Source organism: Bos javanicus, chromosome 6, assembly GCF_032452875.1.
Source record: "Bos javanicus breed banteng chromosome 6, ARS-OSU_banteng_1.0, whole genome shotgun sequence".
Taxonomy (NCBI): Eukaryota; Metazoa; Chordata; class Mammalia; order Artiodactyla; family Bovidae; genus Bos; species Bos javanicus.
Window position 1 is genome coordinate 110,402,573 of NC_083873.1, and position 72,089 is coordinate 110,474,661.

The 72,089-nt window shown below is 41.0% G+C and overlaps 1 long non-coding RNA gene across 2 annotated transcripts; it reads right to left on the reverse strand.

Annotated features, from left to right (window-relative positions):
• Window positions 1–10,406: 10,406 nt before the first annotated feature.
• LOC133249869 (uncharacterized) lies at window positions 10,407–36,411 on the reverse strand. Of its 2 annotated transcripts, none has more exons than XR_009737147.1 (2): window positions 30,870–36,411; window positions 10,407–12,881 (listed from the first exon to the last, which is right to left on the reverse strand). It is a non-coding gene; the product is annotated as an uncharacterized LOC133249869 (long non-coding RNA). The 2 variants fall into 2 exon arrangements; XR_009737148.1 differs by lacking the exon at window positions 30,870–36,411 and adding an exon at window positions 16,419–21,051.
• Window positions 36,412–72,089: the final 35,678 nt, after the last annotated feature.

Below are 72,089 nucleotides of genomic sequence, written 5' to 3' on the forward strand. Positions count from 1 at the left end.
TTTTGGCTGCACTGCATGGCATGTGGGACCTTAGTTTCCCAGACCAGTGTTCAAACCTGCACACCCTGCATTGGAAGTGCAGAGCCTTAACCACTGGACCTCGTGGGAAGTCCCCAAGCTGCTTCCCTCTTTGCGTCTGTATTTGTCCTGCTTTGCTACTGAAACTGTCTTTTCAAACTCCTGGTTGAGGAAATGACTGCCTGAGTGATACTATTTTTGTGTTACTTTCTAAGACCCAATTATCTCTGTGATACCCGGTAGTAGCAATTTACTTTCCCTTCCATCCATCCATCCACCCATCCAACAAATGTTTACCATCATGCTTCATCCACCAGCTCTTGTTCTGGGTGCTATTATAATTTAAGTGTACATGAAAACTATTTTGAAGGTCTAGAAAAATTCTACCCTTGAGGAGTACCCAGGACTTTTCTATGGACAGCCTCAGCTCTGCAGACCACAGCTTGGGTTTATTCTGGCCCTTTTCTCTGAGCACAGGACTGTGACCTGTGTTGCCATAGCTGACCACTATTCTTGGCCTTAGCTCCATGTAATTTTGCTCCACTGCAATAGTCCAGGGCCTTGGAGTCCCTCAGAGAGCTCCTAGTGGGGCTTTTCACATCTCCTCCTCTTACTCCTTCTTGGCATCATGTGTCTAGCAGTGAGAACTGATGTTGGTTGTCTCCACTCTGAGCCTCAGGCCATTTCATCATGACTATCACGGTTGCATTTTCTCAAGTTGATGGTTTCTTTTCTTCAGTGATGGCCCTTTTAAAAACTGACCCCATTAAAAAGAATACATTTGAATCAGTTCTAATGAGGCGAATGAAACTGGAGCCTATTATACAGAGTGAAGTAAGACAGAAAGAAAAACACCAATACAGTATACTAACGCATATATATGGAATTTAGAAAGATGGTAATGATAACCCTGTATGCGAGACAGCAAAAGAGACACAGATGTATAGAACAGTCTTTTGGACTCTGTGGGAGAGGGAGGGGGGGGGATGATTTGGGAGAATGGCATTGAAACATGTATAATATCATATAAGAAACGAATTGCCAGTCCAGGTTCGATGAGGATACAGGATGCTTGGGGCTGGTGCACAGGGATGACCCAGAGGGATGGTATGGGGAGGGAAGTGGATGGGGGGGTTCAAGATGGGGAGCACATGTACATCCATGGTGGATTCATATTGATGTATGGCAAAACCAATACAATATTGTAATTAGCCTCCAATTAAAAGAAATAAATTTAAATTTAAAAAAATAAATAAATAAACTAAAATTTTAAAAAATAAAATAAAAACTGACCCCAGCCCGGAAGGCCATTTGGAGCTGTGAGAAAGGAGCATCCTGTCCGAATGGATGGGTCCTCCTGCAGGCCCTAGAGTGGCTTCACCCCAGACCTACTGCTGCTGACTTAAAAAATAGTCATAACCTAAAAGTTAAGAGTTATGTTTTACTCAGTGGAAATTTTTAGGATTCATGCCCGGGAGATAGCATCTCCAGTGACCCCGAGAGAGCTATTTCCAAGGAGGCAAGGGGAGAAACCAGGTTATACAGAAGTTTTGCAACAAAAGGTAGGTAAGTCTGAATATCCCAAAATTATTGCTAATTAAGGAGAACCAGATATCCCAAGTTAAGGAATTTAACACTTTTCTATGTATGGAAGATACAAGAGTCTGAGCTCACTGAAATCATTCCTTTCATGTGCATCTCAGCTCTCTGGGACCAGTTTCCTATGTTTTTCACATCCTGAAGTTCCTTGAGGCTCACCATAGGGAGTGGCTGCAGTCTGGTAGCTGCTGGGTGGCAGGTATTTGTCTCCTTTTTGAGTGCCCTTAGGGTTCAAATGGGCTTCTCTGGTGGCTCAGATTATAAAGAATCTGCCTGCAATGTGGGAGACCCAGGTTCTATCCCTGGGTTGGGAAGATCCCCTAGAGTAGGAAATGGCAACCCACTCCAGCATTCTTGCCTGTAAAATCCCACGTATAGAAGAGCCAAGCGGGCTACAGTCCATGGGGTCACAAAAAGTCAGACATGACAGAGTGACACACACTTCACTTTAGGGCTCAGAAACTCACAATGGAGGGCTGTAACTGCTGATGACTGTGATATCCTTGTTTATTCAGTCCTTTCAATGATTATTCAGGGTTGATTTCCTTTAAGATTGACTGGTTTGATCTCCTTGCTTTCCAAGTGACTCTCAAGAGTCTTCTCCAACACCACAGTTCAAAAGCATCATTTCTTTGGTGCTCAGCCTTGTTTATGGTCTAACTCTCACATCCGTACATGACTACTGGAAAAAGCATAGCTTTGACTATATGGACATTTGTTCTCAAAGTGATGTCTCTGCTTTTCAATACACTGTCTAGAAAACACATATACCCTGCATGTTTAGTGAATAAAATCTTACAAGATATAGGTTCCATGTAGTGACAGTAAATAGAAGGGTTGGTGCTCCACGGAGAAATGTATGAGCACCCCAACCTAATCTAAGCTTCTCAGAGGACTGAAGCTCCCAGAATGCCTGGGATCTGTCCGTAGACACTCCCCCGGGCTGTTTAACTCCAACACTCAATTCTTTTGTACGCAATCAGTTCTGTCCCACAAAATGAAAGCCTGTTACAAAATACTGAGTGTCTGAGACCCTGCAGCCTTGCTGCTTGGCCCTAGACCCACCAGCCTGACCATGTGAAGTCTGCCTTTCCAAGTCTGCAGTGAAACAGTAGACACCTCTCAAATACCACTGGAGCCCCCCAAACTGTAAGCTCAAACAGATTCCTATGTTCCAGTCTGGAGGCCAAATTCCTTCTTTGGGAAAACTCACTCTTTGCTCAGAAGGGCACTGGTCAGCATAGCTTAGCCACATTGACTCATAAAATTATCCTTCCCAGCCACAGTTCTATCAGTATTCAGAAAACTCCCAAGGCAGAAGAAAGAAAAAAAACTCTTAGAGATGTCAGCTCCTTCGGCCTCCTTTCCTGAATCTGGCAAGGGAGAAAGATCACATTCTGTGTGAGAGAATCACCAGTTTTTAAAATGCTGACAAGGTTCAAATTAGCCCCAAGTGTCCTATGGTGACTAATACACAGGGCAGGGCTCCCTAGGTGCCACCTTCTCAGCACATTTCTGCACCCCAGGTCCAATCTACTTGCCCATGAGTCCTGAACCTTGTGGGGAGGGGAAGACTTAACTACACACAATGAAAAGGAGCTCTTTATCATTAGCTCTGACTCTTGCCCCAGCTTGCCACTCCTAGCTGGACTGCGCCAGATGGATTCCATTGCCAAGTTGTCATAAATGTCTTCCCAGCCCCAAGCCATGTGCCCTTTCTGCTTAGCTGTGTCTGGTGTCATGGGAAAGCTCACACACACCCCTTCCCTCTGTGGGCCAAGGGGAAGCACCCACAAGGTGGTGGGAAGCCCTGGCTCAGAGTCCACATGCACACGAGGCCTGGCATTGATGGAGGCCCTGGAGAGTTTGCTGGTTTGACTCATTGTCTCAGTCATGCCCAGGCCCGAGAAGTCAAGCTTTTCGTCTTATCATTTCTTTTCTTTTTTTTTTTTTTTTTTTTAGCAAGGAATGTACTGTCTTCTGGGGCTTCCCAGGTGGCTCAGTGGTAAAGAATCTGCCTGTAGTGCAGGAGATGAGGGTTCAATTCCTGGGTTGGGATTGAAGACTCCCTGGAAACAGAAATAGCAACTCAGTCCAGTATTCTTGCCTGGAGAATTCCATGGACAGAGGAGCCTGGCAGGCTACAGTTCATGGGGCCGTAAAAGAGTCGGACACAGCTTGGCAACTGAATAACAACTAGTGTTGTCTTCTACAGGTGTGAAGCCCCTTTCTGCTTTGGAGGAGACCTGCATCCACATAATAGAGGAGAATTGGAGTAGACTCACTGCTGGCTGCTCTATCCTTGGATCTCTCTTACCTGGGAAGCCAGGAAGGTTGGCAGTCACCCACAGAGTCCTTGTAAGGGTTACATGAGGTGCTGATCTTAAGTGCCTGGCTCCAGTGTGCATTGAACAGAGTGTCTTTCCTCTCCCCTGTTATCTATGGACTGCTCTTGTTACAACTCAGTTCCCCACATGCTGTCCCATTGGATCACTCATATTCCCATGAGACAGATGTCGATTCCCTGGCCAGCAGAAATGGCACTTGAGAGTTGGCATGTCATCCTCCTAGCTTTGGGACCATGGGTGGCGGCCCCACAGTGTTCCCCAGTCTGTCCATGAGCAACCTCGAGCCTTTCTGTTTCACAACATATCAGGGAAAACAGGTGTCTGAGGAAATAACAGCCCACAGGGAAGGGCCAGCCAGCTTGAGCCTTGTGGGCCTCTGTGGCAATTCTTAGGCTACAAGTGGGCCAGACAGAGGAAGGAGCTGGGATTGGTAAGTGTGTGGGAAGCTGAGGGGAGAAAGAATGAGGATCCAAGCCTCACAGTCCAGGTGGAGAAAGAAAAGACCACCTTGCATGTGCCAAACAGCCATCTGAGATTCTAGAAGCACTGGTAAAAGACAGGTCATCACCCAGTGAGAGAAAGATTAGGAGAAAGGCAGGCCCTCAGCTCCAGCTGCTATTTCAAGGCTACTGTCACCTCTAACCCAGAATACTGCAACAGTCTTTCACCTGGTCTCTTGCTTCTGACCTTGACTCCGTCAGGTGAGACTAGGCTCCACATAGCAGCCAGAGAGCCCGTAAAGGCATGAGTCAGCTTATGTCACTTTTTTTGCTCAAAACCCTGCAGTGACTCCCATCTCAGAGCAAAACCAAACTCCTCATAAGGCCTTGCAATGACCTCTGTGGTCACTACAATCTGCCTTCCATCCCTGACCTCCCCTAATACTACTTCCCCATGGGCTTGTTATCGTTAATCACTAACTCATGTTTGACTCTTTTTTGACCCCATGGACTGTAGCCCACCAGGCTCCTCTGTCCACGGGGTCTCCTAGCCAAGAATACTGGGGTGGATTGCTGTTTCCTACTCTGGGGGATCGTCTAGACTCAGGGGTTGAACAGGCATCTCCTGCATTGCAGGTGAATTCATTACCACTGAGTCACCAGGGAAGCCTTCCCCACAGGCTTACTCTGCTCCAATCAAACCAGCCTCTTGGCCTATCCACACACACACTAGGCCCACATCCACTGTCCTTTCCACTGGCTGTTGCTTGACTCGGAAGACTTTTTCCCTGTAGATCTACTTAGTTATTCCATGACTCAAATCTTGTATCAACCTTGCTCAAATCTCCTATTCTCCGGGAGGACTACCCTGCCAGTCTACTTCCTACTACAAACTGCCTTCAGTCCCCACTGCCTTCATTTCCTTCTCTGTTCTTGCTCCTTTGTGTCTGCATTTTTTTTTTTAATTTTACTTAAAGATATCCTCTGCATTTCAGTACAAGAATGTCAGCCTCACAATGGTAGCAGACTTTCTTGTTTTTAAATATAAATTTATTTATTTTAATTGGAGGCTAATTACTTTATAGTATTGTATTGGATTTGCCATACATCAACATGAATCTGCCATGGGTGTACACGTGTTCCCCATCCCGGAACCCCACCCACCTCCCTCCCCATACCATCCCTCTGTGTCATCCCAGTGCACCAGCCCCAAGCAAACTGTATCATGCATCGAACCTGGACTGGCGATTCGTTTCACATATGATATTACACATGTTTCAGTGCCATTCTCCCAAATCATCTCACCCTCGCCCTCTCCCACAGAGTCCAAAAGACTGTTCTATACATCTGTGTCTCTTTTGCTGTCTCGAATACAGGGTTATCATTCAGATCAGATCAGTCAATCAGTCGTGTCCGACTCTTTGCGACCCCATGAATCACAGCATGCCAGGCCTCCCTGTCGATCACCAACTCCCGGAGTTCACTGAGACTCACGTCCATCGATCTTTCTAAATTCCATATATATGCGTTAGTATACTCTATTGGTGTTTTTCTTTCTGGCTTATTTCACTCTATATAATAGGCTCCAGTTTCATACACCACATTAGAACTGATTCAAATGTATTCTTTTTAATGGCTGAGTAATACTCCATTGTGTATATATACCACAGCTTTCTTATCCGTTCATCTGCTGATGGACATCTAGGTTCCTTACATATCCTGGCTATTATAAACAGTGCTGCGATGAAAACTGGGGTACCAGGAAGAAATTGAAAATCTTAACAGACCCATCACAAGCACAGAAATTGAAACTGTAATCAGAAATCTTCCAGCAAACCAAAGCCCAGGTCCAGATGGCTTCACAGCTGAATTCTACCAAAAATTTAGAGAAGAGCTAACACCTATCCTACTCAAACTCTTCCAGAAAATTTCAGAGGAAGGTAAACTTCCAAACTCATTCTATGAGGCCACCATCACCCTAATACCAAAACCTGACAAAGATCCCACAAAAAAAGAAAACTAAAGGCCAATATCACTGATGAACATAGATGCAAAAATCCTTAACAAAATTCTAGGAATCAGAATCCAACAACACATTAAAAAGATCATACATCATGAACAAGTGGGCTTTATCCCAGGGATGCAAAGATTCTTCAATATCCACAAATCAATCAAAGTAATACACCACATTAACAAATTGAAAATTAAAAGCCATATGATTATCTCAATAGATGCAGAGAAAGCCTCTGACAAAATGCAACGTCCATTTATGATAAAAAAAAAAAACCCTCCAGAAAGCAGGAAGAGAAGGGACATACCTCAACATAATAAAAGCTATATATGGCAAACCCACAGCAAACATTATCCCCAATGGTGAAAAATTGAAAGCACTTCCCCTAAAGTCAGGAACAAGACAAGGGTGCCCACTTTCACCACTACTTTTCAACATAGTTTTGGAAGTTTTGGCCACAGCAATCAGAGCAGAAAAAGAAATAAAAGGAATCCAAATTGGAAAAGAAGAAGAAAACTCTCACTGTTTGCAGGTGACATGATCCTTTACAAAGAAAACCCTAAAGACTCCATCAGAAAATTACTAGAGCTAATCAATGAATATAGTAAAGTTGCAGGATATAAAATCAACACACAGAAATCCCTTGCATTCCTATACACTAATAATGAGAAAACAGAAAGAGAAATTAAGGAAACAATTCCATTCACCATTGCAAAGAAAAGAATAAAATACTTAGGAATATATCTACCTAAAGAAACTAAAGACCTATATATAGAAAACTATAAAACACTGGTGAAAGAAATCAAAGAGGACACTAATAGATGGAGAAATATACCGTGTTCAAGGATCGGAAGAATCAATATAGTGAAAATGAGTATTCTACCCAAAGCAATCTATAGATTCAATACAATCTCTATCAAACTCCCAACGGTATTTTTCACAGAGCTAGAACAAGTAATTTCACAATTTGTATAGAATTACAGAAAACCTTGAATAGCCAAAGCAATCTTGAGAAAGAAGAATGGAACTGAAGAAATCAACCTGCCTGACTTCAGGCTCTACTACAAAGCCACAGTCATCAAGACAGTCTGGTACTGGCACAAAGACAGAAATATAGATAAATGGAACAAAATAGAAAGCCCAGAGATAAATCCATGCACCTATGGACACCTTATCTTTGACAAAGGAGGCAAGAATATACAATGGAGAAAAGACAATTTCTTTAACAAGTGGTGCTGAGAAAACTGGTCAACCACTTGTAAAAGAATGAAACTAGAACAATTTCTAACACCATAGACAAAAATAAACTCAAAATGGATTAAAGATCTAAACATAAGACCAGGTAGCAGACTTTCAATTTGCTCATGACTATACTCTAAGGTCTGGTAACCCACTCCAATACTCTTGCCTGGCAAATCCCATGGACAGAGGAGCCTGGTAGGCTGCAGTCCATGGGGTCACTAGGAGTCAGACATGACTGAGCAACTTCACTTTCACTTTTCACTTTGATGCATTGGAGAAGGAAATGGAAACCCACTCCAGTGTTCTTGCCTGGAGAATCCCAGGGACAGGGGAGCCTGGTCGGCTGCCGTCTCTGGGGTCGCATGGAGTCAGACATGACTGAAGCGACTTAGAAGCAGCAGCAGCAGCAGCAGCATACTCTAAGGTCTGAGAATAGACCTTGACAAACACTGGGTGTTTCGTAAACATTTTTGAAAAATGAATGAATAAATGAAAGAAAATGTACTTTGGAGCCAGTCAGACTTAGGGCTCAAATATACCACCATCTACCACAACCCACTGATCTTTGGAAGGTAGATTTAGCTTTCAGGGCTCAGTTTCCTCATCTGTAAAATGGGAATTGTAGTTTATACCTCATAAGATTGCTTTAGGGATTAACTAGAAGAACTTTACATAAAGTGACTGTCTATCAGTAAGAGCTAATTTTCTTTAAATATTTTCAGGAATTTTTCAGCACCAAAGTATCTGAAAGTGAAAGTCGCTCAGTCATGTCCAACTCTTTGTGACCTCATGAACTATACAATCCATGGAATTTTCCAGGCCAGAATACTGGAATGGGTAGCCTTTCCCTTCTCCAGGGGATCTTCCCAACTGAGGGATCGAATCCAGGTCTCCCACATTGAAGGCGGTTTCTTTACCAGCTGAGCCACAAAGGAAGCCCAAGAATACTGGAGTGGGTAGCTTACCACTTCTCCAGTGGTCTTCCCCACCCAGGAATTGAACCAGAATCTCCTGCATTGCAGGCAGATTCTTTACCAACTGAGCTCTGAGAGGTTGCTTATATCAAAATAATCAGGGACAAGTTTCAAAAATCAATAAAAACTTCTGAACACCAACCTGTACCAAGAACTCTGCTAGTCTAAGTGAATACGAATAGATAATAAAGCAGCTGTGCACTCAAGGAGCTCAGAGTCCTTGAGAGTCAGAGCCAACAGTTCAAGGCGTGAAATGTTCTCTTAGAAGCATTCAGAACGTGTTTCAAGAGGAAACAAAGCAGCATAAATTAGCTTTCTTAAAAGCATATTTTGAAATAACTTTAGATTGGCAAGATACTGCCAAATAATGCAGAAATCTCTGTACCCTATGTCCAGCTTCCTCCAGTGTTGATATCTTCCACGTATGTCATGTTGGTTTGGTTTAGTCACTAAGTAGTTTCCGACTCTTGCAATGCCATGGACTATAGTCATCCAGCTCCTCTATCCAAGGGATTGTCCAAGCAAGAATACGGGAGTGGGTAGCCATTTCCTCCTCCAGATCTTCTCCACCAAGGGATCAAGCCCCAGTCTCCTGCATTGCAGGCAGACAGTTTACAGACTGAGCCACCAGAGAAGCCCCCATGTATCTTACATTCCTCATCAAAACCAAGAAATTGACGTTGATCAGTTGCAACTACAGAACTTATTCAGATTTCACCAGTTTTTACATACATTCTGTGTGTGTGTGTGTGTGTGTGTAGCTATGAGATTTTATCACATATATAGAGATTAACTGTTAAAGAAAACCAGAAAACATTTCACAAAAGTAACACAGTATCTTGTGTTTTTCCTGAGGTTGTGAATTTGATATTTCCATTTTACAGATAACATAATGAAATTCATAAAGCTAAGTGACTTGCCTAAGATGACATAATTCCTAAGTGGCAGAGCTGGTACCTGCAATTTTCTGACACTCAGCATGTATTGACATGAAAAACCTTAATGTTGGAAGTTAGGGTGCAATAGCATTAGGAGTTATCAAGGCTTTGTTTTCTGACTTATCTTGCCATAGAGACATTTGCAGCTATAGAACTGCTGTTTTGTAGGTATCAAATTGCTATTTTCTTTGATCTTGCCCCAATATCTGGGCTCTGGAGTATCTAGGATATAAAATGCAAAAAAAAAAAAAAAAAGGCACTGATATTTCAGGATGACCTGAGTGAAGGATTCCCCAGGACTTTCCCACTCTTAGATGTGCCAGCCAGACTCACCTGTCTGGGCTGTCAGAATCCTATAGAGCAAAGAAAGCAAAAAGGTTTAAAACAAGGGCCATGGACAGAGGCTTAAACAGCCTGGGAGGAATCCTGCAGAAAGAAAGTAACTGTTGTCCTTTCCTCTGAAGCTCCTCTCTATTGCCCAGTTTGAAAGCAGCTGAGTCTGAACCTCAGCCAAGAGATAAAGGGCTTTTTTTTGGCTAAAAGAAGTAACTGTGATCACGATGGGCCAAAATAGGAGGGAAGTATTAAGACTTGAAAGGGTAACAGAGCTACCAAGTGTCAGAATCAGTGCTTTAGGATACGCATTAATTCTGCAAGGAGTCATGCAGTACATGCATCAGGCATGCATACGTGATTATGAGACAACTCCAGGTCTTTCAGGGAACTCCCAAACTAGTAGAAGACTTGCTCATTTTGCTCACTGTTTTTTGAAAAAAATCTCTGACTCTTTCAGAATATAATTTAGTTGTTAAGAACATAGTCTTGAAATACGAAAGTTTCACTCATTCATTCATGTAATATTTATTCAGTGCCTACTAAGTTCGCAAGACTGCTCAAGACACTAGGAAACAAAAGTCAACAAAACATAGCTGGGAACTGAGAGATGGAGGGACAATGGACAGGAAGCAGAGCAAATAAATAATATAGTATATTGTTTCTGTTCAGTCACTAAGTCATATCTGACTCTTTGCGACCCCATGGACTGCAGCACACCTGGCTTCCCTGTCCATCACCAACTCCCGGAGCTTACTCAAACTCATGTCCATGGAGTCAGTGATGCTATCCTCCCATGTCATCCTCTGTCGTCCCCTTCTCCTCCTGCCTTCAATCTTTCCCAGCACCAGGGTCTTTGCTAATGAGTCAGTTCTTCCCATCAGGTGGCCAAAGAATTGGAGTTTCAGCTTCAGCATCAGTCCTTCCAATGAATATTCAGGACTGATTTCCTTTAGGATGGACTGGTTGAATCTCCTTGCAGTCCAGGGGACTCTCAAGAGTCTTCTCCATCACCACAGCTCAAAAGCATTAATTCTTCAGTGCTCAGCTTTCTTTATGGTCCAACTCCCATATTCATACATGACTACTGGAAAAACCACAGATTTGACTAGACAGACCTTTGTCGGTAATGTAATGTCTCTGCTTTTTAATACGCTGTCTGGGTTTGTCATAGCCTGTCTTAAAAGGAACAAGAATCTTTATATTTTGTGGCTGCAGTCACCATTCAAAGTGATTTTGGAGCCCAAAAATGAAATCTATCATTGTTTTCACTTTTTGCCCATCTATTTGCTATGAAGTGATGAGAGCGGATGCCATGATTTTCATTTTTTGAATGCTGAATTTAAAGCCAGCTTTTTCACTCTCCTCTTTCACCTTCATCAGGAGGCTCTTTGGTTCCTCTTTACATTCTGCCATTAAAGTGGTATTATCATCTGCTTATCTGAGGTTGTTGATATTTTTCCTGGCAATGTTGATTCTGGCTTGTGAGTCATCCAGCCCAGCATTCCACCTGATGCACTCTGCGAAATAATATAGTATATTGGAAACTGGTAAACGCCATGGGAAAAAGAAAACAGAATTAGGTTAAAAATCTCAGAAATATGGGGCAAGAGAGTTTAGAAGGCAGTATTAGACAAATTTGTCAAAGTCGACCTTATTGAGAAGGTGGCATGTGAGCAGGGATCTCACATGAGATGAAGCAGGTGAGGGAGTGGGCGATTGTGTGGATATGGGATGGAGGAGAGGAAGCAACGGAGATGGGGGGACAGACAAAGACAAGACCCTAATGTGGAGCCAAGCCTGATCTTTCCAGGAACACTAAAGAAGGCCACAAAGTTAGGTATAAAGAGGGGAGGGGAAAGGGGGAAGAGAGTTAAGACTGGGCCGATTATAGAGGGCCATATTGGACATGGTAGGATTTCTTCTTTTATTTAGTGACATGGGTAGCCACAGCAGAGTTTCAGCAGAGAATTGCCATCATCCATCTCGTGTTTCAACGCACCCCAGTATTCTTGCCTGGGAAATCCCATGCACAGAGGAGTCTCGTGGGCTACAGTCCACAGGGTTGCAAAGAGTCAGACATGACAGAGAGGGAACATACACAATATATATTGCTACAATACATAACCTGCAACATATTATAATACTAGTATATTTATACAGAGAACACACAGAATATACACCTTGCATATATACAGCAATATATGTATATACACACATATATAGATTACAACACATATACAAACACATATAGCTAGATATACTCAATAGCTAGTTATGGACACATATATACATAGGTAGATACAGCCACGGAGAAGGCAATGGCACCCCACTGCAGTACTCTTGCCTGGAAAATCCCATGGATGGAGGATCCTGGTGGCTTCAGTCCATGGGGTCGCTGAGTCAGGCATGACTGAGCTACTTCACTTTCACTTTTTACTTTCATGCATTGGAGAAGGAAATGGCAACCCACTCCAGTATTCTTGCCTGGAGAATCCCAGGGATGGGGGAGCCTGGTGGGCTGCCATCTATAGGGTCGCACAGAGTCGGACACGACTGAAGTGACTTAGGAGCAGCAGCAGCAGATACAACCACAGCATGCATAGATAGATAGATAGATAGATGAAATTGAACTGGTGAGATTCCGAGAAAACTGCTACCAGGAGCAGGACTGTGAGGTTGGAGGAGGCGCAACCAATTCTGCCAGAAAAAGAAAATAACCTGGCATTTCATGAAGCAAATTAAAGTCCAAGTGTTTGGGGAGCGTCTCAGTGTTTGTCTTTCTGGTGAACTCCGGTGCTCTTGGCCGTGGGCCCAGGCTGGAGAGCCGGTGCAGGAAGGAGGCAGTCCTAGGCACCCAGCCTGCCGAGATCACACTTGTAACACTCCTCTCATGGGTCTCTCAGCCAAACATTGCTCAAGGACTCCAGAGGCAAGAAAACACTGTTCTGTTTGTGTTGGAAGTTTGGAGAATCTGTCTGAAACAGAGAGAAATTCCAGACTTTTAGAAGTTTATCTTTTATGTTTGGGAAATAAATACAAACAGGACTGGTGTGAGAAAAGTCTTAGAATGTCCTAAGGACATAAACATAAAATAAATAAGATATGTGAGGGGCATTTAGGAAGGGGTATCACAGAACACAGTGTCCTGGTTAATTTATCCGAATCGGACTTGACCATCTCCTACCCTTTTCACCAGGTGAAAAAGCATGGACTTTCATTTGATGGTTGGCTTTTGTTGTTTGCTGCCATCTGGTTGATTTTTAAAGACTTTTTAGACTTTCTATGAAGATGGGATATTGAATATAGAGTTTGTTCCTCTGATCCACAAAAAGAAAAGTGATAGGGAAAAAATAAGTTCAATGAATAAAGAAATAAATAATAAATTATATCATTAATATATGTTATATATATTGATATACAGGTGGCCAAGAATCTGCCTGCAATGCAGGAGCCACAGGAGATGTGGGTTCAATCCCTGGGTCAGAAAGAACCTCTGGAGGAAGAAATGGCAACCTACTAGAGTATTCTTGTCTGGATAATCCCATGGACAAAGGAGACTGGGCTACAATCAATGAATACATACATATATGGAACAAATAAACTAACATATACATATATGTTAGTCACTCAGCCATGTCAGACTCTGCGACCTCATAGACTGTAGCCCCCCAGATTCCTCTACCCATGGAATTATCCAGGCAAGAATACTGGAGTGGGTTGCCATGTCCTTCTCCAGGGGATGTTTCCAACCCAGGGATCAAACCCGGGTCTTCTGCATTGCAGGCAGATTCTTTACCATCTGAGCCACCTGGGAGTGATTTTGTAAAACCACTCCCGAGTTTTATATACATATATGTATATATACATGTATGTATGTATACACATAAGATGGCAAGAGTGAACAATGACATTTTAGGAATCAGCAAATTAAAATGGACTGGAATGGGTGAATTTAACTCAGATGACCATTATATCTACTACTGTGGATAAGAATCCCTTAGAAGAAATGGAGTAGCCATCATAGACAACAGAAGAGTCCGAAATGCAGTGCTTGGATGCAGTCTCAAGAATGACAGAATGATCCTTGTTTGTTACCAAGGCAAACCATTCAGTATCACAGTAATCCAAGTCTATGCCCCAATGAGTAAGGTTGAAGAAGTTGAAATTCAATGGTTCTATGAAGCCCTATAAGACCTTCTGAACTAACACCCAAAAAAGATGTCCTTTTCATTATAGGGGACTGGAATGCAAAAGTAGGAAGTCAAGAAATATATGAATTAATAGACAAATTTGGCCTTGGAGTACAGAATGAAGCAGGGCAAAGGCTAGTAAGAGTTTTGCCAAGAGAATGCACTGGTCATAGCAAACACCCTCTTCCAACAACACAAGAGAAGACTCTACACATGGACATCACCAGATGGTCAACACTTAAATCAGATTGGTTATATTCTTTGCAGCCAAAGATGGAGAAGCTCTATACAGTCAGCAAGAACAAGACCAAGAGCTGACTGTGGCTCAGATCATGAACTCCTTATTGCCAAATTCAGACTTAAATTGAAGAGTGTGGGGAAAACTTCTAGACCATTCAGGTATGACCTAAATCAAATTGCTTATGATTATACAGTAGAAGTGAGAAATAGATTTAAGGGACTAGATCTGACAGAGTGCCTGATGAACTATGGATGGAGGTTCGTGACATTGTATAAGAGACAGGAATCAAGACCATCCCCAAGAAAAAGAAATGCAAAAAAAACAAAATAGCTGTCTTGGGAGGCCTTACAAATAGCTGTGAGAAGAAGAGAAGTGAAAAACAAAGGAGAAAAGGAAAGATATAAACATCTGAATACAGAGTTCCAAAGAATAGCAAGGAGAGATAAGAAAGCCTTCCTTAGTGATCAGTGCAAAGAAATAGAGGAAAACAACAGAATGGGAAAGACTAGAGATCTCTTCAAGAAAATTAGAAATATCAACGGAACATTTCATGCAAAAATAGACTCAATAAAGGACATAAATTGTATGGACCTAACAGAAGCAGAAGATATTAAGAGGAGGTGGCAAGAACACACAGAAGAACTATACAAAAAAGATCTTCATGACCAAGATAATCACGATGGTGTGATCACTCACCTAGAGCCAGACATCCTGGAATGTGAAGTCAAGTGGGTCTTAGGAAACATCACTATGAACAAAGCTAGTGGAGGTAATGGAATTCCAGTTGAGCTATTTCAAATCCTAAAAGATGATGCTGTGAAAGTGCTGAACTCAATATGCCAGCAAATCTGGAAAACTAAGAAGTGGCCACAAGACTGGAAAAGGTCAGTTTTCATTCCAATCCCAAAGAAAGGTAATGCCAAAAAATGCTCACACTATTGCACAATTCCACTCATCTCACAAACCAGCAAAGTAATGCTCAAAATTCTCCAAGCCAGGCTTCAGCAGTACATGAACCATGAACTTCCAGATGTTCAAGCTGGATTTAGAATGGAACAATATCTGGTTCCAAATCAGGAAAAGAGTATGTCAAGGCTGTATATTGTCACCCTGCTTATTTAGCTTATATGCAGAGTACATAATGAGAAATGCTGGACTGGATGAAACACAAGCTGGAATCAAGATTTCCGGGAGAAATATCAATAACTTCAGATGACACCACCCTTATGACAGAAAGTAAAGAGGAACTAAAGAGCCTCTTGATGAAAGCTAAAGAGGAGACTGAAAAAGTTGGCTTAAAACTCAACATTCAGAAAACTAAGATCATGGCATCTGGTCCCATCACTTCATGGAAAATAGATGGGAAAACAGTACAAACAGTGACAGACTATTATTCTGGGCTCCAAAATCACTGCAGATGGTGATTGAAGCCATGAAATTAAAAGACGCTTACTCCTTGGAAGGAAAGTTATGACCAACATAGATAGCATATTAAAAAGCAGAGACACTACTTTGCCAACAATGGTCCGTCTAGTCAAGGCTATGGTTTTTCCTGTGGTCATGTATCGATGTGAGAGTTGGACTATAAAGAAAGATGAGTGCCGAAGAATTGATGCTTTTGAACCGTGGTGTTGGAGAAGACTCTTGAGAGTCCCTTGGACTGCAAGGAGATCCGACCAATCCATCCTAAAGGAGATCAGTCCTGGCTGTTCATTGGAAGGACTGATGTTAAAGCTGAAACTCTAGTACTTTGGCCACCTGATACAAAGGGCTGACTCATTTGAAAAGACCCTGATGCTGGGAAAAATTGAGGGCAGGAGGAGAAGGAGATGACAGAGGGTGAAATGGTTGGATGGCATTGCCAACTCAATGGACATGAGTTTGAGTAAACTCCAGGAGTTGGTGATGGACAGGGAGGTCTGGCGTGCTGCAGTCCATGGGGTTGTAAAGAGTCAGACATGACTGAGCAACTGAAGTGACTGACTGATATATACAAAAATGTTTGTAATTGTGTATATATATATATATATATACACACACACAAATATATATATAGCCAGGAATAAAGGGGGAAATAGTACCTTTCTTGGATGGTGGGTGGAATAAAGACACAGGTGTGTGGGAAGGCCTGCAGTTTGAGCCTCCTGGGCTCTGAGTCTGGAGCAGGGCTGAAGATTCTGCTTCTGAAAAATAAATCAAACCAGCCCCCAAGATGGGGATCCAGGACAAGGCTGACTACCCAAAGCCAGCAGATGGATTCATCACATTTTCCCACTTATGAAAAAGGGAGAAAATGACTGTTGCCCTCCCCCACCTAAAACTCTGGATTTGAGCCAATTTTGGTCTGAGAAAGCACAGAAGTCACAGCCATCACCTCTCAAATAGGAATGGAGTCAAGCAACATGCTGACCAGGAGACTGGATCTACAACACTCCCATTAATAATATATGTGGAACAGGATTCCTAAAATGCTTGGGTGAGATCTAGGGATCTGTACATGGCCTGGGAGCAAGGAGAAGGCAACTGTCAAATCATTAGGTAAGGTGGGATTAATACAGGTGGAGAGAGAGAGAATAAATATAGTTCTCTCATTTAAATCTAAGCCTAAGCCTAGCTCTAATTCTTGGCCAACTCCTAGTGGAACAGAAGCCAGGAATTAGAAATGATTGTACCTCTAGAGTTGGAGATATACTGGATCAAAGAGTAGGAGGACTGATTAGAGGTATATGTACGTGAAAGAAGCAGCTAGATTCCTAGGGCATTCCTGTAGCCAAAATGACATAATTACTCTTCCGTCTTCACTCATCCCATGGCCACAGAAGACTTTAAGTTTACCATTGAGAACACTGAACCAGGAGACCCTGGGCTCTGGGGCACCAGGTATAGCCGAGGAAGGATGCAAAGCTAAAACTGCTGAAATGAGAGTCCAAAATCCTTTTTCCCCTCAACTCCTGTCAGTCAGGCTTATACCCACAGGCAAGAGATTGGCGCATACAGAAACTCCTCAGGAGACAGATAAGCCCAAGTAAAAAGACCTACAATTGCTAGACAATTACAAATTCTGCAAGAAAATAGCTGATTATTTGTTCAATTGCCTGAGAATGAAGTTCACCACTCACTAAGGCTTGACCTCATGTGTTGGACGTCCAATAAGCTTTTAAGTGCCTAACTTTTTGATGTAAATGGATGGAAAAGAATCATCTTTTTTTTTTAACAATCACTTCTAATATAATAAGCAGACCAACACAATTATTTCTTAAAAAGAAATAAGGAAATAGATAAAATGTGGGAAGCCAAATAAATCAAGGGAAAAAACATTCCTGAAGAAATCAAAAGTATTGCATCTATGAAACAGGAGCAAATACTGTTTAAAAGAAAAGTCGCAAAATAAGCAATAACAACAACAAAAAAAAACCTCTTCAAAATTAAAAATCTAAACTAATCTGTTCTAAGGAAGGAAGGGAGCCTCGATAAAGACAGGCAGGTAGGTAACTATGCTCTGCTATGCTAAATCACTTCAGTCGTGTCTGACTCTGTGAGACCCCATAGACGGCAGCCCACCAGGCTCCCCTGTCCCTGGCATTCTCCAGGCAAGAACACTGGGGTGGGTCGCCATTTCCTTCTCCAATGCATGAAAGTGAAAAGTGAAAGTGAAGTCGCTCAGTCGTGTCTGACTCTTAGCGACCCCATGGATTGCAGCCTAACAGGTTCCTCCGTCCATGGGATTTTCCAGGCAAGAGTACTAGAGTGGGGTGCCATTGCCTTCTCCAGGTAGGTAACTAGGTAACAACAAACACCCAGTTCAAAGTAATATTCTAGAGGGATTTAGCTGTTAATCTCTGATTAATAAGGAACGGAAATGGGATGGAAGAGCAACATACAGGGTGTACATCTCTATCTATGATGGCTTATTTCTTAGAAAACACTTTAGAGGCAAATATGTCACCATTTGACAAAGCTTTTTTTTCTTTTTTTGATTGTGCCAGGGCTTACAGGATCTTATTTCCCAACCGTGGATTGAAATTGTTGGTAAAAGCCCAGAGTTCTAACCACTGGACAATCAGGGAATTTTCACTGATAAAGATTTGGGAAACTCTCATATCATTTCTTTTCACGCTATCTGTATTTTAAATATTTCACATAAGTTTTTTTTTAAGTAAATTTTTCAACAATCCACTTTCACTACAATTCTTATTTTTTTTTAAAAATTCTAAGTACACACATATATAAACAATTGAAAAATACTTAGACGACATTAGCTTCACTACAAATTATCTCATACATGGAGCTTCAGTTATTTTAACTTTGAGAATAAAACTTCAGATGCATAAAATAGCTAGACGTTTGACTACCCTGAATAAGTTTTTGTCGTTGCTATTAACTAGTATCAATTGAATATCTACTACATGGAGATGACTGTGGCAGGCTTTCTTCTACACAATACATTACAGAATATGTTCCCAGTGTCAATTATTCATTTGCACTGTATTAACTGTGAATTATGAATAATTCCCTAAATTTCTGATTCTTGTACAAAGGCCAATGCATTTCCCTATTGATTCAAACTGTGGTTACAGTGAGAAAAGTGGAAAAAACACTCTTCTCTAAAGCTTGGGAGGCTGTGAACACATTCTTTTAACTTTCCTTCCAAAAAAGATCTATTGAGTAATTATAATTGAGTCTGCTGGCTCCACAGATCTCTGCTTCGCTGAGGACTTTTACCAGAAAGCATTTTATGACACCAACCAGCACCACCAATCCACTTGGATTAAATCAGATGCTCCTTTTCAACACTGTGGTCTTAGCATGCTTGTGTCTTAGACCCCTTCCCCATCCAACCACTCCTCTATACTTGGAATTCCTGTTTACTTCTTCACCTGCCCCCAAAGAATGGGATCTCTCTAAGGGGGTTCACTGTTTTGGTCACTGTGGTATTCCCCAACATGTAGCTTAGGGCATGGCGCATAGTAGGTGTTCAATAAATACTTCTTTGAATGAATGGGTAACTAAATGCCAGCCTTCGTTTTCTGCCATTGCCCTGGATAGATCTTGATGCTGCAGCTTGGTCACAGCAGAGCGAAGACAACTGTGGTCCAAAGTCTTCCCTTATTACGTCTAATCATACAACTATAAAACACTGCAAAAGGCACACCCACCAGAAACTAATTCCTGCATGGTCAATTTACAGTAAGTGCTTCTGGAATTTGCCTCAACTGTGGTATCAGAATTTGAAGGTTCCAGTTACTGGGAAAACAGTTCCCATTACCAACAGAAGAATCATGAGGAGGAACGTTCAACTAGGTTGGCATATGAACAGCTTAGTGTAAATAATGGATTATCAGAATTTCTACATCACCAAGAGAAATGGCAAAGAAGAACAAAGTCTCTGTCCAAATGTTCAGGCCCTCATTTTCTACTTTTCCAGTAAATTTGTCTTAGCTGCAATACTTAACATTTGCATATCTCAGTTTCTGTGGAGGCATATGAGTCTTCCCAAAGCCTTATAAAATCAGAGCCTTAGGCATCTTAGATTACACTGTTTCTTAACATTTTCTGACTCGTGTTCCTCAGAATCACACTATTGAAAAATCTGGGTCTCATTCACCTTTTATAAGAAGGCAGTGAATAGCATACATTGAAATAAACTATTATTCTATTTATCATCTACATTAAGAACTTAAAAATTGCAAAGGTGAGGTTTACATTATTATTGCTATTTGCAGTGGGTTGAATACTGTCCCTCCAAAAAATTCATGTTCACTTAGAATTTCACAATGTGTTCTCTTTGAAAATGTAATTAGTTAAGGATCACAGATGAAACATTCTGGTTTAGGGTGATTTTTCCAGTAGTCATGTACGAGTGTGAGAATTGGACCATAAAGGCTGAGTGCCAAAGAATTGTTGCTTCTGAATTCTGGTGCTGTAGAAGACACTTTAGAGTTCCTTGGACTGTAAAAAGATCAAACCAGTCAATGCTGCAGCAGCAGTCATTGGAAGGACTGACGTGGAAGCTGAAGCTCCAATATTTTGGCCACCTGATGGAAAGAGACAACTCACTAGAAAAGACCCTGCTGCTGGGAAAGATTTAAGGCAAAAGGAGAAAGAGGCAGCAGAGGATGAAATGATTAGATAGCATCACCAACTCAATGGATATGAGTTTGAGCAAACTCCGGGAGATAGTGAAAGTCAGGGGAGCCTGGTGTGTTGCAATCCATGGGATCACAAAGAGTCAGATCCAACTTAGCAATTGAACAACAACAATTAAATCCATTAACTTGTATCCTTATGAAAACAGGGAGGGGACAGAGAGACACACAGGTAAAAGGCAATGAGAAAATAGAGCAGTGGAGGTCGGACTTCAGCTGCCACTTCCCAGGAGCCTCCAGAAGCTTGAAGAAGCAAAGAAATATCCCCGCTTATAACCCCTGGCAGGAATGTAGTCCTGCTGATATCTTGATTTCTAATCTACAGAACTGTGAGAGTCTAACTTTCTGTTGTTTAAGCCACCCAGTTTTTGGTACAGCATTAGAAAACTAAAAAACTGGTTTTGAAAGCACCAAAGCAGTAATTGCATCATTGGTTGAAAATGGTAACAAATACTATTACATTAATAAAAAGACAATTCTTTTTACTTCAAGAATACTTCAGTATTCTTGCCTTGAGAACCCCATGAACAGTATGAAAAGGCAAAAAGATAGCACACTGAAAGATGAACTCCCCAGGTCGGTAGGTGCCCAATATGCTACTGGAGATCAGTGGAAAAATAACTCCAGAAAGAATGAAGGGATGAAGCCAAAGCAAAAACAACATCCAGTTGTGGATGTGACTGGTGATAGAAGCAAGGTCCAATGTTGTAAAGAGCAATATTTTATAGGAACCTGGAATGTTAGGTCCTTGAATCAAGGCAAATTGGAAGTGGTCAAACAGGAGATGGCAAGGGTGAACGTCGACATTCTAGGAATCAGAGACCTAAGATGGACTGGAAGGGGTGAATTTAACTCAGATGACCATTATATCTACTACTGTGGGCAGGAATCCCTTAGAAGAAATGGAATAGTCATCACAGTCAACAAAAGAGTCCAAAACGCAGTACTTGGATGCAATCTCAAAAACAACAGAATGATCTCTGTTCATTTCCAAGGCAAACCATTCAATATTATGGTAATCCAAGTCTATGCCCCAACCAGTAATGCTGGAGAAGCTGAAGTTGAACAGTTCTATGAAGACCTACAAGACCTTTTAGAACTAACACCCAAAAAAGATGTCATTTTCATTATAGGGGACTGGAATGCAAAAGTAGGAAGTCAAGAAATATCTGAATTAATAGGCAAATTTGGCCTTGGAGTACAGAATGAAGCAGGGCAAAGGCTAATAGGGTTTTGCCAAGACAATGCACTGGTCATAGCAAACACCCTCTTCCAACAACACAAGAGAAGACTCTACACATGGACATCACCAGATGGTCAACACTTAAATCAGATTGATTATATTCTTTGCAGCCAAAGATGGAGAAGCTCTATACAGCCAGCAAGAGCAAGACCAGGAGCTGACTGTGGCTCAGATCATTAACTCCTTATTGCCAAATTCAGACTTAAATTGAAGAGTGTGGGGAAAACCACTAGACCATTCAGGTATGACCTAAATCAAATTGCTTATGATTATACAGTAGAAGTGAGAAATAGATTTAAGGGACTAGATCTGATAGACAGAGTGCCTGATGAACTGTGGACGGAGGTTCGTGACATTGTATAAGAGACAGGAATCAAGACCATCCCCAAGAAAAAGAAATGCAAAAGAGCAAAATGGCTGTCTGAGGAGGCCTTACAAATAGCTGTGAAAAGAAGAGAAGTGAAAAGAAAAGGAGAAAAGGAAAGATATGCCCATTTGAATGCAGAGTTCCAAAGAACTTCAAGGAGAAATAAGAAAGACTTCCTCAGTGGTCAGTGCAAAGAAACCGAGGAAAACAATAGAATGGGAAAGAGTTTCTTCAAGAAGAATCTCTTCAAGAAAATTAGAAATACCAAGAGAACATTTCATGCAAAGATGGACTCAATAAAGGACAGAAATTGTATGGACCTAACAGAAGCAGAAGATATTAAGAAGAGGTGGCAAGAATACACAGAAGAACTGTACAAAAAAGATCTTCATGACCCAGATAATCATGATGGTGTGATCACTCACCTTGAGCTAGACATCCTGGAATATGAAGTCAAGTGGGCCTTAAGAAGCATCACTGTGAACAAAGCTAGTGGAGGTGATGGAATTCCAGTTGAGCTATTTCAAATCCTGAAAGATGATGCTGTGAAAGTGCTGCACTCCATATGCCAGCAAGTTTGGAAAACTCATCTGTGGCCACAGGACTGGAAAAAGTCAGTTTTCATCCCAGTCAAAGAAAGGCAATGCCAAAGAATGTTCAAACTAACACACAGTTGCACTCATCTCACATGCTAGTAAAGTAATGCTCAAAATTCTCCAAACCAGGCTTCAACAATATGTGAACCATGAACTTCCAGATGTTCAAGCTGGTTTTAGAAAAGGCAGAGGAACCAGAGACCAAATTGCTAACATCTGCTGGATCATCAAAAAGGCAAGAGAGTTCCAGAAAAACATCTATTTCTGCTTTATTGACTATGCCAAATCCTTTGACTGTGTGGATCACAATAAATTGTGGAAAATTCTGAAAGAGATGGGAATACCAGACCACCTGACCTGCCTCTTGAGAAACCTGTATGCAGGTCAGGAAGCAACAGCTAGAACTGGACATGGAACAACAGACTGGTTCCAAATCAGGAAAGGAATACATCAAGGCTGTATATTGTCACCCTGCTTATTTAACTTATATGCAGAGTACATCATGAGAAACGCTGGGCTGAAATCAAGATTGCTGGGAGAAATATCAATTACCTCAGATATGTAGATGACACCACCCTTATGGCAGAAAGTGAAGAAGAACTAAAGAGCCTCTTGAAAGTGAAAGAGGAGAGGCAAAAAGTTGGCTTAAAGCTCAACATTCAGAAAACTAAGATCATGGCAGTTGGTCCCATCACTTCATGGCAAATAGATGTGGAAACAGTGGCTGACTTTATTTTTATGGGCTCCAAAATCACTGCAGATGGTGACTGAAGCCATGAAATTAAAAGATGCTCACTCCTTGAAAAGAAAGTTATGTCCAACCTAGATAGCATATTCAAAAGCAGAGACATTACTTTGCCAACAAAGGTCCATCTAGTCAAGGCTATGGTTTTTCCAGTGGTCATGTATGGATGTGAGAGTTGGACTGTAAAGAGTGCTGAACGCAGAAGAATTTATGCTTTTGAACCATGGTGTTGGAGAAGGCTCTTGAGAGTCCCTTGGACTGCAAGGAGATCCAACCAGTCCATCCTAAGGGAAATCGGTCCTGGGTGTTCATTGAAAGGAGTGATGTTAAAACTGAAACTCCAATACTTTGGCCACCTGATGCAAAGAGCTGACTCATTGGAAAAGACCCTGATGTTGGGACAGATTGAAGGCAGGAGAAGGGGTCGACAGAGGATGAGGTGTTTACATGGCATCACTGACTCGATGGATATGAGTTTAGGTAAACTCCAGGAGTTCGTGATGGACAGGGAGGCCTGGTGTGCTGTGGTTCATGGGGTCTCAAAGAGTCGGACATGACTGAACAACTGAACTGGACTGAAAAAGATAATAAGAAATAATTTTATCACCAAGATCAGTATGAGGAAGCAGAAATTCTTAGAAAGCATTCAGAAAACTGGGTTTCCTTTTGCCACAGCCATGGTCTGTGGTAAATATAGAATGAAAATGTACTGATTGGGTGGATAATCAGTATTGGTCTCAAATGACCAAAAAAAGTGGTCAACTGAATACCAGCTTGAATACATCCTTTCAGATAGAGGGTTTAAAATAAAACTGATAGTGAAATGAGGAATTGCAGAACTCTATAACTATGTTAGTTGCTCAGTTCTGTCTGACTCAATGAGACCCCATGGACTGTAGCCTGCCAGCCTCCTCTGTCCACGGGATTCTTCAGGCAAGAATACTGGAGTGGGTTGCCACTCCGTTTTCCAGGGGATCTCCCTGACCCAGGGACTGAATCCAGGTCTCCCACATTGCAGGCAGATTCTTTACCATCTGAACCATCAGGAAAGCCCCATTAAACCTTGGGATTCTCCAGGCAAGAATACTGGCATAGAGAGCCATTTCCTTGTCTCGGGGATCTTCCAACCCAGCGATCGAATCCTGGTCTCCTATATTGCAAGCAGATTCTTTACCACTGTGCAACCAAGGGAAGCCTAATTATAGGACCTTTTTATATAAAAATGTAAGGCATTATTATATAAAAGTACCGGGTATCATTAGCACTTCTCCAGACCTCACGCGTTTCAGACATTTCTCCAGGCTGGCTCATCACCACCCTGTCCGTTGGACACATTGCCGCTCTCCGTGAAATGGAAGGCACATACCAGAATGGAAGCTCTGAAAGCACGGGGAATTTAACCTGTTTGTTTGATGAACCATGCCTGGCACATACTAGACACTCAGTAAACACTTGGTGAATTTCAGGAAACTGAGACTTGCTCAAGGAAACACAGCTAGTGCACAATGAAACCTGGACTCCAAGATTTGAGCCCAGGTAATATTATTTCTGGAATCATACTCTCAACCAGCATCCCAACCTGCCGCTGACAGTGCAAGCGGAGATTTAAATCTCAACATATGTAAACAAACCAACGCTAACCATTTCAGAAAATCTGCAAAATAGAGAATAGGAGATAATCACCTGGTAACCTACCACTCTGCTGGTCAGCATTGACATTTTGTTAATATTTCCTCTTAAGGCTCTTTCCTTGTGTTGTGTGTGTGTATGTGTGTGTTAGTCACTCAGTCACGTCCGACTCTTTGTGACCTCATGGACTATAGCCTGCCAGGCTCCTCTGTCCATGGAAATTTTCCACGCAAAAATACTGGAGTGGGTAGTCATTCCCTTCTCCAGAGGATCTTCCCAATCCAGGGATGGAACCCCGTTTCTCCTGCATTGCAGGCAGATTCTTCACCATCTTTGTGTTATATATATTTTCCCCAAAGGTATATTAAAACTCTAAATACAGATTCTGCTTTTAAATTTAGCATTCTAGCAGATCATATTTCTATGCCATTATAAATTCTTCATAGATAAAGCATCACATGTTGCACTGAGAGGTTGTTACCTGCTTTACTTCTATTCCTAGGTGTTTGGTGTAAGTCATTTTCACTGTATATTTTGTCCCTGCAAATAGTTCTCTGACAAATATCTTGGCTCATAATCTTTTAATAAAATTTATTACAATATTTAACATACTTATATTAAATATAAACTTTGAATACATATTTACAATAATAAAAATATCCTTAGGGTAAATTCTTTTTTTTTTTTAGGGTAAATTCTTAAAGAGAAAAAGACAAAAAAAAAAAGACTCCTAGGTCAAGTGGTACAAAATTTTAAAGGCTCTTATTAGTAATACTGACAAAATGATTTCCAAAATGGACATGCCTATTTATCCTTTCATCAGCCATGTATGGAAGTGGGAGTAGGTTATGGTGGATCTTCTGTACTAAATACACTAAAATACTAATTTCATAAGCAATAAATGTTATCTCATTATTTTAATTTGCATTTCCTACAGGCCAGAATATATATGTATATGAAAGTGAGTGGGTGAAGTTTTTATGTGTATGCAAAATAGAGAAAAGAAAAGAACATGTCTATACTCCCACCAATTCACTCCCAGAGAAACAGTCAAGAGAAATCAACGTGTCTACCACGGTTGTTTTGTTCATAATACCCTTGACTGGAGACAACTCAAATGTCTATCATGAGTAGAATGGAGAAAGCAATTCGAGTATATTCACAAAATGAGACACTACAGAGAAATTCTAAAAGGAATGAATTGCTACATGCAACAACATGGCTACCAGATGTTGCTGTTCAGTCACTAAGTCGTGTCTGCCTCTTTGCGACCCCGTGGACTGCAACACGCCAGGCTCCCCTGTCCTTCGTTATCTCCTGGAGTTTGCTCAGATTCAGGTCCATTGAGTCGGTGGTGCTATCTAACCATCTCTCCGCAGATATGAGTGTTACATAAAGAAGTCAGGCACAAAGGAAATACTGCACAATTTCATTTATACTGTGTTCAAGGACAGGCAAAACTAACCAATGATAACGCAACTCAGAATAGTCGTGGGGAAAGACAGAGTGGGTATCAGTGGAGAAAGGCAGGCTTCTGGGTGCTGGAAAGCTTCTAAATTTTGATCTGCATGCTGGGCAGATGAGCATACACAGGTGTAGAAATTCATTGGGCTTAAAATTAGCTCAATTTATCATATAAAGCTTATACCATTATATAGGTAAAACTGTAAAAATAAAAATAAATAACAAAGCATGGATTTTGAATGTCCACGTAAGAATACAGACCCTCCCGTAAAAGTCCTTTAAGCTAAACGGTTCATTGCTCCATTTTATGGGAGTGAGAATTGGCTTTGGGATGATATCATGCTTTGCTGTTCAGGGAGTTCAATAATGAGCTCACTGAACTATTTACACATATGTTTGAAGGTTATAGAAAACTGGAATGGTGCCCAAAAGACTTAAAGAGTAAAGGAAGTCATTTTAGCAATTACCATCTGGCAAATCTACCACTTCAGTTATTATTTAAATAACACTTTAAGGAACAAAAAATGATAAGCATAAAAAGGAAAAAAAGCATCGTGAAAATCTTCAATAACTGGGGAAAGACACAATACCCTGAGTCAGAAGAACTGCATTTTCATCCTAGTTCTACAATAAATGATTTCAAACACCAGTTTCCCTGGTTTTCTTCTCCCTTTTTCTTTTCAGTCTCCTTTAGTGCCTCCCAATCTTCCCCTCTTCCTTTAAATGTTGGTGTGCCCCAGGGCGTGTCTCCCTAGATAATTGCATATAATTTTAGGACCTTAAGTACCATCTGTAAGCCAATGCCTCCCAGATTTATATCTCTGGACTTGACCTCTCACCTCAACTTCAGACTTTTGTGACTGCTAGCTTGACAACTCCATTAGGGGTCTAATAGACATCTCAAACATTAGATCTTGATTTTCCATACATTCTCCATTCCCAGCTTCTCTAGTTCAGGACAAGATAACCACACTCTGCTCAAAACTCCCAAACCCCAAAATAGAGAAAGATCATAAAATGAGAGAGAAACCCATTCCCATTTTCTCTTCTACTCATAGTACTTATCACCACTTTCCATTTCGTATATTAATATTTTTATCATCTGCCTCTCCAAAACAGAATGAAAGCAGGGACTGTGATAATTGTTGTATTAACAAAGTGCTTAGTATGTTGTGGGCTTCCTTGTAAAGGAAGGGCTTCCTCCTTTCTTTACGGCTAGTAAAAAATCTGCCTGCAATGCAGGAGACCCGGGTTCGATCCCTGGGTTGGGAAGGAAGATCTGCTGGAGAAGGGAGAGGGTACCTAGTCCAGTATTCTTGGACTTCCCTGGTGACTCAGCTAGTAAAGAATCTGCCTACAATGCTGGAGACCTGGGTTCCATCCCTGGGTTGGGAAGATCCCCTGGAGAAGGGAACGGCTGCCCACTCCAGTATTCTGGCCTGGAGAATTCCATGGACTGTTCCATTGGGTCTCAAAGAGTCGAACACAACTGAGCGACTTTGATTTAGTATTTTGTAGGCACCTGGAATACACTGGTTCAATGAACGATTGATATATTGAACATCGTACATTTCTGATGAAAACATTACTGATAATAACTTTAAAGGACCACCTGTAGTAGTACTGTCATCACTGGGTTGCTGTGAGGTTTAAAAATGAGATAGGCTATGTGTGTGCTAAGTCGCTTCAGTCATGTTCAACTCTGCAACCCCATGGACTGCAGCCCGCCAGGCTCCTCTGTCCATGGGATTCTCCAGGCAAGAATACTGGAGTGGGTTGCCATGCCCTCCTCCAGGGAATCTTCCAGACCCAGGCATTGAATCCGCATCTCCTGCAGCTTCTGCGCTGCAGGCAGATTCTTTACCACTAAGCACCAGAGAAGCCTGAAGTATACTATAGAAAATGTCATTTTTTTTTGCAATAAATGGCAGATTGCTCTGCTGGTCTCAGAGGACAATGGTCTCACAACTCCGACACTGACTTTTGTAGGCAGAAGTCAGAAATTTTGTGTTTAAATCTGGACTGTGTCCCTGATTACCAGGGGACCCTTAGGTTCTGTGTGTAATCTCTCTGGATCTAGGAACTCTCATCTATAAATTGAAGGTAATGAAACCTGCCTCACAAGGACAATGCAAATCTCTTTAAATGATACAATGTTTAGGAGTACAACTACACAGTCTTCCAAAAAAAAAAGACAAATGACCAAAAAAACAAACATCTGCATTTATGTAAATTATGCTGTGTATCATTATGCTTTCGTGAGAGGCCAAGTATTATTTTTAAATAATATTTACTTCCCTATTTCTCTTTATAAATTTAAACTTACTGTGGAAATTGTAAACTATCCATAAAAATATTTTTTTTAATGAAAGTTACCTAGAATTCTTCCTCCCAGAGATAACCACTGCTAACATTTTGGTTATATATTTTTCAAGTCTTTTTAATGTACGTATCTGCATGTGTGCATGCTCAGTCACTCAGTTGAGTCCAGCTCTCTGCATATCTATGTTGTATGGTGTTTTACTCTGTCATGTTAACAATGTCATACAAATTCTTAAAGCCCATGGCTTATAAAATCTGTATTTATTTTTTCTGAACTCTTATTGATGGTCTATTGGGTTGATTTACACGTATACAACTATAATATTGTTAATAATTTTTTTGTGATTATTTCCATGGGTGAAATTTCCAAATGAAATGCTTGGATAAAAGGGGGTTAAACTTTTGAAGCTTTTGATGCATCTTGCCAAATTTCTTCCAAAAAGACCACTGTGCCAATTTACACTAAAGCCAGCAGCATATTATTGCCTATATCATCACATCTACATGAAATATTGAATTTCAGGGTGGGAAAAAAAAAACATGAATACCATTTTGATAAATAAACAATTTCTATTAATTTTATAATATTTAAAACTATACTTTAATATCAATTTTTAGTAACGACATCATTATATTTATAAAAATTTGTTTTATGATATTTTTGTTTTCAAAAGAAAATTTTTTAAATCCACCATCCAGTAATAGTGATTGTCAAACTCTTGCTGAGTATAATTCCAGGCACCTCTCTATGGATAGAAAAACGTAAGGACAAGTTGGTAGTTAGGTGAGGAGGGGAGGAAGAAGGGGGAAAGAAGTTTTATTAGAAATACAGGCAATTCTCCTTATTTGTGGATTCTGTGTTTATGAATTTCCTACCTGCTGTGCTGTGGTTATCATTTCACAATATATGCAATATAAACCCAATAAATTAAATTAAACATGCCTTTGCAATGCACACACACATGAGTACCAAACCACATCACACATGACTACAAGCTCCCCCAGGACTGGGACAGGCCTGTGCAGCAACAGCTATCCTTGTCAGGGAAAGCCAACCACTCAGGGACCACCGCTCCAAGTCCAGGAGCCCGCACTGCATGGCGCACATTGACAGTCTGAAGCTGACCTAGAAAGAAACAGCTGCCTTGCTGTATTTCACTGATTCTAAGAAACACACTATTTTCACATTTTAACATCTCTGAAAATGAAGTGTGCCTTATAATTGATGTCACGTCAAGGCTTAATTGGTAGAGGTTTTTGTTTGTTTCTTAGAGATATACAAAAAATGACGGTGCAGTTACAGATGATGCCTACAAATGATGGCATCTTTGAATGAACAGACAACAGTGCCCTAGACCTGGAAAAGCAACCCATCAATGATGCAGGGGACCTGGGGGTGATTGGCAGCGAGAGAAGAAGGCTTGGGTAATTGGTGCAGAAAATGGCAAAGGTGAGTGAGTAGGAGGATTCACAATCACAGACAAGGAATATTTTAGTTGAAAGACTGCTCAAAGGTCACTTGTCCATGATCATCATCTTCACATATTTGAAGGGCTGCCATGTGGAAAGAGGGAACACACCGGTGCTCCGCAACCCCTGAGGGCAAATCAGGACCAACCAGTGCAGTAAATGATGTGACTTTGGCCTCAAAAAAAGCCAGAATTTAAAAGTTTTTGTTTTCTGAACAAATTGGATGAACCTCCATGTGAAGAAGTAAGGTTAGTTGGAAGAAGTCAGCAAGAGGCATGATGCTTTAGAAAGCATCTCTGCCTTCAAGTTGAGATCTGACAGAGCAACTTCCCTTCCAGTTTAAAGAAATGAAAACTTGAAAAATATATACCCATTTTAGCCCCTACCCATAGATTATTTTATATAAATAAATGGAGATATGTGTATAAGGAGATTAATTGCAGAGTAAGAAAGATTCGATCAATATATCCATTCACTGGGATATGGTTCAATAAATATAGCATGATGAAATATACAACTGTTAAAGAGAACCATTATGAAAGCCACGTACCAGCAAAGTAAACTGTGTGTGGTAAAGTCTTGACACAAAACCATATCTTCACTGATTGCAAAAATCTCATGTCTGCACATAGACAAGGGCTAGAAACAGGAAAACAGGTTATTCTTCGAGAGGCAGAATTGTAGGTTAGTTTTTTCTTTTTTTAATTTTTGATTTCTGTTATTGTTGTGCTTAAGCAATTTATGTTGTGGGGAGTTAGTACCACTGCTACTTTGAAGGGCACAAGGGGGTGGGCCTCTCCAAGATGAAAAAAAAAAGCACTGTAAGCTCCCAGGGCTCCTTTCCAAAGCATTAATACTTATAAAAGATGATCTTAAGTTCATTGGACCTAATTACTCAACAAACAGACCCACTAGGTATTTCTTTCAGACTAAAGATTCCATAAACTAACTACCAAGACAATGAGAGCAAAGTGAACCAAGAGATTTTTGGAAACCTCTCATAGTCTCTACATTCGAAGAGTATAAAAGGCAAAACTGGACGATCAAATATCAATGAATCTAGTGTAATAAATCATATAATCTACACGAACACAAAATAGACATGGGAGAAGGGAAGAGAAATAATTTAGCTATATGGAAAGCATCAAGGCAAGCTACATGAAAAGAATAAGTTCTGAGGGCATTTGTTTCATTTCACCTAAATAACAAATGCTCTAATGTTTAAAAATCAAATAAACTGGTTTATATTGAGTGATCACAATCTCCTCCCCCACTCACCACCAAATCCTCAGTCCTACTCCCTAGAACCTATTTCTTTCAAACATTAATATCTTACCTACTTTTCCTGGTAATTATCTCATCACTAAACAAGATACTCACACTGCTCTATCTTGCTTTCTACATTTAAGACCTTCTATATTGACTTCCAATATTAATCAGTCAATCCTAAAGGAAATCAATCCTGAATATGCATTGGAAGGACTGATGCTGAAGCTGAAGCTCCAATATTTGGCCACCTGATGCAAAGAACTGATTCTCTAGAAAAGACACTGATGTTGGGCAAGATTGAAGACAGGAGGAGAAAGGGATGACAGAGGACACGATGGTTGGATGGCATCACCGACTCGATGGACATGAGTTTGAGTAAGCTCTGGGAGTTGGTGATGGACAGGGAAGCCTGGCGTGCTGCAGTCCATGGGGTTGCCAAGAGTCAGACACAACTGAGCAATGGACCTGAACTGAAGAAAAGATGTATAGTGGATAAAATGCTTGCATCTTTCATGTCAGAAAATATGTAAATAATACCTTATGCTCTCAATTGATAATTTGCTGTGTATAATACTAGGTTGACTATAATTATCTCTTTCAATTTTGAAAATATTGCTCTCCTGTTTTCTAGTGTTGCTATGATTAAATTTGAAGCCATTTTGAATTCTGAATCTTGTCTCTGTCTCTCTTTGTCTCTCTCTCGTATTTATTCCAAGTGTTCTACAATTTCACACTAATGTGGCTGGAGGTAAGTAAGATCTTCTTGCTGACTGTGGGCTGAGCAATCAGGAACCAGTCAATACAGAAGTTCACATACTTCAGTTAGGGAAGACATACTCACATTAGACCTCTGATCAGTTAATCCTTTCCATTTTCTCTGTCTTCTCTTTCTGAGTCTCCTAATGTACTGATGGGCGAATCCCTGGGTTGAGCTTTTAATTTTCCTGTTTTTCTTCCTTCTTGTCCATCATTTTTCCTTTTGGTGGGTGACAAAGTCACCTTTCAACTTTTAATAAACTTTCTACTTTTTTAGAGGTATGTGAAATAAAAATGATGTCTTTTCCCCAAAAGAGCTCTTTATTGTTCTGCTTCCTTTTCCCAAGCATCTTACTGATATTTTAAATGCGTAACAAATTTTCTTACCTTTCTGAAGATATTAGTTGTAGATGTTTTAAGTTTCCCCCTGATGCCAGCATGGTTTGTTTTATTGAGTTCCTTTTCGTTGTTGTTTTCTGTTGGTTTGTTTGTTTCACTGGTTGGTTCTCTGGGGGATTTGGTACATTTTTGTCACTTTCATGTGGAGGGCCTTCCTTAAATACCTGGATTGCCCATTTGCTTTTTTTTTTTTAAGAGCAAAGCACCAAATGTTTATCTGAGGCACTGTGAGCATGGGCAGAGACTTAATTGCTGGGTTTTACTTGGGATAATTAAAGGGCACGCCATCCTTGCGGATGGAAAGCTCCATTTGTCTGTCTCTGCGAAGGTCTCCTTTAGAGCTACTTTGTTTCATTACAAAATGATCTTTCAATCTGCTGCTCCAGAGCTTCAGAAAATAGGTATATATGCTGAGATGCTGGCCTTCTGGGAAAACAGGGAAGGGTGCTGATGGCCTTGCAGTTTGTTATATGAAGCGCTCTTAATCTTCTGTTCTAGCCCCATCCCATACCACCTTGCTCTCCCCAGACCTTGGTGTCCCTGAGAACAGAGTCCCACGAGTTTAATTTTCCAAAGGTGAGGAAGGGACCACCTCGAGGAAGGGTAAAGGAGGGAGCCAGGTCTGCCAACCCTCCAGTTTCAGCCTGTGTGCCCCCTCAACCTTCCACTACTCCTGGTGTTCTTCTCGCAGAGCCTCTCAGAGACTCCAGGGGCAAGTCATCTGCAGGCACTTAAGTGGGAACTTTCTCTGCTCAGCTAAGTGGTCTGCCGCGCCTGCATCTGTTTCCTATCTTCAGAACAGTGGTTGAGCCGTTCCATTCATTGCTGTCTCTTCCTACTCATTTTGTCCTTTGCAGACCAGTGTATTTTCTCTTCTGCCACTATTTCAAGGGTATGGGGGGTGGGGAGGGAGAAGAGAAAGGCATGTGTGTGGACCTTTGCTATGACTAACTGGAAGCCTCATGTCAATTTCCAAGATACAGTGGAACCAGCCAAGTTGAGAACCTAAATGAGACAGTCCAGGGAGAGTCATATGTGCTGGGTTTCTAGCAGACGTAAAGAATAAACTCTCTGTGGATGAAATCTTCTGCCTGCTCCAGAAAAGACACTGAAGGAGCATAGCACTCAGTTTTCAAGCTCAAGATCTGGAAGGATATAGGCTTCATCCCAGGTCTCTTACTTAGTAGCTGGGTATCTTTTGGGGAAATTTAACTACTCTGGTTTCCCCATCTGTCCAATAAGGAGTATAATCAAACCTACCTGATGCCTGTATTGAGCGCATTAAATGAGATGATGCTTTGTGAAGACTTAGCACCATATATAGCAAAGGAGTAAGGACCAGACTATCGTCATCACCATCACCATTAATAGCATCATCATATGCCTACACAAATACACTGTAATAGGGAACATTTGACTGAAGAGACAAAAGTAATTTAGATGAGCAGGAAAAAAAAAAAACAAAACTGTACGAAGAGTCAGTGATGGCATCGTGAATTCCTTACACTGGATTATGTTTACTGAGAAAACACTAGAGTTATTTGAAGGAGTAAACTAAATATGAGTATTTGTATAGATATTACTTAGGAATCTCTCACATAGGCATTTACTAAGTGATAGCTCTTATTATTATATGTCATAAGAAAGGGACAAAGAAGACACTTTGAAAGTTCAGAAATGGGAAGCTGGGATTAAACTACAAAATAGGTTGACTGGCAGGTTTAAACACTGGCTTAGAAGAACACTCTGATATATCAGACAACCCCTGGGAATGACGAAGTACCTGGTTATGTTCTCCTATAGGACTGGGTACTTACCTCAGTACGTCTCATTCCCTGGCTGAATTTGCCTCTATGTTCCCAGCACCCAGCACAGGATCTCACATATAATCATTTTTGATAGGAACCAAAAACTGCTTAAATTATCTCCATAACCATTTTTAATAGCAAGCATGAGGATATAGGAAGGACAGAAAATAGCTGGTTTGGCACGCCCCCAGATATTTCATATACATATTTTTTTAAGTTATCTTGTGCATGAATCAGGTACATTGATCAGCACTAAGACAAACAAGTCACTTTGACTCCCACTCTTTCCACAGATCTTCAAGGCTTCCCACATGGCACCAGTGATAAAGAATCCGCCTGCCAATGCAGGAGATACAAGAGAGGTGAGTTTGATCACTTGATCAGGAAGATCCCCTCGACATGGAAATAGCAACCCATTCCAGTATTCTTGCCTGGGAAATTCCATGGAGAGAGGAGCCTGGACGGCTACAGTCCATGGGCTTGCAAAGAGTTGGACACCACTTAGCACACACACACAAGGCTGGCTGAGCCCACCTGGAAATGACAGAATTGATTTCCTTCTTTGGAAAAAGATTGATAACAAGAATTTCAGGAAAGCCCTACAGTGCTGACTATGTTTCTTTTTACCTCATGCATTTACCATGCTTTTCTCATTAGCAAGACATTTTGTCACAGATTATTAAAATGAAACAACGCTTGTTAAAACAAATGGAAGAAAGATGCTCTCTGTAATGGCTTGAATTTTACTCTTTGTAGACATGCCAAATTGCAGGATTATACAATGTTTCCTGTCACCAAAGGGAATGAGTGACTTTGTCTGCACGGTCTCCAAAGTCAAGAAGCATCCTACAATGAAATCTCATATTTTGAAGGTGTATTTATAGCTCTCATCATGCTTTCATGCACTTATATCACTTGGTTCTATCAGGTCATCGGTAACAATAGTTCCATTTTTGTAATGAAAAAATAAGGACTCAATGAGGTTTAGGTGATGCAAATCAAGGGATTGAGAGTACATAACATGGCTGAAAAGTAGCTGGAAGAGCAGAAGTTGGGAAGAAGGAGGTCTGGGTGCCCTTCTTGAACCTGAGTCTAATAAACTGTGCAACCGTGGGTAAGTTGCCTTATCATTCTGGGTCCCAGCTTCCTAATTTGAGAAATGAAAAGGCTGAACGATGCGTGCTCCCGATACTAACACTCTGAATTGCAGAATCCGGATTTACTAAACTCTTTCCATAGTACAGCACAACTTAGATCACTCTCTGGGATTAAAACTCGTCTGTTACTGATGAACCCGATGGATCTTTGTTTCTCAGTTTCTAGTTCCTCACTTTGATCAACAACAAACTATTAATATATACAAGTAGATTGAGTACCTGCTATCTGTCAGGGATGATTTGCGGTTGTTCAGCCGCTCAGTCATGTCCAGCTCTTTGTGACCCCATGGACTGCAGCACGCCAGGCCTCCCTGTCCTTTACCATCTCCCAGAGCTTGCTTAAACTTATGTCCATTGAGTCGGTGATGCCGTCCAAACATCTGGTCCTCTGTCATCCCTTTCTCCCACACCTTCTATCTTTCTCAGCATCAGGTTTTTTGTTTTTTTGTTTTTCCAATAAGTCAGCTCTTTTCCAATGAGTCAGGGATGATACAGGGCAGTAATGATGCCAAGGTGAAGAGGCCTGGTCTCTGCCCTCAAGGAACCTACTGCCTAGAGGAGACACAAGAGCAGATATAAAGCTATGTTGTGACTACAACAATGGAGAGATTGTGTACAGAGGTCTCAAGGAAGCATTAAAAAAAAAAAAATAGCCAACTCAGGTCTGTCGTCCTTAAGGAGTGATGTTTGGGTTGACTCTTGGTGATGGTCTGTCGTCCTTAAGGAGTGATGTTTGGGTTGACTCTTGATGGGTTGAAACAGACATTGTGGTGAGTAGTAGCAGGCACACAGTTGGGAAGGCAGGGTGCACACGGAGAACAGCCAGTCCTTCTGCAGTGGGGATGGAGCTGGTAGAAGGAGACACGCACAGAGCAAGGCTGAGGTTAGAAAAGTGGACCAGATCCAATCACGCTGACTCTGGTTGATGATGCAGTTCACCAGTTTCATTGATTGACATTCTCCCTTGCTCCCAAAAGGATTTGAGGTGGTTTAAAGTATGGTAACAACAAAGAGCAAAAATTCAGATTGGCTTAAATAATAAAGGGGTGTATTTGGTTCAGATTAAGGAGAAGCCTACTGAAGCCCTAGTCAACTAATACAGTGATCTTCAAACCCTTCGGATGACTGCCCCCCTCTATGAATATGTTTCTTTGAAACAGGCAGTTGATAAAAATCAAGTCTTTTGTCTTTTACAAGGACAGTGAAGATGGCATTGCCATCATTGTGGGGATAAAGGCCAGTCCTCTGTTGGGAGAATGCGATGTGCTCCAGGAACCGGAAATAAGCTCTTCCTGCTCCCCAGGTTCTGTCTTTGTGTCTGACGGACTCACACAGACTGCCTTGTCTGGATGTCAGCTCTGATGCCGACTAGCTGTGTGACTTGAGGACAGTAGACCAACCTCTCTGTTCCTTCATCTGGAGGAAGAAATGACATAACATACCTAAACAAAAGGCCTAAGTAATGCATATAGAAACATGTCATGTGGGGCCCACTATGAAGTAGGATTCCGAAAATAATGTAAGTCTCCCTCCTTGCTCTCCTTAGAATGCAATATATATTTTCCCATAAAAGAAGTAAAAGTAAGTAACCTCTAACAACTTAACAATTTTAAGATATCTTCTCTCTTTAATATTATAATCTGGTCAGCTTTCTACATCCAAAAAAAAAAAATCATAAACATGTTTAAGAAAAAAAAAAGAACATGTTTAAATAAAAAGATGACAAAGAAGTTCATTTTATTCTGGAAAGGGTTAATTATTGTGCACTAAACATTTGAATTTGTATCTTAAAATTTTTAATTTAAAAAACAATCTCAGTCCTTGTAGTGTATTTGTAAAGTTTGGCTAAGGTTTACACTTAGAACAAATATTTTTGATTTATTATACTACTAAGTCAACCAAATCATTGTGTGTGTAAACTCAGTCTCCATATCTTGTAAATGCATTTTTTCTAGTGTCTTGCTCTATGTGATTTTCATTGTTTAATTTTTTTCTTTATTGCTTTTTAGCAGCTGAGTGCCTCTTAAACCAAGCAGAGAAGACTAGAAAAAAAAAAAAAGCATATCCTCAATCATGGGTTTGAGGTCATTTGATCCTAGTGATCTTTGGCTTTCCAAAGATTAAAGCCAAATTTAAAACAGAGTAATTTTCCAGAACTAGCAACAAAGAGATGGTTTTGGCTCAAATCCATCCACTATGAAAGAATAGAGAAAATTCAATATTATTATTTATTCCAAGCCCTAACTAACACTTTTGCAAGAATATCAGAACTCCAGGTTAATATTCTCTTTCACTTAATATTATCCAAGGTTAACAATTATTGAACAGGGCCAAGCATGATGGAGAAAATAAAGAACTCTGTACTTAGCATTATCTATGGAGAATTCAGTATATGCCACACATTTGGAGTTCAGGTATAAATCATAAAGTGTACAAAAAATTTAAAGTAGGAAAAGGCAAGCCAGGTAAGGGCATTTAGGGCAGGTAGGAATGCTAGTTAACAACAAATGGGGAAAATAATAAAAACTAATCACAAGGCTATCAAACCTCAGCATTCATTTTTTTTGTAAGAGGCACAGGGTGTTAACTATACCATAGGCCCCAAGACATCATACAACCCAACAAAAAAGATAGGGCTGTTGCAGCTTTTCTTGAACGGTAGGCGTTCTAGAACCACACACTATGAAGGGCCTCTGATTAGCCAGGCCATCTGGGAATCATCATTGACTCTCCCAAAGCCATTCTTTATCTCCAGAATGAAAATCATGGTTCTATCACTCCCTACTGCACGGGTCATAGTGGACATCAAAAGAAAAAGAGCTGCATAGAGTCACTGACTTGATTTCACAACTCAACCGCTTCTTTCTCCTCTCTTGGCTTCTGGGACCACACACTGTCCTATTTCCTTCTAATGCATCAACTATTTCTGGCCAGCCTCCTATGCTGGTTCTACTTTTTGATCGCTAAATTTTGGAGTACACCAGAGTTCAGTCCTCATTCTTTTCTCTGTCTCCAGGCTCTCTCTGGATAATCTCAAAGTTTTAGGTATGACCCATTTTGCTGGTCATTCCCACATTTGTATCTCCAGTCCTAACTGCCCTTCTGATCTCCAGATGTATAAACTCACTGAAACTTGATATCTAACAGGTTATCTCGAACTTTATTCGTCCAACATAGACCTCTTGGTCTTCCAGCACCTTCCCTACTTTCGTCAATGTCATCCACTTAGTTGTTCCAGTCAATAAACGCGAGGAATTATCTTGAGCCTTCTCTTTCCCTCTTCCCTCACATCTAATCCATCAGCAAGATCTATCAACACAACCTTTGAAACAGAGCTCAAATCTGTCTACTTCTTTCTATTTCCACCCCTTGCCCTTATCCAAGCCATCATATTTGCTCTGAATATTCCCAATCAACGCTCAACTGATTGCCCCTATTTAGCTATTGGCCTTTACAATCTTATTTTTTATGTTTATTAGAGTCTTAAGACTAAGATGGCAGTGGCACCCCACTCCAATACTCTTGCCTGGAAAATCCCACGGAGCCTGGTGGGCAGTCTATGGGGTCGCTAAGAGTCGGACATGACTGAGAGACTTCACTTTCACTTTTCATTTCATGCATTGGAGAAGGAAATGGCGACCCACCCCAGTGTTCTTGCCTGGAGAATCCCAGGGACGGGGGAGCCTGGTGGGCTGCCGTCTACGGGGTCGCACAGAGTCGGACACGACTGAAGTGACTTAGCACCAGTAGCAGCAGCAAGACTAAGATGATGGCATCTGGCCCCATTGCTGCTAAGTCGCTTCAGTCGTGTCCGACTCTTAGCGACCCCATGGACCGTAGCCCACCAGGCTCCTCCATCCATGGGATTTTCCAGGCAAGAGTACTGGAGTGGGCTGCAATTGCCGGCCCCATTATTTCATGGCAAATAGAAGGGAAAAGGTGTTAGTAGTGACAGATTTCCTCTTCTTGAGCTCCCAACTTACTGCAGCTCGTGACTGCACCATGAAATCAGAAGATGATTGCTTCTTGGCAGGAAAGCTATGACAAACCTAGACAGTGTGTTGAAAAGCAGAGACATTACTCTGCCTACAAAAGTCCATATAGTCAAGGCTATGGTCTTCCCAGTGGTCACATACCCTTGTGAGAGCTGGACTGTAAAGAAGGCAAAACTCCAAAGAATTGATACCTGCAAACTGTGGTACTTGAGAGGACTCCTGAAAGTCCCTTGGAGAATGGAGATCAAACAAGTCAATCTTACAGGAGATCAACCCTGAATATTCACTGGAAGGACTGATACTGAAGCTTAAGCTCCAGTATTTTGGTCATCTGATGTGAACAGATGACTCATTGAAAAAGTCCCGGATGCCCTGGGAAAGATTGAGGGCAGAAAGAGAAGAGGGCATCAGAGGATGAGATGGCTGGACAGCATCACCAATGCAATGAACATGAACTTGGGCAAACTTGGGAGATGGCGAGGAACAGGGAGGCCTGGTGTGCTGCAGTCCATGGGGTCACAAAAAGTTGGACATGACTGGGTGACTGAACAAAAATGACAACATAGGTTTTATATAAATTTTATGACATATAAATAATCCATAAATGATAATATTTCTAAATTTAAAAATCCACCAAATATTTAAAATATATACAAGTATTTAAAGAATAAAAATTCAGCAAAGACCTAAAATGCCGTAACAAAATCTATGATGCATTGAACTGCTTATAAAGGAAATAGGATAGGAAAAGAGGACAAAATAGACTTTACTTTTATATGTAGTATTTGTGTGTGTGTGTGTATGTGGGTGTGCACACTCAGTTGTATCAGACTCTCTGTTACCCCATGGAATGTAGCCCACCAGGGTCCTCTGTCCATGAAATTTTCCAGGCAAGGACACTGGGGTGGGTTGCCATTTTCTCCTCCAGGAGATCTTCCAACTCAGGGTTTGAGCTTGTATCTCTTGCGTCGCTTACATTGGCCGGCAGATTCTTTACTACTGCACCATCTGGGAAGCCTATGCATAGTATATTTTTCTTTTATTAAAAAATATAAGAAGTTGAACATGTAAGTATGTGAAAATGTCCGTCTTGGTCGGACATTTGAATATTGTTTCCTGTAATTTTTTTTCCTAATTTTCTCAAAAGAAAAAAATAAAACACATAGAGAAGGGAAGATAAAGAGCAATAAAATAAGTAAAAGGGGAAAATATCCCTGAACCAAAGATTGCATTAAAATTTAAATATATTCTATGCATAAACAGCTGGAAAAATATTTTGATTTCATGAATAAAAGTCTTGCTCTAATTCTGATTTTTATCAGGATGTTTCTATTTGCCTCCACACTGTACAAAATCTGGAAAGTGTAAATCATATCACGATAATTTTAAAGTCCTCCAAAGACTCCCAGGGTTTCCCGGGTGGCATTAGTGGTAAAGGACATTCCTGCCAATGCAGGAGATGTAAAAGATAGGGGTTTGATCCCTGGGTTGGGAAGATACCCTGGAGGAGGGCATGGCAACCCACTGCAATATACTTGCCTGGAGAAACTCATGGACAGAGGAGCCTGGTGGGCTACGGTCCATGTGGTCACAAAGAGTCAGATACGACTGAAGCAACTTAGCATGGCACAATATAGCACAATGACTCCCAACATGTTTAGAATCAAATTCAAATTGTCTGCCATGACACACAAAGTCCTATCTGACCTGGACTCTGCCACCTCTCCAACCTCCTCTGCTGGCTCCCTAACCATGCAGGTCCCAGCCACGCTGCCCTTCCATCCGTCTGTCAACCACAAGCTCCTTCTCACATGACGCCCTTTGCCTTGGTCCATCCTCTGCTTGGGTAGCTTTTTCTTCCGAACTGAACCTGGCTTGAAACTCCTTACTGTGCAAGCCTTTTTAAGTACAGCTACCCGACAGAGACTTTCCCTGACCAGCTGATCTGAAGGAACCCTCTAGACCCTCTAGATCATATACTCCATTATAATGCTCTGCACAGCACTGCCCACAGTCTGATTTTTTACTATGTGTATTTGTATTGAACTTTCCTGGCTTAGCTCAGGTGGTAAAGAATCTGCCTGCAGTGCAGGAGACCTGGGTTCGATCCCTGGGTTGGGAAAATCCCCTGGAGAAGGAAACAGCAACCCACTCTAGTATCCTTGCCTGGAAAATCTCATGGACAGAGGAGCCTGGTGGGCTGCAGTCCATGGAGTTGCAAAGAGTCAGGCATGACTGAGGACTAACACTTGTTTACTTACTTTCCTGGTGGCTCAGATGATAAGGAATCCGCCTGCAAAGCAGGAGACCTGGGTTCAATCCCTGGATCAGGGGGTGGATCTCCTGGAGAAAGGAATGGCTACCCACTCCAATATTCTTACCTGGAAATCCCATGGACAGAGTAGCCTAATGAGCTACAGTCCACGGGGTTGCAAATAGTCGGACACAACTGAGTAACCAACACATCTTCATTGCATCTCCTTCATCCTCTACCCTCTTAAGTGAAGTTGCTCAGTCGTGTCCAACTCTTTGCGACCCCATGGACTGTAGTCCACCAGGCTTCTCCATCCATGGAATTTTCCAGGCATGAGTACTGGAGTGGGTTGCCATTTCCTTCTCCAGGGGATCTTCCCGATTCAGGGATTGAACGCTGGTCTCCCGCATGGCAGGCAGACGCTTTTACCATCTGAGCCACATCTACCCTCTTACCAGAATTTAAATTCTGTGAGTGAAGAAGCCATATTATATTTCCAGCACCAAGTACTGTGCCTGCCTAGCACATAGAAGGTGTATTGGTTTTGTTTTTGCTTTTTATTGTTTTGTTCCAAATTACCATTTTAATGTTTTAAACCAACACTCATTTATTAGCTCAAAGCTAATAAATGACCCTGCAGGTCAGGCCTCCTGGCACAGAATAGCTGGATCCTATAACACTTTCAGGGCATTAGAAGCTAAAATCAAGGTGTCCACCAGGCTGAGTTCCTGTATGGAGGCACTGGAGAAGGATTCACTTCTAAACTTGCTCAGATTGTTTACAAAATCTGGCTCCACGAGGCTGAAAGATCGAGGCCTCCATTTCCCTGTGGTCAGTCAGGCTTTGTTCTTAGCTCCTCGAGGCCACCCACATTTCTTACCAGGCATCCCCCTCTATCTTCAAGCCAGTAATAGAGTGTCAAATCCTTCTTGTAATTTGAATATCTGACCTCCTTTTCTCTAAAACCAGCTGGAAAACTGCTTTCAAAGGAGTCCTGTGATTCAATCAGGCCTACCTGGATAATCTCCATATCTTAAGGTCAACTTGCCAAGTAACCTGACCTATTTACAGAGCAAAATCCCTCACATTCACAATCCTGGGGATTATCTGAAACAAGTACCAGGGGCAGGGACTCATGGGGCCCATTTAGAATTCTGCCTACCACAGAGGGCATTCTATAAATGTTTGTGGATTGAAAAAAGTGAATAGCAAATGAGCTCATCTAAAAATCATAAATAACCTCACGATGTCAGCATTAAAGTAATTGTGATTCATACAGATGTCCCTGTGAGTCATGAAAAGGTTAAGATGGGTATGATTTGCCATGGCTAAGAAGTCAGTCTATCAAAGCAAGGCTATTTTTTTCTTTAAGTTTTGGAGCTCAGAAAGACAAACTCTAGTTGGCTGATAAATGCAGTTTAAAAAGACAAAAACCATAGGCTCATTGGTAAGACTTGGTTTTCATTTGACTCACCTACTTACTACCTCTGACTCTAGACAATTTATTTCAATGTGTCCAGTTTAGAATTCTTTCTAAAATGAGCAGAGATTTTACAGGTGGTTGTAAGGTTTAAACTATTAGGTACGTGTACATTAGCTGTTTAGAATAACAATTTACATATCTGAATATGCAGAAAAACTTTTCCAATGGAACTGCACAGTAAAGGAGTGGGTATTTGCTAACATCAGAAAATTAATGTGTGTGTATATATATATATATATATGGCTTCCCAAGTGGCTCAGTGGTAAAGAATCTGCCTGCCAAGCAAGAGATGGGTTCGATTCCTGGGTTGGGACATCCCCTGGAGAAGGAAATGGCAACCCACTTCAGTATTCTTGCCTGGAAAATTCCATGGACAGAGGAGCCTGGTGGGCTAAAGTCCATAGAGTCGCAAAGAGTCGGACATGACTGAGCATGCATATATATATGTGTGTGTGTGTGTGTGTGTGTGTGTATGTGCATCTATTGTTGTTGTTCAGACACTAACTTGTATCTGACTCTTTGTGACCCCACGGACTACAGTACACCAGGCTCCTCTATCCTCCATTGTCTCCTGGAGTTTGCTCAGATTCAGGTCCATCAAGTCAGTGATGCCATCCAACCATTTCATCCTCTGTCGTCCCCTTCTCCTCCTGCCCTAAATCTTTGCCAGCATTAGGATCTCTTTCAGTGAGTCATCTCTTCACATCAGGTGGCCAAAGTATTGGAGCTTCAGCTTCAGGATCAATCCTTCCAATGAATAATCAGAGTTGATTTCCTTTCAGACTGACTGATTTAGAGGCCATACTTATTTTAGTCAAAAAGAAAATACCTTTATGGGATTGCACAGAAAGTTAATCTAGTTTTGGAACCAGAATTACCCACTTTATTGAATAGAGATTGTCATTAGGAAAGTTGACATTGCTTTTTAGCCACCAAAAGTATAACATCAATAAAACAACTTTCGAAGATTTTCCTCGTGAAATGAGATCGCACACCGCATTCCAGAGCTCTGCAGCCCCAGCTGGCCCTCAGCCTGTGTGTTGCCCGCATCTCACCTAGCGAAAGGAGCCCAGAACAGAAGGCTCAGTGCCAAGGCTTGGAGAACACACCCTCTTAGGTGGGACGGGTGAGGACGAGAGAGCTAGAAGAGGTGGAGTGGAGATGCTTTGGGAATTCAGAGGAATGAGCCACAAATAACCATTATGGGAGTGGCACTGATTAACTGAGACTCCCAGACAGGCTGCCAAATGCAGGACAGCCAGCTTTTTCCTTATCTTACTTCAAACCTTGGTTTCTAGCTTAACCTTGGTTTTTCCAATGCAGATGGTTCAGTGTGATCATTACCACCCCAGTTCCTGACTGATGTTATCATCCATCCATCCATCCTTAGTCCAGGACATACTGAGTACAGAGTGCACTTGGATCACAGTTTCTACTAACAGCACGTCCCTTACAGTGAGTATATATTTTGCTATACTGATTTGTAATGTTAGCCAGTACAAATCACTTTGGGAGGGAGGGATAAATTAGGAGTTTGGGATTAACATACACACACTACTATATATAAAATAATCAAAAGGACCTACTAGAACTTTACTCAATATTTTGCAATAACCTAAATGGGAAAAAAATCTGAAAAAGAATAAATACATGTATATGTATAACTTTGCTATACACCTGAAACTAATACAACATTGTAAATAAATTCTATTCCAATATAAGGTTAAAAAAAAAAGCCAAACCAAAGCTCTTTTGACTGATTTTAGTTTAAAGCCCCCACATCTGTGACCCACCCTGGAGTAACAGGAAATGGCAACTTAATCCAGTATTCCAAACATGGGAGAAAGCCAGCTTGAACTGACTTAAGCAAAAAATGTTACTGCTATTATCATTATACAATGATTGGGGTATTTCCTGAGTCACAATATTGCTCAGGTAGTTTGACAGCAGAGACAATAGGAACCAGGCACTCATGTGGCATTTGAACTCATCTCTTTGGCTCTTTCCTGCGTATCGGCTTGAGACATCTCTCTCTTGCTGCTTACTTGCTTTTACTGTTTGGTGGGGAACACAGCAATCAGAAAATTCTGACTTTTATATCTTACAGCTTCAATCAATAGAAAATGACTGATTCAAGTCTCAAACTCCCCAAATCCAAAAATCCTAAAGATTGGGACTCACTGGCTCTGGAAATATCCACTGACCACTCTTGCACCAGTAATTGATGACGTAAGAATTGGGGTTCTATGATTGGCCAAGCTTGAGTCTGGGCCCAGTGCTGACCAAATCTTGAGTTTATATTAACTTGGCACCTCCTTCCAGAAGAATAAGAGAAGGCATAATTCCTAGAAGAAGGGAATGTTATTCCCAGAAGAAAAAAATATGCCAGCCAAAAACAAAAGGGGTTAAAATATAGAGGTAAAAGTTACTGGTATAGTCAATTGGAAGAGATATTTATCTATCAAGATTAAACATATATAATCTTATCCCAATTCGATGGATATGAGTTTGAGCAAACTCCAGGAGATAGTGAAGGACAGGGAAATCAGTCCGTGGGGTTGCAAAGGGTTGGACATGACTTAGCCACTGCACAACAACAACAAGACCAAATCTTATGCATTAATTCCACTTCTAGTCATTTACACTAAAAAAATCACATATATACACACAAAATGAGATGAACTAAATTAATTTATTCAATAGATATTTGGTGTAAACTGTATGCTCTGTACTAGAGCTGAAATACTAGTGGTAAAAAAGGAGAAGTTCCCTGCATTTGTATTGATCAAGCATTCTGTTCAATTTCTAGACTTCACAACTGCACAATGCACATGTATTTTCTCTTTGTACCCAAGGAGTTTTCATTATCTTCAAAGCTCCATTGCTGATACCATATATCAGATTATGTCTAATTTGTATGGAATTATACACTTTACAAAGAACTTTTACATCTAATATCTCATTTGCTGCAACACTGTGACTGAAAGACAGGCATTACTATTATTTTGATCATCACTCAATCTCTAGAGCCTAGCAAGATGCAAAGTATACAGCAGGCACCAAATAAAAGTTTGCTGGAGGAATCAAAGTCAGGAGGCATGGTTGAAAACACTGAGATAATGGGCAGCAACCTAAGTTATCCAACCCAAGATCGCCGCTTCAAGTTCTTGGATTTTTCCAGGTACATTATGTTCACAATTTCTAGAATCATCCAATCATAAGATTTTAGGTAACCCATTTTATTTTGTGGGGCTTCCCTGGTGACTCAGATGATAAAGAACACACCTGCAATGCTGGAGACCTGGGTTCAATCCTTGGGTCCAGAAGATTCCCTGGAGAAGGATATGGCTACCACTCCAGCATTCTTGCCTGGAGAATCCCATGGACAGAGGAGCCTGGCGGGATACAATCCATGGGGTTGCAAAAGAGTCGGACATGACTAGATGACTAACACTTTCATTTCATTCTACTTTGTAGCTGCCATAGAAAATTAGCCATTTTATTTATTTATTTACATTTATTTATTCACAAAACATGAACTGTTCTAACATAGAGAGTGCATGTGTTCTCAGTCATGTCCAACTCTTTGTGACCCCATGGACTGTAGCCCTCCAGGCTCCTCTGTCCATGGAATTTTCCAGGCAAAAATACTGGAGTGGGTTGCCATTTCCTTTTCCAGAGGATCTTCCCAACCCAGGGATCAAACCCATGTCTCCTGCATCGTCAGACAGGTCCTTCACTGACTCAGCTGCTTGTGCTGTGTGCTCAGTCACTCAGTCGTATCCGATTCTTTGTGATCCCATGGACTGTAGCCCTCCAGGCTCTTCTGTCCATGGGATTCTCCAGGCAAGATTACTGGAGTGGGTTGCCATTTCACAGGCTCATTTTTCTTATAGAAACTAAAACTAATAACTAGAGCTCAAAGACTGGAGTATAGAAAGAAGTGTTGGTAACACTCAGATCTGAGCTGAACAAGAAACCTAAGACTCGTGTTTCAATCTTAACCACATATGTGTGACTTGGACATGAAATTAGGTGATTATTCTAGTTAAAAGCCGACTCTTTCTGGCTGAAAAATGTGATGATACATTGACTTTTTCAGCCACACCTGCTGTATAATTATGGATAGCCAAGGTTGTGTTTTAGTCGACTCTGAAGGGCAGGGATACACATTGCAAAACAAAGTCATTTCAGGCAGTTCTCTGAGCAATTGAGCGTTTTAGGCTCCACAAGTTGCAAACTTAATTACCACAAAGAACAAGCATTAGTTCTTTCACATGATGAAATGAGTCAACAGGAGAGTGTTCAGGCACACCCTCTTTCTTAGAGAAGTAAGACTCAGCAAATGCCATGACATGACTTTGCAGATGCCTAGTTAAAATCAATGCATATGGACTGCAGAAAAGGAAAGTCTGGGCTTAGGCAATCACTTTGTACTGAAGGTCTGCTCACGAAACCAGTCCTTGGACAGGGCATAGCATGATGAGTGAGAGATGGTTAGATACCTCACTGACTCAACGGACATGAGTTTGAGCATACTCCAAGAGACAGTGAAGGACAATGAAGCTTGGTGTGCTGCAGTCCATGGGGTCACAGACTGAGCGACTGAGCAACAGCAACACTATCCTTTCAGATTACAAAGGATAACAAACACACATAGTCCCTCACCTAATTTTTTTCTGCTTAATTTGTGTCTTAGTTTCTTTTCTATTATCTTTCAGTTCAGTTCAGTCATTCAGTTGTGTCCGACTCTTTGCGACCCCACGAATCGCAGCACGCCAGGCCTCCCTGTCCATCACCAACTCCCGGAGTTCACTCAGTCTCACGTCCATCGAGTCAGTGATGCCATCCAGCCATCTCATTCTCTGTCATCCCCTTTTCCTCCTGCCCCCAATCCCTCCCAGCATCAGAGTCTTTTCCAATGAGTCAACTCTTCACATGAGGTGGCCAAAGTACTGGAGTTTCCACTTTAGCATCATTCCTTCCAAAGAACACCCAGGACTGATCTCCTTTAGAATGGAATGGTTGAATCTCCTTGTAGTCCAAGGGACTCTCAAGAGACTTCTCCAACACCACAGTTCGAAAGCATCAATTCTTCGGCGCTCAGCTTTCTTCACAATCCAACTCTCACATGCATACATGACCACTGGAAAAATCATCTTTAGCATCAATAGTAAATACTTAATGAATGAATGTCGTATGCACTGCATGATTCTTATACTAATCTGGTCAGAGGACCCAGTTCTAGAGAGTGAATTCTATAATGAGGGAAATGTTGTACTTTCTCAATTCCACAACCAATTCAGTTCTACAACTTATCTGAGAAGAACTCCAAGACATGTGCCTCACCTAATTTTGATAGTCTGTGCAGTGGAAAGCTAATGGGCTTTAGAATGTCAAAAACCCTAGGTACAAATTTCAGCCTTTGCTTTGAATGACCTTGAAAAAGCCATTTAATCTCTCTAAGCCTCAGGTTTCTAATCCACAAAATCAGGTTGATAATAATATTTACCTTCCAAGATTTAAGTCACAAATGTATTTAATCACCCCAGTAGAGTCCTAACACCAAATAAATGTTGAATAAATATATGGATGTACCCCAGTGTGTTTAACATTCATCTGTTGAAGGACATCTGGGTGGTTTCCAGTTTTTCTCATAACAAATAAAACTTCTTTGAACATTCATGTACAGGCCTTTGTGTAAACATGAATTTTCATTTCCTTGAGATAAATGTCCTAGACTGTAACTGCTAGATTATATGGCAGTTGCATATTAGGTTATAAAAAATTTGCCAAGCTGTTTTCAAGAGTGGCTGTACAATTTTACATTCCCACCAGCCACAAGCACATGGACAGATCCAGTTTCTTCATATTATCACTAGCATATGGTATTGTCACTATTTTTCATTTGATCCATTCTGATAGCTGGGTAGTAACATCTCATTGTGGATTTAATTTGCATAGTTGCTTGGACTGCAAGGAGATCAAACCAGTCAATCCTGGGGGAAATGAACCCTGAATATTCATTGGAAGGACTGATGCAGAAGCTAAAGCTGAAGCTCCAATACTTTAGCCACCTGATATAAAGAACAGACTCATTGGAAAAGACCCTGATGCTGGGAAAGATTGAGGGGATGAGAAGACGGGAGTGGCAGAGGATGAGATGTTTATACAACATCACAGACTCAATGGAAATGAATCTGAGCAGATTCCTGGAGATAGTGAAGGACAGGGAAGCCTGGCATGCTGAAGTCCATGGGGTTGCAAAGAGTAATATACAATTTAGGGGCACAGCAACAACAAGGGCTAATGATGTTAAACATCATGTGCTAATTTCCCATCTGTCTGTCCTCTTTTGTGAAATGTCTGTTCATGCCCTTTGCCCATTTTCTAGTCAGGTTGTTCATTTCTTGGTGAATTTTGGGAATTCTTCAAACATTCCAGATGTTAATCCTCTGTCCGACAAGTGCTTGCAAATACTTCCTCCTGTCTGTATCTTGTCTTCTTATCCACCTAAAAAAGCTATTCCCTATAAGTTTCTAATTTTCATGAAGTCCAGTTTACCCATTTTTAAAGGATTTTATGGATTGTGCTTTTAGCGTGACCTAGTCCTGGGCCACAAAGATTCTTGCCTACATTCTCTTCTAAAAGATTAGTGGTTTTACGTTTTACATTTAAGTCTATGATCCATTTTTGGTCTGCACCTGTGGCATTTTCAGGTTCCAGCTTTTCCAGCTCGAATTTTCAGATAGATAAAGCAAAAAGAACACCCAAGGATCTCACAACCTTTTTTTCCCCTTGATTCCAAGGTCCCTAACAGTTTGTCATCTCCCTACCTTTCAAATGGTCGATATTTACCTTTTGTATAATGTCCAGGCTTATTAGGAGTATTATTAATAAGTGGGAGGAATAGGAAAAAATCATCTGTTCTATCGTCATGGAAGTGGAAGTTCTGAAGATTCATTTTTAATAACATTTTATTGTAAAGACAATTTGAGTGAGATATTAAATGAAATGTTAAAGCTAGGGGAAAAAAGCCTTCTTATAATGCTTACTGATATTAGCATGGAAATTATACACAAGATTAAGATTTGCAGGCAGCATTCATTTGTCACATTCATAGCAAAGGCAGGTACATGTCCTGCTAAGGATCCAAGCTAAAGCCTAGTCTTGGTAGGGGGATAGATAGCTGCCTATGGTTATGTGGTTTGATGGTGTTAAGTAAGCCAGACTTCCTCAAATAAATCCTCTCTCTGGCTGGTGCATAGCATTACCAGGCTTAAGCTTTATCCCCTAAGCCTATGTCTATAATATCTGTTGAAGCATAAACATCCATGGAGAATATATGGTACTATTCTCGACCCCAAGAGTGCCGTATGCTGTGAGCACTCACTAATAGACAGAAACAATCAGATACTTAACAGAAACGAGTAGATATGAAAACAGGTCATCACAACCTCCAAATATGCTCGTTCAGGTATACACACGCACAGTCACAAACTTACATCTCTAATAATCAGCTGAAGGAACAAATACACATGCCCAATTTAAATGGAATTTTGGATTATAACGAATACATTTATTGACAACTGCTTGATGTGCCAAAAAGGTCACAAGAAATTGAATACAATACATCTTCTCCCCTGGCTGGAGGAGAGATTTGGTGTCCTCTGGTCTCCTTCTGCCATTCAGGAACTCAGCTCAATAAGTATTTATCAAGCACTTACTATATGACAGGCACCACATAATATACTAGAGATAAGGACTTATAAATCACTTCTCTATGCTGTCTGCCAGTTGATGGTTCTTATACCAAAAAGATGTTCCGAGGAAATTGGCTTTCTTTATCACAAATCTGTATTGCATTTTAGAAACTGCTTTCCCTTATCTCTACCCATTAATTCTTAAAATAAGGTGGACCCAAAACCCATTATTGTCCTTATTTAACAAATGGAGGGAAGCGAGACCCAGAAACCAGTGTCTTTCCCATAGTCCCACATGGAGTTCATGCTTAGTCATTCAGTTTTGTCCGACTCTTTCTGACCCCAAGGACTGTAACCTGTCAGGCCCCTCTCTCCATGGGATTCTTCAGGCAAGAATACTGGTGTGGGTTGCCATTTCTTTCTCCAGGAGATCTTCCAGAGCAAGGGATCGAACCCTTGCCTTCTATATTGCAGGCAGATTCTTTATCTGCTGAGCCATAGAGGAAGCCCCCCACAAGAAGGATTAGCCTTAAATAGTGGTCTTCTGACCCCCAAGCCCAGGACACTCTTCACATCACAGCTTGACAATGCTCAGTTCCTGAGAGCCATTTCCCCCTAAAGACCTGTCATCCTTTTGTTAAAATCCCACCTTATGTTTGTTTTTCTAACTCCTTCCACCAAATCAAAAACTGCATTAGAGTGGGGACTTTATTATTATGAAAGTGAAGAGTCGTGTCTGACTCTTTGCGACCCCATGGACTGTCCATGGAATTCTCCAGGCCAGAATAATGGAGTGGGTAGCCTTTCCCTTCTCCAGGGGATCTTCCCAACCCAGGAATTGAACTGGGGTCTCCCACATTGCAGGCAGATTCTTTACCAACTCAGCTCTCAGGGAAGTTTTATCATAACTCAATGTAATTTTAAACACTTGTCCTTATTGGCGTTCCATTGCTATTTGTTGGATTAATTTGATTGACTACAAGAGGATTTAGATTCTGAAATAAAAAAATAATCCTTATGTTCTTCCTTGTTGTCAATTAGCCTGCCTCAGTTCCTTCCTAGTTTTGTGAACTCAGATAAATCAATAGCATTTTCTTAGCGTAGGCTTCTCTTTTGCAAAATAGGCGAAATAATAATGCTTACTTTGTAGGGTTGCTGTGAATATAGGAGATATTCAATAAATGGTAACTCTCATTCTAAAATATGTAAAATTCCTAGGGTAGTGTTTGTAATGGAGCAGGTCCCCCTCTGTCGTTACTTCCACTCTCCCAACTAGATAGGGAACTTCTTGAGAACAAGGACTTCCTTATTTAAAACCAATAGCACAGTGCTTTGTATTTATCAGACACTGGAAAGAGATTTGCTAAGTGAATAGATGACTGAACATAATACTGTAAAAAAAATGCTTAATTATCAGTGTTACAAAATATGTAACTTTACTAAGAGCAAGTTGATACAGTATTTTGGCAGTACAGTAAATCTATATATGGTGATGGTTTAGTTGCTAAGTCGTATCAGACTCTTGCAGCCCCATGGACTGTAGCCTACCAGGCCCTTCTGTCCATAGGATTTTCCAGGCAAAAATACTGGAGTGGGTTGCCATTTCCTTCTCCAAAATCTATATATATCTTCTGACTAAATGAAAACATATGATCATCAATCACTCTGAATCTTTTCATTTTAACATGTTTACCCTATTATTTATTTTACCTTTAAAGTTCCCATCAGCTCCCTACTATCTGCCTTTAACCTTTCCTGGGAACTAATTGTTCATCCATGCATGCAATTAACATTTACTGAGCACTTACTGTCTACCACAAACCAGGGTATAAAGATTCATAAGACTATCTCTGTGTCTCTAAAGGATTTATACCCTACAAGGAAAAACCAATGTATAAACAATTTATAATTAATGGAAGTGTTATGATAGAAGTACGAAAAAGCACTATGGTTTATAAGAGTGATTCATCCTGCCTGGGGACTTGGCTTATGAAGCATACGTGTGGGAAAGTGATTTTTCTTTCTGTAAACTAAATTGACTTAGCGGTAATAAAAATAGTTTCCATTTGTATAGTACTTTGCAAAGTGCTTTCACATCCATTTTTTTCTTTTAATCTTCACAATGAAGGTTCTATAGTTGTATGTGTGTGTTTTTTATATATTCATCAAAAAAATGTAGCTATGAAGCCAACAGATAAACAATATGGAAATTCATTCTAAAGCCCGTGTATGCATGCTAAGTAGCTTGTTGTGACCAACTCTTTGTGACCCCATGGACTGTAGCCCACCAGACTCCTCAGTCCATGGGATTCTCCAGGCAAGAATACTGGAGTAGGTTCTCATGCCCTCCTCTAGGGGATCTTCCCAACTCAGGGATCAAACCCATGTCTCTTATGTCTCCTGCAGTAGTAGGTGGGTTGTTTACCACTAGCGCCACCTGGGAAAGCCCATAGGTAGATGACATAAGTTGAAACTGGAAATAAGACTCTGTTGGAGCTTCACGGACATCATTCCAAGAAAAGCTAAAAGCAAAGACCTGTTCCTTCCCCTTTATCCTCTGTGTCATTGCCTACTTCAAGCCGAAACTGCTGTCTTGCTCAAAGGTTATTACAACAACTTTCTGGCTGGATCTAGATGGATTTGTCTCATCTCTGTCCGAGTCCGGTAATTTTTAAATGCAAATTGAAGCATGTCATTCTCTTATATCCTATAGAGCTCCCTACTTCCTATAGAATAAAGTTTAAATGCTTTTCTATAGCATATAAAGTTCCTCATCTACACCTGTCAAATTCTTCAAATTCTTTATTTGTTATTCTCTTCCAATATTTTTACTATTTGCTCAAAACTACCCACTATTTCCACGTCTACCCCTTTATAGTGTCTTTGACTTGGATGCCTCTAGCTTCCCATCATTCTGTCCGGTAAAACGATGGTGGACGTAGAAGTTGTGGCTTTTGTAGTTGTTGTTTATATATGGGCTTATGTAACAGGAACAGCCAGATCTTAACATAAATTTGGCTGTTGCTTTTCTTTTCTCAATTCATCACTGCATAAGATACAGTTTAGGAACCACTAGACTAGCATTTCCTTTTAAGATCTCAGGAAGAGATCACTATACCTTTTACTAAATATTGAAGACTTATGACATTTATATTCATTTAACCTAGAGCAGAAAATGAAGAGGAACTAAAAAGCCTCTTGATGAAAGTGAAAGAGGAGAGGGAAGAAGTTGGCTTAAAACTCAACATTCAGAAAACTAAGATCATGGCATCTGCTCCCATCATTGCATGGGAAATAGATGGGAAAACAGGGGAAACAGTGGCTGACTTTATTTTGAGGGGCTCCAAAATCACTGAAGATGGTGATTGCAGCCATGAAATTAAAAGACACTTACTCCTTGGAAGGAAAGTTGTGACCAATCTAGACAGCATATTAAAAAGCAGAGATGTTACTTTGCCAACAAAGGTCTGTCTAGTCAAGGCTGTGGTTTTTCCACTGGTCATGTATGGATGTGAGAGTTGGACTGTGAAGAAAGCTGAGCACCAAAGAATTGATGCTTTTGAACTGTGGTGTTGGAGAAGACTCTTGAGAGTCCCTTGGACTGCAAGGAGATCCAACCAGTCCATCCTAAAGGAGATCAGTCCTGGGTGTTCATTGGAAGGACTGATGTTAAAGCTGAAACTCTAATACTTTGGCCACCTCATGCGAAGAGTTGACTCACTGGAAAAGACCCTGATGCTGGGAGGGATTGGGGGCAGGAGGAGAAGGGGACAACAGAGGATGAGATGGCTAGATGGCATCACCGACTCGATGGACATGAGTTTGGGTAAACTCCGGGAATTGGTGATGGACAGAGAGGCCTGGCGTGCTGTGATTCATGGGGTCACAAAGAGTTGGACACGACTGAGTGACTGAACTGAACTGAACTGAACCTAGAGCTAAAGTGTATTCTTTTGTGAGCATATTCTGGGCTATATGCTAAAAAAACAGTCAGAAATAAGTCAAAACAAGGCAGACAGGAGTCCATCATGGATCTTACTTACACTCAATGAAAAAAAGAGACAATAAGATAAGTGAATAAATTAAATCTCATAGATGAAGATAAGGGCTAATAAGGAAATAAAGATATCTGGGAAGGGAGGCATTTTGGAGAAGACGGTCCATGAAGGTCTCTATGAGGAAATTTCATTTCAGATGAGACGTGAAAGATGAGGACCTAGCTATGTAGCTGGAAGAAGAGTCTGCTGGGCCAAAGAAGGATTTGGAGTGATTGAAGATCTGAACAACCAGTGTGGTTGCACATAGTGAGAGAGGGGAGACCGATGGGAATTGCCAGTAGATTATGCAGGACCTGGTTGGTGGGGAAAGGCCAGGAAACCCCTGAAGGATTTTTTAGCAAGTAAACAATGACCTTGATTGCAACACAGCTGCGGGGAGCAAGGTGGAGAATGAGACCGGTTATAAAGCTATGACATCAGCAAGACCAGTTTGGAGGACAGCAAAAAGAAACAAGGGTGAGTTCTAGGTTTCTGGCCTGAAGTAATAGGACAGATGATGGAGACATTTACTGAGATAAAAGAGATAAAAGAAAAAAAGGGAGCATAATTGAGAGTTTCTTTACAAACATGTTAAATTCGAGATATCTATGAACCAATCAGGAGCTATCAAGTAGACAGTTGGATAAATAAAGTCATACTTCAGAAATGAGTCCTGATCTAGATCTATCAGTGTGGGAGTTTTTAACACATAGATGGATTAAGATGAATTAATGCCTTAAATGTATTACTGAAATAACTCATGGAAAATGCTGCTGCTGCTAAGTCGCTTCAGTCGTGTCCGACTTTGTGCAACCCCATAAATGGCAGCCCACCAGGCTCCCCCGTCCCTGGGATTGTCCAGGCAAGAACACTGGAGTGGGTTGCCATTTCCTTCTCCAATGCATGAAAGTGAAAAGTGAAAGTGAAGTTGCCTCTTCGAGACCCCATGGACTGCAGCCTACCAGGCTCCGCCGTCCATGGGATTTTCCAGGCAAGAGTACTGGAGTGGAATGCCATTGCCTTCCCCTTCATGGAAAATAGCAGACACTTGGCATGCAGCAATATGCTCAAAGTATATTAGCTAGAGGACACTGCTTATGGTTAGAGAATTCTTCACACAGTGAATGTAACCCAAATCTTTTCTACTAAGAATAAACTGCTCTTGTATCATTTTCTTCCCACTAGTAATAGAGAACACCCAGTAGTTTTAATAAGGTATGTGTGTACTTGGAGACTTATTTAGAATGTTTTATGTATTCATATGCAGGAATACAAAAGAATAAAGGGAAAAGTCAACTACTATAACAAATGCATGGCTATATAGCAATATATTAAATAAAATAGATTGCATATCACAGAACATAATCTGCTTTAAAAACTATTTTTAAGAAACTGAATGGAAAGACAGATTCTTCAGATTTTCAGAATCTTAGCACCTACGTATAAAAAATACATTACAGAATTCTGATAATTTATGACACAGTAGATTAATTATTTTTATGTTATGAAATGCATTGTAGTTATGATTAAGAAAATGTGGTTTCACCTCATACATCCTGTCTCAGCTGTTTACTTGATGTGTGATCTTGGGCAAATTATGTAACACCTGGGCTATTCAATTTTCCTCTTCTGTAAAATACATATAATTATAATACCTATGTAATCAGGTTGTCAACAGAATGTGTAAAATGATGTGGAAAATGCATAGCACAGCGCCTAAAATAATCAATAAATGATCCATCTACGTGGTTCTTAACCCTGGATAACTATTAGAATCAGCTGGGGAGCTTTCAAAATACTATGTCCAGGCTTCACCCAAACAAACTAAATCAGAATCTCTGGGGGTAGGATTCAGGCCAACAACAATTTAAAAAATAAAAAAAGGCTCCCTAGGTAATTCTAATGTGTATCAGGGTTGAGAACCACAATCTAAAAATAAATGTCATATATGATATATGAGGATAATTTTTTTATTGAAAAGTTTATAAAATATGCTGTGATGCTGATTAAACAAGTGGCCAAAAGAATTTCAAAACTTGTCTAATAATTTAGTTTGGGGGGAAAAAAAGTCAGTAAACTGAAAGAGTAGATAAATGATAATTAAAGACACTGTCCAGCATCTCTGGAGTAAGAGGCCCCCACCCAGCTCCCAGCTCCACCTCTTAGCAGCTTTGTAACTTCAGGCAAATTACTCAACTACTGTTTCCTCATTCGCAAAGTAGGGATAATGACGGTGCCTACCTCTCATTGTGTCGTTAGATCACTGGATGATTTAATATTTGTAAACTGCTTAGAACAACACCTGGCATTCAGTAAGCACTATGTATTTGGTCTTTCTTTTTAAGTACTTGGAATTAAATAATACTGGCCATTAATACTGAATCTTGGTGATGTGCTTTGGCATGAAATGAGAACTGGAAGCAGGTGCTATACAAAAGCTCTGGCTGCTGCTGCTGCTGCTGCTGCTGCTGCTAAATCGCTTCAGTCTTGTCCAACTCTGTGCGACCCTATAAACGGCAGCCCACCAGGCTCCCCCGTCCCTGGGATTCTCCAGGCAAGAACACTGGAGTGGGTTGCCATTTCCTTCTCCAACAAAAGCTCTGGAGTGATCGTTGAAAAAAAATTCTTTACAACTTATTTCAAAGATCAAACTGATCCTAAGTTCATAGCTCTCTCTCCTCATAGAAGATGATATGTTAATCTTGCCAGGATGTGCATAAAATACCAAGAAATATGCTAATAAAAGGGGCTTCCCTGGTGGCTCAGATGGTAAAGAGTCTGCCTGTAATGTAGAAGACCTGGGTTCGATCTCTCAGTTGGAAAGATCCCCTGGAGGAAGAAATGGCAACCCCCTCTGATAACCTTGCCTGGGAAATCCCAATGATAGAGGAAACTTTTGGGTTACAGTCCATGAGGTCACAAAGAGCTGGACATGACTGAGCGACTAATACTTTCACTTTCACATTAATAAAGGCATCCACTATCCCTGAAGCCCTGACACTCAAATATTATCTGGTGAACTATGGGGAATTTTTAAAACAAGATCACCAAATACAGGTGCTGTGTTGGGTTTAGGTCCTGGAGGTGGATTTTCCAACGATTTTCCTCTCTGTCACACCTGGTCTGGCCCTTGCCTATTTCTCTACTTTGTTCTAATGGCCTCAACTCACACTCTTGCCCCATGCAGGAAACCTTCTTTCTACTTCCCCCAAGTTCAGCTGTTCTCCTCCTCCAATCCTTTGCTACTCTTGCTGATGAGCCCTCCTCCTGGAACATCCCACCCCCAACTGATGCATCTTTTAAGACTCAGTTCAAATACCAATGTCTTCTGTGAAGCCTGTCCTGGTGCCCCAGGTAGAGGTAGTCATTCCTTTTTTTTTTTGTAACTGCTTATACCATGAACGTTGGGCTTCCCAGGTGGCTGAGTGATAAAGACTCTGCCTGATAAGCAGGAGACCTGGGTTCTAGCCCTGGGTTGGGAAGATCCCCTGGAGAAGGAAATGGCAACCCACTCCAGTATCCTTGACAGGGAAATCCCATGGACAGAGTAGCCTGGGGGGCTACAATCTAAGAGGTCACAAAACAGTGGGACATAACCTAGCAACAAAATAACAACAGTACCATGAACACATGGCCATTTTAAAGGTCAGGAACTTTTAAAACGTGTTTGAGTGTTTTTAAAGGTCAGGAACACTGATCTGATTTATTTCCAAATGTATGTATTTAATCATCAACAGATACCACAGAATTGGGCTCGTTTAAGTGCTTTCATTGACTTTCAGAATGGAAGGAAGGGAGAAAGGGAACAAAGAAGCAATGCTGTTCACTTGTACGGTGTTTAACTGAGAGATGTCATCCGTGGACACGAAGGAAGCAGTGGGAATTTATGGTGGTTGAAGCCTGCAGCTTCTCATGGACCCAGACACCATCACGCCTCTGCTGCCCCGGGAACCCCTGCTCCAGATTTCAGGGAGGCTCCGAGGTCTGAGGGAAGTGGAAGAAGTGCGACTCAGAGCCACCCAAAGGACAGTGCCTTTACACACATTGTAAGTTCTCTCCCTCACCCATTTCCCAAATTGACTCCTATCTCTGGAAGAGTTTCCAAAGTCCCATCATTTCTTGGAAGTGTTCCCCAGTTTTGCAGAGACAGAGACATGAGACCCACAACACTTTTAGCCCAGTTAAGATAAGAACCCCTGGGATTCTGGCTCTGTGATTAGCTCTGTGGTTTCAGGCTTACCAATCCTGTGCCTCAGTCCACTCACCTTTAATATGAGGACAATAATAGTATTTATCAAGGGGCTATAAGGTGGATTAAATGTTTAGAATAGCACCTTGCATGTAGAGAGTCCTGTACATGCATGGGTACTAAGTCGTTTCGGTCATGTCCAACTCTTTGTGACCCTATGGTCTGTGGCCTATGGACTGAAGCCTGCCAGGCTCCTCTGTCCATGAAACTCTTCAGGAAAGAATGCTGGAGTGAGTAGCCATTCCCTTCTCCAGGGGATCGTCCCTATCCAGAGGATGAACCTGGGTGTTGTGCATTGCAGGCAGATTTTTTACCATCTGAGCCACCAGGGAAACCCAAAAAGAAACACATCGACTTACAAAACACAGAGAAGGCAATGGCACCCCACTCCAGTACTCTTGCCTGGAAAATCCCATGGACAGAGGAGGCTGGTAGGCTGCAGTCCATGGGGTCACTAAGAGTTGGACATGACTGAGCGACTTCACTTTCACTTTTCACTCTCATGCATTGGAGAAGGAAATGGCAACCCACTCCAGTGTTCTTGCCTGGAGAATCCCAGGGACGGGGGAGCCTGATGGGCTGCCGTCTATGGGGTCGCACAGAGTTGGACACGACTGAAGCAACTTAGCATCAGTAGCAGCAGCAGCAGCACTTACAAAACAGGAGATTTCTCATCTCCGAATTCTCTGTGGTATTTGCTGCTTCAGAGTCTATGTTAGCAGTGGTGAAACTTGGTAAGATAACCCATTTAGTATAACAGCAGAGAAATGATAAGCCAACATGGCCTCAGATTCATAAAGTTCCAATGAGGAAGTACCTGCCAGAGGCACCGGCACCGTATTTTTTTCTAAACTGAAATGAGCTGAACACAAGTATAAAGCTTATTATGAATCTCATTTTCAGTTCTTTGGAAATCTTTCACGAGTCTCTGCTATCTAAGGAGACCGTCAAAGGAGAGTCTATGTGTAGTAGGGGATTAGGTTAGACAAATGCCTATAGAAATTCAATATCCATCTTTCTCCTTTCGATTCTTCTATGAAGAGAAGAAATCTTATCCTCCTTAGTAAATGAGCTTACAGAGACCTCTAAAGAGGCAGAGGTCATTAGACTGTATAGGGACCCTGAACACTATTCCTAAGGACAGATTCCAGGTTATGTCCCCAGCAAGGATGAATAGATATATCAACAGATTATTTTTCATTGACATCTAAAATCAACAAACCAATCTTTTTTACCAATCATGAGAGCTCTGCCTAAACATTGAGCATTCATGATTACTAATAAAGGAGACCATTCACCAGTTTACGACCCATTTTGAACTCAAATTAAGAAAATGCTTGAGTTTGCTTTTTGTCTAACACATTTCTGTAGTCTAAAATAAATATAAAATAAAGAGCAAGTGATAAGTCATTAGCAAAAATAAATAAATAAATAAAGCCAGAGATGTGCATTAAAATGATGTATAACATAACCACATTTATTTAAGGAAGTATTCCAATATCAGAGGGCAAAGCTCAACAATGCAAAAACACAATTACTTTTTGCACCAACCTAATAGCTGTGTTTCCTCATGAATTCTCTTACTGGAAAACACCTTGATGCTGGAAAGACTGAAGGCAAAAGGACAAAGGAGTGGCAAAGGATGAGATGTTGGATGGCATCACTGATTCAATGGACATGAGTTTGAACAAACTCTGGGAGACAGTGAGGGACAGGGAAGCCTGTTACGCTGCAATACATGGGGTCCCAAAGAGGTGGACACAACTTAGTGACTGAACAACAATAGCAACAAGCTGTGTTTATTCATGAGTTTATGTACTTAAACCTTCATTTACTTAATAATCTCACAAAGTTACTCTGAGGCTATTAGAATTAACTATGAAAGCAACCCCAAACTGTCAAGTGCCAAACGGATATCACTCCATCTCTACTCATTCCAGAATTCCAGAGAATGGGAGTTATATGCCAGCAGCCTTTGGTGTTGGACAGCCTGAGTTCAAATCTGAGCTCACACTCACCAACTGTGACCTTGAACAAGTGCATGCTTCCATTTCCCCACCTGTGAAATATGAAATGGATGGGCATCTGTATGGCACTTACAACAATGACTAGAACCTAGAAAACTTTCCATGAAAAGTTAGGATGTTATTCAGTAAGGGCTTTTTAAATTTAATTTTTCCTGGACTATAGTTGATTTACCATGTTGTGTTAGCTTCAGGTGTACACCAAAGCGATTCGGTCATATATGTATATATATCTCTCTCTCCATATACATATGTCTATCCATCCTTTTTCAGGTTCTTTTCCCATATAGGCTATTACAGAATATTGAGTAGAGTTCCCTGTGCTATAAGTGGCCACCCCTCAACTATGTATAAACTTTGAGGATGCTGAAGAATGGACAAGATATAGTTGCCACCTTTAGAGGTCTCATAGACTTAGGAATGGCAGACACAGAGGTAAACAAATGTTATAATGGAGACAAAATACGGAAAAGCACAAGGCGCAGAGCCATTCCTAATCCCTTGCTCTGTCCTTTTGCCTTCCCTCTGCTTCCCTGCTCTTCAAAGACAAATTTCCCCGATAACCACATCTACTTTCAAGGCTTGAGTTATAAACTGTGCTCCAGCAGAGCTAAGACCCACAGCCTGGGACTCCACTCTCACAGTCCCTGTGAGGTATCCCCTGTGAGGATACCCGCAGGGTATCCCCATGTGGCTTCCTCCCATCCCCCACTCCTGAATCGAAACCTCTTTCAACTAATCCCTCCACCTAATTAATGACCAGGCCATGATAATTCTATCAGAGAAACATGCCCTACTTCTCAACCCCTATACATATTTGCTATGTTCATCTTGACTATTACAAGAGCTTCCTATGCATTTCCAGGCCTCGAGCCTCAACTTCCCTACCCTCCACTCATTCCCAATTCAGCCACTTGAGTTCTTCTAAAGCCTGTATCTGTTTTCATAATACTCAATCTGGTAAATGGCTTCCCACTGCCAACCCTATTAAATTGTGATCTTCTTAGGTCTACAGGACTCTAAACTCAAATCTCAAGCTCCTTTATAATTTAATTCATACTTCTCAGATTTCACAAAAAAAAAAAAAAAGAAAGAAAGCTCACGTACCTTTCTAGAACACACATGTACCTTCTTTTCCTCTCCACTTTTGCTCTTGTTGATCCTGTTATTTCAAATATTCTATCTGCCAGCTATCCATCTACTAACCTGTTTCATCCTTCAATATCCAGCTCAAATCCCACCTAATGCATATTGTTTTCCCTGATTAACAAGAATCCCTCAAGACTTCTCCTTCTTTAACCTGGATTTACACATACCAGGTAGGTTGAACAATATGATTTACCGTATTTTGGGGAGGTCAAAAATGGTCAAATAACAAGTTTCAAATAATTCAAACTATAACTGAATATGTTTCTCTTACATCATTTACCCTGCTTCAGTAGACTGCCTTATACCCTGTCTTCATCCCTGCCTGCCCAGTACCTAGCGGTGACAGAAAAGTAAATGTTCAAAACATGCTGGAAGAATTCAAGATAATTGATATGTAAGGATCTTAGTACTTCATTCAGATCAGATCAGATCAGATCAGTCGCTCAGTCATGTCCGACTCTTTGCGACCCCATGAATCGCAGCACGCCAGGCCTCCCTGTCCATCACCAACTCCTGGAGTTCACTCAGACTCACGTCCATTGAGTCAGTGATGCCATCCAGCCATCTCATCTTCTGTCGTCCCCTTCTCCTCCTGCCCCCAGTCCCTCCCAGCATCAGAGTCTTTTCCAATGAGTCAACTCTTCACATGAGGTGGCCAAAGTACTGGAGTTTCAGCTTTAGCATCATTCCTTCCAAAGAAATCCCAGGGCTGATCTCCTTCAGAATGGACTGGTTGGATCTCTTTGTAGTCCAAGGGACTCTCAAGAGTCTTCTCCAACACCACAGTTCAAAAGCATCAATTCTTTGGCACTCAGCCTTCTTCACAGTCCAACTCTCACATCCATACATGACCACAGGAAAAACCATAGCCTTGACTAGACGGACCTTTGTTGGCAAAATAATGTCTCTGCTTTTGAATATGCTATCTAGGTTGGTCATAACTTTCCTTCCAAGGAGTAAGCGTCTTTTAATTTCATGGCTGCAGTCACTATCTGTAGTGATTTTGGAGCCCAGAAAAATAAAGTCTGATACTGTTTCCATTGTTTCCCCATCTATTTCCCATGAAGTGGTGGGACCGGATGCAATGATCTTCGTTTTCTGAATGTTGAGCTTTAAGCCAACTTTTTCACTCTCCACTTTCACTTTCATCAAGAGGCTTTTGAGTTCCTCTTCACTTTCTGCCATAAGGGTGGTGTCATCTGCATATCTGAGGCTATTGATATTTCTCCCAGCAATCTTGATTCCAGTTTGTGTTTCTTCCAGTCCAGCGTTTCTCATGATGTACTCTGCATATAAGTTAAATAAACAGGATGACAATATACAGCCTTGATGAACTCCTTTTCCTATTTGGAACCAGTCTGTTGTTCCATGTCCAGTTCTAACTGTTGCTTCCTGACCTGCATACAAATTTCTCAAGAGGCAGATCAGGTGGTCTGGTATTCCCATCTCTTTCAGAATTTTCCACAGTTTATTGTGATCCACACAGTCAAAGGCTTTGGCATAGTCAATAAAGCAGAAATAGATGTTTTTCTGGAACTCTCTTGCTTTTTCCATGATCCAGTGGATGTACTTCATTGGGTTCCCTTAAGTCTGTATCCATATTGCTTTCAATTTTCTGGAGCCTGACAAGGGTAAAGTCAGTCACCTAAGACTGTCTTCTCAAGTCAGGAGTGTAGGTATCCTTTCTTCATTTCCATCCGGAGAAGGCAATGGCACCCCACTCCAGTACTCTTGCCTGGAAAATCCCATGGACGGAGGAGACTGTAGGCTGCAGTCCATGAGGTCGCTAAGAGTCAGACACGACTGAGCGACTTCACTTTCACTTTTCACTTTCATGCATTGGAGAAGGAAATGGCAACCCACTCCAGTCTTCTTCCTGGAGAATCCCAGGGACTGGGGAGCCTGGTAGGAGGCATCTATGGGGTCACACAGAGTCGGACACGACTGAAGCGACTTAGCAGCAGCAGCAGCAGCAGCAGCAGAGTGATAATTGACTCAGAGATGGTAAAGAATCTGCCTGCAATGTGGGAGACCTGAGTTCAATCCCTGGGTTGGGAAGATCCCCTGGAGGAAGGCATGGCAACCCACTCCAGTATTCTTGCCTGGAGAATCCTGTGGACAGAGGAGCCTGGCGGGTTACAGTCCCTGGGGTTGCAACGAGTCGGACACAGCTGAGTGACTAAGAATACACAAAACCTATAGAGGGAAAAACCCACCTCCAGGGTCACCTTTTCTTTAAGTATGTGTGTGTGTTCAGTCGCTCAGTCTTATTCAACTTGTTTCGAGCCCATGGACTGTGGAGCCCACCAGGCTCCTCTGTCCATGGGATTCCCCAAGCAAGAATACTGGAGTGGGCTGCCATCTCCTTCTCCAGGGGATCTTCCAACCCAGGGATTGAACCTGTATCTTCTGTGTCTCCTGAAATGGCAGGCAGATTCTTTATCACTGAGCCACATGGGGAAGCCCTTTTTTTAGGCAGCAAGTGTGTAATTTGTAATGTTAATCATTCAGGACATTCACTCATTCATCATTTAATCATTGGTGTGTGATTGGCCCTGAGAATACAGCAGTAAATGAGGCAACCAGAGACAATGAATTTAGAGTGCCTTTGTTCTTTAATCTGGTCTTCAGACACTTTTCCCTGAGAATCACATGAAGATATTTTGAAAATGTGAACAATATTTTCTATACTTAACACTTTTAAATGTCTTGTAAGCTGTCTAAAATTTTTAGCACAAATTGAAATTGTCACAAAGGATGTGATTTTCACATATGCTAATATTTTCACTTATATATTACTATATTAATTTAAATGTATCAAATGAAATTTGAATATTATAAATTAAATGCTCAAGACCAGTTATTTTTATTGATAAAAAGTATTTTGTAAAATTTGGAAATTTTAGGCCTTTCCTCTCTCTTTTTCAACTCACATTTCCATAATACTTTCTCCCTGGATTTTATACACATATATTAAATCAAAACTGTAGAGCTGCATAATTAGGTCAATTTAAAAAAATATCCCTGGCAAACAATAAGCTGAATTGCACTTTCTTTCAGAAAAAATCTTCATTTTTTTATATCAATTCAAATAGATATACTAATAAGCACTGCCAGAAACATTATAAAAACATTGAGAAATAAGTTACAAAATGAATCCTATAAAACAGATTATAATAAGTATTAAAAATTAAGATAATATAGATCTAATATGAATAATTAATTAATTTTCCATAAATTATAAAAAGAAGATAAAGCAACACATTTGCTCTCAGCAACTAATTTATAATAAAACAATAAATGTATATTTTATGAAATAATGACCATATCATTCCTCTAGTAAGAGTGTGTATCTCTGTCCAGTTAAAGGCAAAGAATGGTCACATGAAGTAAAGATGATCTAACTATATACCATCACAAGAGACACAAAGATGTGAAAAGTTGAAAGTAAAAGGACAGAAAAATATATACCATACAAAGAGTATTCAGAAGTGAGCCAAAGTGGCTACAGTTCAGTTCAGTCCCAATCGTGTGCAACTCTGCTGCTAAGTCACTTCAGTCATGTCTGACTCTGTGCGACCCCATAGACAGCAGCCCACCAGGCTCCCCCGTCCCTGGGATTCTCCAGGCAAGAACACTGGAGTGGGTTGCCATTTCCTTCTCCAATGCATCAAAGTGAAAGTGAAGTCGCTCAGTTGTGTCCAACCCTCAGCGACCCCATGGACTGCAGCCTTCCAGGCTCCTCTGTCCATGGGATTTTCCAGGCAAGAGTACTGGAGTGGGGTGCCATTGCCTTCTCCGTGCAACTCTTTGCAACCCCATTGACTGCAACACGCCAGGCTTCCCTGTCTATCACCAACTCCCAGAACTTGTTCAAATTTATGTCCATTGAGTCGGTGATGCCATCCAACCATCTCATCTTCTGTCATCCCCTTCTCCTCCCACCTTCAGTCTTTCCTATCATGAGGGTATTTTCCAATAAATCAGTTCTTTGTATGAGGCAGCCAAAGTATTGGAGCTTCAGCTTCAGCATCAGTCCTTCCAAAGAATATTCAGGCCGGATTTCCCTTAGGAGTGAATGATTTGATCTCCTTGCAGTCCAAGGGACTCTCAACAGACTTCTCCAACACCACAGTTCAAAAGCATCAATTCTTAAGCACTCAGCTTTCTTTATGGTCCAACTCTCACACCCATACATGACTACTAGAAAAACCATAGCTTCGACTAGACAGACCTTTGTCAGTAAAGTAATGTCTCTGCTTTTTAATACGCTGTCTAGGTTGGTCATAACTTTTCTTCCAAGGAGAAAGTGTCTTTTAATTTCATGGCTGCAGGCACCACCTGCAGTGATTTTGGAGCCCAAGAAAATAAAGTCTCTCACTGTTTTCATTGTTTCCCCATCTATTTGCCATGAAGTGATGGGACTGGATGCCATGATCCTAGTATTTTGAATGCTGAATTTTAAGCCAGCTTTTTCATTCTCCTCTTTCACTTTCATCAAGATGCTCTTTAGCTCCTCTTTGCTTTCTGCCATAAGGGTGGTATCATCTGCATATATGAGGTTATTGCTATTTCTCCCTACAGTAGTATAAGGCAAAATAATCTTAGAGACAACCTTTGTTACTAGAGACAAAAAAGGACATAATAATAAAAGGAAGACAAAATAAGTATAAACAATGCACCTAACAACAAAGCACCTCAAAACATGAAGTAAAGTACGTAAATTAAAAGGCAAAATATAAAATTCAACAATAATATTTGAAGAGTGCAATACCTCACTTTCAACAATGGGTAGAATAACCAGGCAGATAAACAATGAAATAGAAAATGTAAACACTATAAACCAACTAAATGTGACAGACATCTGCAGAGCACCCCTATCAACAACAAGCAGAATATACATTCTTCTCAAGTACACATGGAACACTTGCCAGGATATTTTAGGAGGCCATAAAGCAAATCTCAATTAATTTAAAAGTATCGCAGGTGGCGCTAGTGGCAAAGAATCCGCCTGCCAATGCAGGAGACAAGGGTTTGACTCCTGGTTTGGGAAGATCCCCTGGAGGAGTAAACAGTGATCCAATCCAATATTCTTGCTTGGAAAACTCCATGGACAGAGGATCTTGGCAGGCTATAGTCCATAGGGCTGCAAAGAGTCAGACACGATTGAGTGACTGAGCACACACACACAATTTCTAAATATTTAAATTATACAATGTTCTTTGACCGCAATGGAATGAAACGGAAACTCATAATGATAGAAAGAAATCTGATAAATGAAAAGTTAAAAACTCTCCTAAGTAATAAATGAGTCAAATAAGAAATCACAAGGCAAATTTGAGAAAAATGAAAATAAAACCACACATACCAAAACTCAACAGCAATCAGAGGGAAACTTACAGCTATAATGCTTATTTTTATAAGAAGAATAAATATCTAAGATCAAAAACCTGAACTTCCATCTTAAGAAATTAAAAAAAGAAGCTAAAACAAAAGCAGGCAGGAAGAAGAACATAATAAAAATTAGATCACAAATAAATAAAATAGAGAATAGAAGTAGTAGTGAACATCGATGAAATAAAAAGCTAGTGCTTTGAAAAAGATCAACAAAATTAACCTGTAGTTAACCTGGCCAAGAAAAAAGCCAAGGACTCAGATTACTGAAATCGGGAATAAAAGAGGGGACCTCAGTACTAACCTCAGAAGTAAAAAGAATTGTAAGGGAGTAGTATGAGTAATCATATGACATCAAATTGGATAACCTAGATCAAACAGATAAATTCTCAGAAAAACACAAGCAACTGAAACTGAAATAAGATAAAAAATCTGAATAGACTTATAACAAGTAAAGAGATTTCATTAGCAATTTTAAAACTTTCCACAAAGGAAAATCTAGGCCTAGATGGCTTCACTAGTGAATTCAACCACACATATAGAGAAAAACTGATACCAACCCTTCACACACTCTTACAAAAAATTTGAAGAGGAAGGAACACTTCCCAACTCATTCTATGACACCAGTATTACATTGATACCTAAACCAGACAAAGACATGACCAGAAAATTACAGATAAATATTCCTCATGCATGCTGTGCATGCTACATCCCTTCAGTTATGTCCACCTCTTTGCGACCCTATGGACCACAGCCCACGAGGCTCTTCTGCACATGGGGATCTTCCAGGCAAGAATATTAGAGTCGGTTGCCATGCCCGCGTCCAGGGTATCTTCCCAACCCAGTGACTGAATCCACGTGTCTTATTTCTCCTGCATTGGCAGGCAGGTTCTTTACCCCAGCACCACCTCAGTTCAGTTCACTTCAGTCACTCAGTAAGTCCGAATCTTGGCAACCCCATGGACTACAGCAAACCAGATTTCCCTGTCCGTCACCAACTCCCAGACCTTGCTCAAACTTACATCCATTGAGTTGATGATGCCATCCATCCACCTCACCCTCTGTCATCCCCTTCTCCTCCTGATTTCAGTCTTTCCCAGCATCAAGGTCTTTTCCAAGGGACTCTTAACAGTCTTCTCCACCACCACAGTTCAATAGCATCAATTCTTCAGTGCTCAGAAAAAGAATTATGGTCCAGAATAAGAGAGTTATGGTCCAACTCTAACATCCATTCGTGACTTCTGGAAAAACCATAGCTTTGACTAGATGGATATTACTTTACCAACAAAGGTCTGTCTAGCCAGAGCTAAGGATTTTTTCAGTAGTCATCTATGGATGTGAGAGTTGGACCATAAAGAAAGCTGAGTGCCAAAGAATTGATACTTTTGAACTGTGGTGTGGGAGAAGACTCTTGAGAGTTCCTTGGACTGCAAGGAGATCCAACCAGTTAATCCTCAAGGAAATCAGTCTTGAATATTCATTGGAAGGACTGCTGCTGAAGCTGAAACTCCAATACTTTTGCCACCGGATGCAAAGAACTTACTCATTGGAAAAGACCCTGATGCTGGGAAAGATTGAGGGCAGGAGGAGAAGGGGATGACAGGGGATGAGATGGTTGGATGGCATCATCAACTCAATGGCCATAAGTTTGAGCAAGCTCTGGGAGTTGGTGGTGGACAGGGAAGCCTGGAATGCTGCAGTCCATAGGGTCGCCGAGATTCAGACACGACTGACTGAGAGACTGAACTGAACTGAATTGAAACAGTTGCACACCATGACCAAGAGGAATTTTTCCCAGAAATGCAAGATTGATTTAACATTCAAAACTCAATCAAAACAATATTATAGAAAAAACTGAAGAAACCACAAGGATCTCAATAGATGTAGCAAATGAATAACTTTTATATCAGCTACATGGATAAATGATAATCCTTTGCATGCATTGTACAGGAGACAGGGAGCAAGACCATCCCCAAGAAAAAGAGAAATGGCTGTCTGAGGAGGCCTTACAAATAGCTATGAAAAGAAGAGAAGTAAAAAGCAAAGAGAAAAGGAAAGATATACTCATCTGAAATCAGCATTCCAAAGAATAGCAAGGAGAGATAAGAAAGCCTTCCTCAGTGATCAGTGCAAAGAAATAGAGGAAAACAATAGAATGGGAAAGACTAGAGATCTTTTCAAGAAAATTAGAGATACCAAGGGAACATTTCATGCAAAGATGGGCTCGAAAAAGGACAGAAATTGTATGGACCTAACAGAAGCAGAAGATATTATGAAGATATTACAAAGAATACACAGAAGAACTATACAAAAAAGATCTTCACGACCCAGATAATCACAATGGTATGATCACTCACCTAGAGCCAGACATCCTGGAATGTGAAGTCAAGTGGGCCTTAGGAAGCATCACTACAAACAAATCTAGTGGAGGTGATGGAATTCCAGTTGAGCTATTTCAAACCCTAAAAGATGATGCTGTGAAAGTGTTGCACTCAATATGCCAGCAAATTTGAAAAACTTAGCAGTGGCCACAGGACTGGAAAAGGTCAGTTTTCATTCCAGTCCCAAAGAAAGGCAATGCCAAAGAATGCTCAAACTACCGCACAGTTATACTCATCTCACATGCTAGCAAAGTAATGCTCAAAATTCTCCAAGCCAGGCTTCAGCAATATGTGAACTGTGAACTTCCAGATGTTCAAGCTGGTTTTAGAAAAGGCAGAGGAACCAGAGATCAAATTGCCAACATCCTCTGGATCATCAAAAAAGCAAGAGAGTTCCAGAAAAACATCTATTTCTGCTTTATTGACTATGCCAAAGCCTTTGACTGTGTGGATCACAATCAACTGTGGAAAATTCTGAAAGAGATGGGAATACCAGACCGCCTGACCTGCCTCTTGAGAAATTTGTATGCAGGTCATGAAGCAACAGTTAGAACTGGACATGGAACAACAGACTGGTTCCAAATATGAAAAGGAGTACATCAAGGCTGTATATTGCCACCCTGCTTATTTAGCTTACATGCAGAGTACATCATGAGAAATGCTGGGCTGGAAGAAGCACAAGCTGGAATCAAGATTGCCGGGAGAAATATCAATAACCTCAAATACACAGATGACACCACCCTCATGGCAGAAAATGAAGAAGAACTAAAGCGCCTCTTGATGAAAGTGAAAGAGGAGAGTGAAAAAGAATGTTGGCTTAAAGCTCAACATTCAGAAAATTAAGATCATGGCATCCGGTCCCATCACTTCATGGCAAATGGATGGGGAAACAGTGGAAACAGTGGCTGACTTTATTTTTCTGGGCTCCAAAATCACTGCAGGTGGGGATTGAAGCTATGAAATTAAAAGATGCTTACTCATTGGAAGGAAAGTTATGACCAACCTACACAGCATATTCAAAAGCAGAGACATTACTTTGCCAACAAAGGTCCATCTAGTCAAGGCTATGGTTTTTTCCAGTGGTCATGTATGGATGTGAGAATTGGACTATAAAGAAAGCTGAGCGCTGAAAGAATTGATGCTTTTGAACTGTGGTGTTGGAGAAGACTCTTGAGAGTCCCTTGGACAGCAAGGAGATCCAACCAGTCCATCCTATAGCAAATCAGTCCTGAATGTTCATTGGAAGGACTGATGCTGAAGCTGAAACTCCAATAGTTTGGTCACCTTATGTGAAGAGCTGACTCATTGGAAAAGACCCTGATGCTGGGACAGATAGAAGGCGGGAGAAGGCGATAATAGAGGATGAGACGGTTGGATGGCATCACCAACTCCATGGACATGAGTTTGAGTAAACTCTGGGAGTTGGTGATAGACAGGGAGGTCTGGTGTGCTGCAGTCCATGGGGTCACAAAGAGTCAGACATGACTGAGTGACTGAACTGAACTGAACTGATATCTGGTCAATTTGACTAGATTACAGATCATTGGAGGCAGTGGCCTTCTATGTTTATTTTCCTAGTTCTTGTTGATTCATTTATGTATCCACTATTGAGTGCCTACTATGTGCCAGCCACTACCAGGCACTGGGGATACAACCAGCAACAAAACAGAAGGCACACGCATTATTCCGTGCGTTATTCAGAGATACTATAA